At 33.1% G+C, this 57,051-nt stretch overlaps 1 protein-coding gene across 7 annotated transcripts; it reads right to left on the reverse strand.

The window, feature by feature from the left end:
• Positions 1–1,768: 1,768 nt before the first annotated feature.
• XG (Xg glycoprotein (Xg blood group)) lies at positions 1,769–55,282 on the reverse strand. 7 transcript variants are annotated; one of them, XM_074300223.1, is made up of 11 exons: positions 54,981–55,282; positions 38,407–38,448; positions 32,418–32,465; positions 19,890–19,952; positions 16,077–16,139; positions 15,330–15,371; positions 14,958–14,993; positions 11,347–11,391; positions 10,726–10,761; positions 9,271–9,387; positions 1,769–1,935 (listed from the first exon to the last, which is right to left on the reverse strand). In XM_074300223.1, the coding sequence occupies exons 1-11, from the start codon at positions 55,039–55,041 to the stop codon at positions 1,919–1,921; spliced, it is 570 nt and encodes a 189-aa protein (XP_074156324.1). In that variant the 5' UTR covers positions 55,042–55,282; the 3' UTR covers positions 1,769–1,918. The 7 variants fall into 7 exon arrangements, with proteins under 7 accessions (XP_074156324.1, XP_074156325.1, XP_074156328.1 ...); XM_074300224.1 differs by lacking the exon at positions 54,981–55,282 and adding an exon at positions 41,097–41,273; XM_074300227.1 differs by lacking the exon at positions 32,418–32,465.
• Between the last annotated feature and the right edge of the window lie 1,769 nt (positions 55,283–57,051).

The following is a 57,051-nucleotide window of genomic DNA, read 5'->3' on the forward strand; positions in this document are numbered from 1 at the left end:
TTTTATGTAGACATAGGTTGACTATATACAATGATAATTGGTTTTAGAACTTTGATACTAAATGATTTTCTCAATAAATCTCTTTTTAAAAACAATACAAAATATATAAGTAACAAGCAAAAGATTGTTTTTATTTTAATTTATCTTTAAAAATTACTGGGACAAATACATAATAGTCCTATAAGAGACTGAAGATTTCATTTTTTAAAAAATCTTCAATGTTCTATGATGTTTTAATATGTGTTGGGCACGATTTTCATCACATAGAGTGATTATTATTACATTATATTATGGCATTATGTGTAAGATACACATAAATGTCAGAAGAGCATTTTCATAAGAGGCAAAATAAGGATGAATTCAAGTTACATGATAATTTACATGTAATTCAGTGTTAAATGGTCATGATACTCTATTAATGTTTTAGTTGATTTTGGTGTTTCATTTTGTTTTCCAATCTTCCTCAAAGTATGAAATCTTTTAAAAAGTTTTTTGATCCTAACTTCTTAAGATGAAATCTTAAAAACCAATAACATATAGAACAAAGCAATGTGTGGGTTTTAGCTTTATAGAGCCAGTTGGTAGGATTTGGAAAATTCTGTATCCATTTATATTACATAAAGTTTCATTTATTAATAAGCACTTATACCAAAGCATTCTCCTTTTTCATTCCCCCAAAACCAATATGTAAGTAAAGGTAGCAGGCAGTAGGTTGACCAGATTTGGTCCATTTCTGAGTTTTAAATCTTAGGAAGAGTTTAGCTTTTCCACTGCACTAAACCAAGGAGGTGACTGCCATTTTTTTCCAACATTGCTGAGCATAATTGCCATGAACAACTAAGTACTTCTTTAGTTTTCCCTCAGAAACTAGTACCATATATGTTTTATTAATTAATTGATCAAAAAGGATTAATAAGTGCCACTGAAGTGCCACGCACCATGCTGCATCCTAGGGATATAAGAAGTGAAAAGAAACAATCCTCACCATAAAGGAGCTTGCATTCTATTTGGTAAAAATCACACATTCATATAAAAATATTTCAGTACAATTGTTGAAATCTGAATTTAAAATTTTATATGTGATGCTGCAAAAGTATTACATTGAAGGAAGTAGAATATTAATATAAATTACATCTGGGCACTTATGGTAATAAATTGAAAGGCTAGAAGTTATTGTGACTCAAAAGTAGCCTATATTTTTAGTTCTTATTTTTTTTAAATCCCAAGAAGAATGTATCAGGTTTCAGAATCATTGGTTTAGAAATTTTGTTGTTAGCACTTTGCGTTTATAATCTTAATTTAATAATGCCATTTAGTTTTCTCCTAATAATTATGCCCTAAGTGTCACAGAAATATTAGCCAACATTGTAATATCCAGGCTTTTCTATCAATGTTGGAAATAAGTAGCTCAATTTCACTCATAATTAAAGCTTATAGTTGAAATAAAAACTTATCATTTGTGTTGGTGACTTTCCCAATAAAAATACCATTGGAATGGACTATCTTTTCATGTTTTCTTTCTCACTAAATGTATATGAATTGGATATGCCAATCAGGCTTTATGCCACAAGTACTGGAGTTAAAACATTTATATATTATTATAAAAGGGCTTTTAAGAACTATGAACAAAGTGCAAATCATAATTTTCACATTAAATAATATGACCATTAGATCAGACTTCTTTTTTAAATCATTAAACTTCAGATAAATATCTTTGCATCCTCATTATACAAAGAAAATTAGAATTCTAATTTAGATGAATTAGAGATTTTAGGAGAAGAAACTTGTTTTAATAGGTTGGTGGATCTACATTATATACACACAACATTAAAAAATACTATATAGCATATATAAAATAAAGGTCCATTCCCATCTTATTCCAGTTCATGTGAAAATCATTGCAGATTGCTTGCCTCCTTCAAACATTCTCTGGCTCTAAAAAGGAAGATTGTAAAGAAAATGTCATTCTCTGGAATGCCAACACATATAATTTCGATTTTAATAAAGCATTTGATAATTTAAACTTGTAAATAAATGGAAATGATAATAGAGTTAAGTGGATTTTAAGTTTGTGGAATGAGTAAACTTAACTTAGAGGGAGGTCTCTGTCCTGTGATTGATAGGATCATAAATCTGCTGGAAAGAACTTCAGAAAGCATCTTTTCCAGTCTCTTCATTTTATACATGAGGAACTAAGGCCCATAAAGATTAAGCAACATTTCCAAAGTGAAATGCTTAATAAGTGGCAAGTTCAAATGAAACCTTAGGATCTCTGATTATAAATCCAGTCCATTTCCAGCTTTTAATAACTCATTCCAATAACTTTAGAGAAGGCATGAAAGGCACATTCATCACATTTTTAGGTGACACAAAGTTAGAAGAGATAACTTACATTAGATACATTATTAGAAAGATTAAGGATCCAAAAATACCTAAACATGCCATATGGCTGATTTATTTTTTTTAATAAAATGAGTATAAAATCAAAATACTACATAAATTCAAAAAGTCAACTTTACAAAATAAAATGAGGGAGTTTTGGATTAATATGAGTTAATCTGAAAAAAAAAAAAAAGAGCTAGAACTTTTATGTTCTATGAGTACAATGTGAGTCAAGAGACTCCATGTGATGGCCCCAAAAGCTAATGATGTCTGAGATCACATTAGAAAAAGAAGAATAGTAAGAGTACTCATCAGAGTACATCTGGATTAACACATTTAGTTCTAAATGCCATATTTTAGAAAGGACTGTTAAAAAGCTGGAGATTTTCCAAAGAAGGGTAACCAGCGAAGGGTAACTCATAGCTTACTATATAAGGAGCAATTGAAATTGGATATGTTTAGCCTAAAGAAGAGAAACAATAGGGGAAATATTATAACTGTCTTTAAGCCGTCACAGGAGGCAGTTTGGTATTCCAACACTGTACTTTAGTAACCTTGGATAAGTCATATACTTTAAACTCAGTTTCATCATCTGAAAAATGAAGACATTAGAATATGTGATCTCTAAGTTCCCCTTTGGCTTTCAGCTTTTGAGCCTAAGATTTAAGTATTTGAAGGGTCAACATGTGGAAGAAATAGTAAAAAAGAAATCATTTAAAAAAATAAATAGTAAAAAACAGTTTTGCTTGATCCTAGAGAGTGAAGCAATGCTCAGAAATTATAGAGGGGGAAGATTTAGGCTGAGGAAAGGGTTAGAGAAGGGGAAGTGAGTAGGGAGAAACAATCTACAAATAGAGTTGGACAAAAAGTGCATGCTTTGCGTTGCTTTGAGAAGTACTAGGTTCCCTCTTTTGATAGCCAATAATTATAGCTAATTTTTTCTTTAAGTTTTGTAAAATGCTTTAAATATCTATGATCCTTACAACAATTCTAGGATTTAGGTACTATTATTACCCTTATCATGAAGATGAGGAAACTGAGGTAGAGGGAGACTAAGTTACTTGCCTAGAGTTTATAACTGGTAAGTATCTGAGGCTATAATGGATTCCAGATCCAGTATTCTACCCACTTTGTCAGCTAGTTACCTTATCAAATCTTTTAGTAAAAACTGTATGATCACTCATTAGGGATGTATTAGAGAAGTTTCTTATGTAGGAAGATTTTGGATTGCATTTATAAATAGGGAGTTCCCTAAAATGGTTAAATCAAGGTCTGGATCACTTTTCCTCCAAAAGCACAAACCATATAAGAGTAATGGGAAGATGCTGGATCTTAGAAGCCCTGGTCAACTGAAGAGCAATAAAAAACAAAGATAAAACCTATTTGTAATGGCATAATCTATCTTTCATAAATTTATTTAGGAAAATTTTCAAGAAGAGGTCTGATTTTAATGATATGCCATTGCAGTCTTCTGCAACTGCCAGCAGAGGGAGACCATCTTGCAATTTACAGAAAATTGAGGCCAAAACTAAAATATTCCTTCCAACTTAAAAGGCTCAAAATGTGCTGTCTGATCTCTGTTTTTTCTCTGAAAACATTTCTAAAGTCCTCACACAGGAAAAAAAAAATATATATATATATGATATAAACCATCCTAGAGTAGAGTCTATATTTAAAGTAATTAATGTTGCTGGTATCAAACACCACTTCCTCCTTTCTGATCTACATTTTAGAGTTTCTTTATGGATTTTATATAAAATTAAACATGAATACTGTGACACAGTAAGTGCACCTGGTAAATCAAAGCCCTTCATTGCAGTTTTTTGGGTGAGCAATAACCTCCTCCTAGATGCTTTAAGTGATGATGAACTACTCAGCAGAAAACCTTGATTTTTTTTGGTGACTTTTTGAATAAAAAATTTCATGTTTACACACACCTTTTAAAGTGAATTATAAATGCGTGAAAAGTTTCAGGGAAAAAGTTAAGATATTTCTCTGGTAAAGCTGAATATGAAAAGTTTTGCTATCTGTATCTATAATTAGTGAAGTGACAAGATAGGGAACATTGAAAACAGAAGACCTCTCCATTTACTATCAGCTAGTTGGTCAATAAAATTTTACTAAGCCAAGTAAGTTAGCAAAAATTTATGAAACTTCTTTTATATGTTAGATATTGTACTAAATGCTGGAGATACAAAGAGAAGCAAAAGATACTCCCTGTTTTCAAGGAGTTTGCAAACTAATGAAAGAGACCACATGCAAACTGTGCATAAACAAACTTTATACAGAATAAGTTAAAAATAATTAACAGAGTGAAGGCACTATAAAAAAGGATCAGGAAAGGCTTCTTGTAAAAGATAGTATTTTATCTGGAACTTTAAAAAGTAGAAGAGTCTTGGGGAAATGATAAGAAGGGAGATAATTTCATGTTTGGAGGATAGTTTCAAAAAAACAAACAAATAAACCAAAAACAGAAATAAGAGATGAAGTATCTTCTGTAACAATAGCAAGGATTATAATCACAGAATACTGGAAGGAGGGATGTGTTGTAAATTGTAAAAACAAACAAAAAACTTGGAATGTGAATAGGGAACAAATTTATCAAGAGCTTTGAACATCAAACATAGGATCACATAATTGATTCTGGAAGAAATAGGGAGTCACTGGAATACACTGAGGTGGACAGAGCACTGGGCTTGGAATTAGGAAGACTCATCTTCCTTTCTTCAAATCCCACCTCAGACATTGACCAGCTGTATGATGCTGGGCAAATCGCTTAACACTGGAGAAGGAAAGAGCTGGAGGAGGAAATGGCAAACTCTCCAGTATCTTTGGTTCTAGGCTAGATCATTGTTTCAAAACAACTTGGTAATAAATAATAATAATAATAATTTTATGGATTAGAAAGCAGGATGGAGAAGAGACAGGGTAATATGCACAGAGGCAAAGTATGGAAATGTCCATAAAGTGGCATGGAGATCAGGTTTGGGGTAAGATAAAGAAAAAATGCAATCAGAGCTAGAAGACCCATTAGTAGAATCCAAAGTTGTGATAGTAGGAAATAGCAGAGAGTAAGGCAAGGGATGGAGATGAAGAATGCAGATGACATGATGAAGATATGTCTGGAAAGTTTAATTACTTTTTAACCTTCTGACTAAGATCAAATGGAAGAGTCTTTTCATAATCAGTTACTCATGTCTATGTCAAATCCTCCAAGATAAAATAAGTATTATTTATATATATATGTATATGTATGTACATATACATATATATATATATATATATATTTGTGCAATAAATTATACAAACAATACAATAAATAACCCCTAGATAAAAATAGCTATTACAATATTTTGCTTATCAAAGTTGGCGTTACAGAAACTAGCTACATAACCTTAGGCAAGATAACTGGACTCTCTGGGGTCAATTTCCTAAAATGTAAAATGGGGATAGTATTGCCTAGTGAACTTCCAGAGTTATTATGAGGATGAAATGAGAATGCAGGGCAGATACTTGGTAAATTTTAAAGTATTATATAAATTATTCAAACGGGAAAATAGAGTTCAGAATTAAAGTAACAAAATTTTGGCTAAGTATATTTAGAAAATAGACATAAAAATAATATTCTTTTTTGAAGACACAAGAAGACATTCACTTAGTGCCTATTATGCACCAAGCACCATGCTAAGTGTTGGGGATAATGAGGTACAAATAGGGAAGGTGAGGAATCATCCCAAAACAATCTATAGGTTCAGATGATCTCCAAGTAAAAGGGTAAAGCTTTATTGTGAAGGCTATATAAAGAAGACTAAGCTCCCTAGGAGAGCTAGTGATTTTCAAGGGGAGAGGTGGGACTGTTTATGGGAAAGAATCCAGAGCTGTGTTAATTGTGTGTCAGTAAGTCAACTAGTGGTCATGATCATCCTGTTTATATAAATTACTCCCCAGGAGTTGACTTCTATAATTTAATGTTCAGATTGTGGAAGGTAACAGTGGTTGTCAGTACAGGATAGCTCTGTCTGGAAAAGATAATTATTACAGGGTCAGTTTATTTCTGTGGCAGGAAGATAAGTTTTTTTTTTTTTCTCACTGGGATCCACTCAAATACTGAGTGGCTGTCAGGGTCGTGGTCTTTTGCTCGAATCCATTCACCCCATCAAGGATACAAAAAGAAAGAAAAATAGTCCCTATTTTCAAGAAGCTTATAATCTAATGGGGGAAACAAATTGGAATAAATATTAAGATAAATTAGGGAAGGTTTCTTATAAGTAGGATTTTAATTAGAACTTAAAGGAAGCCAGAAAGATCAATAATTGGAGTAGATGAAGGAGAACATTACAGGCTTGATGTTCAAACAGAGAAAATGCCTGGAGTGAAGAGATAGTGTTCATGGGACAGCCAAGAGTCTGGTGTCTTTGGATTAAAGACTACAGCATGGGAGTAAGGGATAAGAAAACTAGAAAGGTAGAAGGGGAGTTGGTCTGAAGGGCTCTTAATGCCAAACAAAGGGTTTTGTGTTTATTTTTGGAGGCAATAGGAAGCCAGGGAAGTTTATTGAATTGGGAGATGGGAGGAGGGGACAGGGAGTGACTTGATCAAATCTGCATTTTATAAAAATCACTTTAGCGGTTGAAGGAAAAATGGATTGGAGTGAGAAGGGACTTAAGGCAAACAGATCCCCTAACAGGTTATTGTAACAATCCAGGGATGAGGTGATGAGATTCTGAACTAGAGCGGTAGCAGGGAAAAGGGACAGAAGGGGCCATTTTTAAGTAATGCTGCAAAGATGAGATCAACAGGCCTTGGCAACACATTAGATATGGAATGGGAGATTGAGAAATCTAGTTCTCTTAGGTTGCAAACCTGAGAGTCTGAGAACATGTACGTTACAATAATAGCTGAAAGGTAGGAACTGGGATAGGGAATAGTTTAGGGGAAAAGATAGTGAGTTCTGTTTTAGTCATATTAGATTTAAGATATCTATTGAACACTACGTTAGAGATGTTTGAAAGGTAGTTGGAGGTCAGGAAATTGGGGCTGGAAAGGTAGATTTGTCATCTGCACGGAGATGGTTCTTATTGTTCTTTGTCCTTTGTTCTCAAAGAGGGCCATAACATCAGAAAGGTAATGTCATCATGACATGTAACTAAATTAGACTTAAGTGAGGGAGAGCTGTGAAAGGTCATCTGCCTCACTTTTCCCTCTAGAGTCATCTGGGTCCAATGGCCAGATACAGATACTATGGGAGATCTTAACTTTTTTTAAGCTAAAGTCTTCAACAAGTCTCAGTTTGACAGAGACTACTCCCACTCAGTGATTAAAACTAGGTAGCAATTGAGACAAAGAATCTCTTTTTTCACCTAGCCAAAAATCTGGGAGAGGAAGATTCTCAGGGTTTCTGGGCAAAGCAGAAATGACTGACATTTTCATTCAATCTGAATTAACCAGGATTTAAGCAATGACCAAATGAGGCTTGGTCTGGGACCTATTGGGAGCCAATCAATGAGAATCAGAATGGTTTTGGTATAAGGCAATGTCCTTAAGAAAGAAATGTAGTCAGTAAAACCCAAGACATCTTGGGAAGATTCAGAGATTCAAAAAAGGAGGAGGAGGAGGAGGAGGAGGAGGAGGAGGAGGAGGAGGAGGAGGAGGAGGAGGAAGAAGAGGAAGAGAAGGTAAAAGAAAAAAAGGAGAAGAAAGAAAGAAAGAAGGGATAAAAAAAGAAAAAAAGGTGAGGAAGAAAGAAAGGAAGGAAGGAAGGAAGGAAGGTAAAAGAAAAAAAGGAAAAGAAAGAAAGAAAGAAGGCAAAGAAAGAAAGAAAGAAAGAAAGAGAGAAAGAAAGAAAGAAAGAAAGAAAAAAAAAAAGAAAGAAAGAAAGAAAGAAAGAAGGAGAAAAGAAGCTTTAGGAACATTTGTAGGTAAGAGCATGATATAAAGGTATGTGGACAGAGGAAGAGATACAAGGGTGCTAATGAGATCATCAAGTGAAGCAATATAGAAGAAGAAGAGAAGATCTTTTAAGGACATTTATGGTTAGATAACATGATCTGGAAGCAGATCCAAAAAAGGAGACAGATAAAGAATGGCCAAACAGGTAGGAGGAAAACCAGAAGAGAGTGATGTCCCAAAATCCTAGAGAGAAGTTATAAAAGAGTGATCAACAAAAAGCATTAAAGACTGCAAAGATGTCAAGGGGAAATAGATTGAGAAAGGGGCATTGGATTTGGCAATTAGGAGAACATTAGTAAATTTAAAGAGAACAGTTTTGGTGTAATTATAAAGTTATAAGTCAAATTGTAGTAGGTTAAGAAGAGAGTGAGAGGAGAGAAAATAAAGGTACCTATTGTATACGGCCTTTATAAAGAGTTTAGCTACCAAAGGCAAAAGAGAAATAAAATAATATTGAGAAGTAATGGAAGGATCAAGTGAGGGCTTTTTTGGAATAGGAATTTTTAGGCAGTAAGTAGAAAGGGAGAGATTGAAAATAAGTAAGAGAATGAGAATGACAGAGTAGGCAATCAATTGGAGAAAATGGGATGAATATTCGAATTCTTTCCTTAAACAAATACAGGGGTTAGCCTGGGTAAGGAAGAGAGACTAGCAGAAGGCATATGTGTGTTAGGAGATGAGGAAGAGAAGAGTAAGGAGAGCTCATGGAAAATAGTTTCAAATTTTTTTCTATAAAATATAAGACTTGGTTCTCTGCTGAGGAAGTTGGGAGAGAGGGAACCATGGGAAATCTGAGGAGATATGAAAAGGTTTGGAAGAGCCATTGTGGAGAGTAGGGTAGTGATTAGATTAAAGAGATATGTCAGGATTGCTTAGCAGCAGTGAGGGCCCAGTTGAGGCTGTGTAACATAAATTTGTAAAATCTAGTTTGAAACTCACCATTTGTTCTGCAGCAGTTTCTCCTCCGGTTATAAGCAAAATAGCTAGTTGCTGCTCCAATAAGTGATACCACAACCACAGAAACAATAGGAGAAACAATTCTAGCTACTGAGTCACCTGTGATAAAGAAGAGAAATTGTATTATATTTTAAGTTTAATAAGATAGAAATTCTCATTATTCATAAATAATATTCTGCAAAACTAAAAAACAAAACATCTTTATCTTTATGTTAAAACATGACAAAAATCTATTTTAAAATATAGAAAAACTTATCTATAGAAAACTTCATGGAATTAATAGAAAAAATCTAGAATCCTATTATTTTGGCATGACTTTTTAAAAGCCCTTTTATGTAATATATTTTTCTATACTATCAGATTTCAGAGGAGGATTTTGTAGAGAATAGAGTAATCTCAAATAGGGTCTTATTTTCACCTTCCTAGCCCTCAGTTTACTTATTTACAAAATGAGGAAAATGTTCTCAAAGAATTCTTGAGTTCTATATACCCCAACTTTTTAAGCTGTGTTGTGACCCCATATGGGGTCTTGTAATTGAAAGTGGGGTTGTGAAATCATGATGTATTAATAGTAAATGTTCATTTGTATACCTATTTTATATACCTGTATACCTGAGATCACATAAAAACTTCTTGGGCAAATCCGAATGAAAAATAAGTTTAAGAAGCCCTGACAAATACTATGATATGATTTCCTGTGCATGTATTTAGGAAATGTGGGAAGGAATTCATCAATCCCTAAAGGTGCTGGGGATTTAAGAACAAAGAACAAAATAATCCCTATTTACAATGATTTTATATTCCAGTAAAGGAGATGATAACACTCTGTACAGCATAAACATAAAATCAATGAATACACACACACACACACACACACACACACACACACACACACACAGTAGCTAAATACAAGGTACTTCTGGAGGGAGAGAACTACAAATTGGCTATTAAAACTGGCTTCATGTATAAGATGTCTGAACTGTATTTTAAAAGAAGATTTGGCAGAGATAAGAAAGGAGTGCATTTCAAACATGAGAATGGGGAATACAAAAGAAAGAAGATAGAAAATGAAGTGTCACATGTAAGAAGCTTTTAAAAAGATTTGATTGGCTGAAATCATAGAATGATGAAAGAGAAGCATTGTCAACTGAGATTATAAAGGTAGGCTGGGCATAGATAATGTAAGGATTTAAAAGCTAAAAAGGTGAGTTTATATTTTATCCTTCAGACAATAGGAAGCTATCAGAATTAACTGAACAGAGGAATCACATGGTCATATCTGTACTTATGGAAAATTTCTTTGGCATCAGTGTTTATAATAGACTAGAATGATAGATATCATTCCCCTTTCATTATAATAACTTGTAGTGTCTATACCAATATGCTATAGCACTTTCTTTCCCCTGTGCAATAGAACTGAATCAGTTTTTCATTTACCATGTGTGTTTCCGTAATTTGAATATCCTCCTCCACCTAGAAGGGAGAAAGAATGTGATTACAAAATAACTTTAAACAAAAAAATTAATTACAGCTAAACCATATCCAAATGCTATTACATGTCTGACAACAACACAAAAATATGAAAATATAGAATTAATTACTCAATAGGTTAGACAAAACAATGAAAATTGAACACATTCTGCCAAAAAGCCTGCAAAAAAAGTGTTAATTTCAGAGATGTGCTGGGACAAGCTCAAACTGGCTTATGAAATCCAATTGTCAAATTATCAGGGTAAGCATTTATTTTCTCAGAAACTGGCAAAAGCTGCAAATCAGGGTTTGATTTGTTATTTAGTTGAATGTATTTTTAAAGTGATAGAGAAAATGTAAATAATGCAGATTAAACTTGTTCTGAGGAATATATATATATATATATATATATATATATGTATATATATATATATATATATATATATATATACATATATATATATATATATATATATATATATATATATATATATATATATATATTTGGAAAGCCAGTTGTTAAATATTTACCAGCATACCTCTTTTTAAAATTCCATCTTTAACACCATTTCAAAGTAATCGATTTACCATAATTATTTCCATAATGAGAACTGGGATTATATCCCCCTCCTCCTGTAGGAAAAAAAAAATTGCATTAAATTGAAAGAGCCATCAATAAAGTATGATTTCCCAATAAATCCTTCTCTTGCTCATGCAGCATGCACAGTCCCAAGCAACTTGATGTAAAAGGTGAAAATATTAGTCCATTTCCATCCCAAAAGTAAGTAATCAATTTCACATGATAAATGCCAAATATAAGTAGTCACAGCCTAAGATACATTAAGAACCACTAAAAAAGTTGTGTATTGTTTGTTTTGATGGTTGTTTGACGAAAGAAACAGAACTAAAATACAGTTGTCTAAATTGTGTTAAATGGGATAATTAAAAGGAAAATATAAGGCTGGGAATTTCAAAGAGTTATTTATTTATACTACACTTAAATCCATTTCTTTAAGAAAAATTCAAGATAAGGAACAAAGTTTATGATTAATATTTAAAAATCCTAATTACAATTATAAAAAATGACAATCATTGGAGGGATATGTGATATACTGTTGATGGAGTTGGTGAATTTGTCCAACTGTTCTAGAATGTAAGTAGGAATTATGCAAAAAAAAAAAAAAAAAAAAAGAAGAATTTTCTTTTGGGTATAAACCCAAGAAATTTAAATAAAGAAATCATATATATATACACATACATACATATATATATACATATATACACACATACATACATATATACAAATATATATACATACATATATGTATATATATACATATATATAAAAATATTTTTAGTAACATTTTCTGTGATAGCAAAAAATCTTGAAACAGTTAGTGAATAAATAAATTGTGATATGTGAATAAAATACAACTTTATTTTGCCATAAGAAAATTATAAATGTGAAGAATTCAAAGAACCATGGGAAAGCTTTGTATACACTGATGCAGAGCAAAGTAATTAGAGGAACAATATACACAATGACTATAGCAAGGTAAATGAAAACAACATTAAAAGACAATCAAATTTTGTTAAATTCTAATGACAGAACTCAGAAGATGAAGAAATAAATCTTGCTGTTCTCCAGAGATAGGAATGTGGAATAGGAATTTGTAATATGGTATTCTACATTCAGTGGTTATCTCTATTTGTTTTACTTAATTGGTTTTCTTTATTACAGGACAGGGTTTCATTATTAGTGTATGTGTTACTATTAGTAGGAAATAAGCCATAAAACTTTGTAACAAAACCTAAAAACTGATGTAGGCATTATTTGAAAATATCATATCTCATACAGAAAGGTAATTGTTTTTTGAGGTGAATTGTTTATTCATAAAAGTTTGTTTTTAGATACAAAAGGATCTTTTTATTATTATCATTATTACTTCATTCAGTCAAAATGTCTTTGGATTTAGAATTAGAAGACCTAGATATGAATCCTGGCTCTGATACTTACTAACTATGCGACCTTGGGCAATTTATTTACCACCAAGCCCTCCCCAGGACTTCATTTTTGTCGCTTGAAAAAAGAAGGTTTATATAACTTCTAAGGTCCCTTCCAGTTTTAAATACAGATCCTATAATAGTGTGCTAGGACCCTGGTCCTTAAAGGTCAGCTTCTAGAGCTAGGAAAAATGAATTAATATTCCTATTATTTTCCTTCATATCTCCTCAGCATTAGCATGCCCTCTTATGAAGAGAAAAGAGGACTTCCTTCCTCACATTCAGGGATGAGAAAAAGCAAGGGAAAAGAGTTCAGTCTAATTGCCCCAAGTCAAGCTTAGTAATGCTTAACAAGTTTGGTCATTTCCCAGGTTGAATAGTGTTTAGTTGACTCACCATAATTTATCCAACCCTTTGGGATTGATTTTAATTATTTAATCATAGTTTTAGGGCTGGTCTTGTTTACCTCACAAAGGCACAGTACTAAAGGGTGGGAATCCTTTATAAATGATCTTGGACTGGGAAAGGAGCATGCTCCAATTTTAGCAAGTGAGCTAGAAGTAAAAAGACATTTTCCCAGAAATGTTCCCAAAAGAAATTCTGTAAAGTTACTGTCACTGTTATTTGTTAATGACCAAAGCAGAATAAGAAATAATACAGCAATCCTATTCTGATTCTAAGGACAATAGCTTATAAGTCTGGGCCATGCTAAGCAGCCAAATTTTCTTAATAAAGAGTATTTTTTCTAAAAACATATTTTAAAAAACTTCCAACATTTTTTAAAAATTTTGAGTTCCAAATTTTTCTCTCTTCCTTTCTTCTCTCACTATAATGGCAAGCAAATATAGATTTCATATATGTATATATGCAGTCATGTAAAACATACTTGCATATTAGTCATGTTGTGAAAGAAGAAATTGACCAAAAGGAACCCTCCCACCCACCCACCCACCCACCCAAAAAAAAGGAAAGAAAAGAAATTTAAAATAAGATGTCTTGATCTGCATTCAAAATCTATCAGTTGTTCCTCTGGATATGGAAAGCATTTTCCATCATGAAGAACAATTCTTTTCTTAAGAACATTACTATATATTCTTGTATTGGCAAGCAATTGGAAACTGAATAGATATCTACCAGTTAGGGAGTGCCTGAATAAGTTATGCTATATGAATGTAATGAAATATTATTGTTCTAAAAGAAATTATGAGCAGGCTGATTTCAGAAAAGCCTGAAAAGACTTACATGAATTGATGCTGATTGAAGTGAGCAGAACTTAGAGAACATTATCTGCAAGACCTTGTAATGATCACCTGTGATGGAATTGGCTCTTCTAAGCAATGCAGTGACTCAAGACAATTCCAATGTACTTGGGAGAGAACATGCCATTCACATTCAGAGAGAAAACTGTAGAGATTGAATGTTAATCAAAGCATAGTATTTTCACCTTTTTTTTGTTTGTTTACTTTTTCTTTTTCATGATTTTTTCCCTTTGGTCTGATTTTTCTTGTACAACATAATTTGGAAATGTATTTAAAAGGACTGTACCACATGTTTAACATATTTCAAATTACTGTCTTGGGGAGGGGGATGTAAGGAAGGGAGGAAGAAAAATTTAGAACTCAAAATCTTACAAAACCAAATGTTGGAAACCATCTTTATACATGTTTGGAAAATAAAACATTGCTGAGAATTTTTTTTTATTTTTAAAAATCATCAATAATTATGAGAAATTTGGGGGAAAGCTTAGTAGAAAATAATCACTGATCCACTAAAAACTTACTGGGGAGTTAATGAATTTTAAAATGATAAACATAATAAACACCTTAAAGAAAGGGAGTAGTGGGGGAAGAGTAACACCTCCTAGCCAGATCTGAGTAGAAATCATAATCTAGAGGGAAATATTAAATGCTTTACCAAAATGAGAACCCAGCAAGTCAAGATTGCAAGTCAAAGAATGATCAACGAGTACAGTTGTGGATGATAGACAAATCAACAAAGAGCAGACACTAAACAATAGACCCTCAAAAACATTAAGTAAACCCATTCCCTGATGGGAAAGCTCATATATATATATATATATATATATATATATATATATATATATATATATATATATATATATATATATATATATATATATATATATATATTTGGCAACCTTTTTTTTTAAAGTTCCTCTCAAATCATGCATTTACCATGGTTATTGTAATTGGAGTTATAGCCCCCTCCTCCTGCAGGGAAAACAAACAAATAAAAAAAACAAAACTAATTAACAAAAGTTTATTGCATTGAAACCTAAAATTTCCAGCCAAAAATCATTCCTAAAGTAAGGGACAGGCCAATTAGTAGATTAAACTTGCTGATTTAACAAAGCCCATAAAAATCAACCAAAAGAGAAGCAAAAAAAATTAATTGCCAGAGATGGAAAAGCAATAGCTGAGAGAGTTTGAATTCAGTGAGTGGTCCTGCAGAAACAGTTAGTTCTTTGTAAGGGACAGCTCACTTCAACTGTTGGACCCTACAAAAATGCTGTTGTATCTCTCAGCCTCCCCAAGTCATACTTTTACCATGTGTGTTGCCAAAATTATTGGAATGATATCCACCTCCTCCTGCAGAAAAGAAAACTGGGACTAACACTTCAAACAGAAATACATGATGACATTCTTAAGTCCTTTATGAGACACACTAAATAAATAGGACTCCTAATTCATAGTTGCATATAATTTCAAATTTATAAATTAAGAGACTTTGCTGTTACATTTGACTTATGTTTTAAATGCTTAAAAATAATCTTTAAAACAAATAACCATCACTTAAGTGCATTTGATTTTTGAATCAAATAGTTTTATAGAGAGGAAACTGCCTCATATATAAAAAAGGAAATATCTTTTCTAAGGCAACTTCTAAGATATGATTTTCTACCCAGAAAAAAAAAAGTAATTTGTAATTTATTTTCAAAGTGACAAAGTCTCAGGATTAATTAAATGAGAAAAAAAACTACATATTTGGAAATAAGATTCTAAATGTCAAATATTTGATTAGAGCATTATGTCTAATACCAAAAGTACTATTCACATCATTCTTGCCTTTTATTTTATTATGCATAAAATATTCTTTACTATGAGCTTTAATTTTTCCAGGTGGTAGAGAAAAATGTGTAAGAGGGAACCACAAGTTTAAAAATTATTTCCAAAGTTCTTGTTGTGTCACTGACTTTTCCCAGTTTAAGAATTCCTCCATAAGCACATTGATACTAACCTTCTGTACCATTGTCATCACCCTTTTTAAACAAATTGATAATGCATCAATCATACCTGCTGGAGGTCTAGGTTTGGGTGGGTAGCGTCCATCGTCCAAATCTAAATCATTAACATTACCTGTTGATGTAAAGCAAAATATGTAAAACTATCTTTTTTCACAAAAGAATAAAAAATTGAAATGGTTTTTTTTTGCTATTTCTAAAGTAATAACAGGGCACAGGATTATACAGAAAAATTCATTTATATAATAGATCTTCAAATATTTGAAGACAACTGTTGGGTCCCTCTCTGAGTCTTTTCTAGGATATGCATCCTCTATATGGTCTTCCTATGATAGTTTTCAGATTTTTCTCTAGATTGCCTTCTGCCTTTATTACTTCAATTCCCATCATAAAAGGTAGCATCTAAAAATAAATATGATATATCATGGATAGTTTTATGAGTTTATATTAGGATTATTATCACCTTTAATCTGAATATTTTAGTTCTATGTATGCAGGTAGATTGTATTAACTTTTTTTTTTGGCTTTTGCTAACTTGTAACCAAATAGGATATCTTTCATATTTTTATGAAATTTATGGAACTTTTATGTGGGATCAGATAGAGCAGCTAGGTAGCACAGTAGATATAGCATTAGGCTGGAGTAAGAAAGATTGAGATCAAATCTAATCTCAGACACTTAGTAATTATGTCACTCTGGACAAATCACTCAATCCCTACATAAAACTAGAGAAGGAAATGCAAACCACTCCAGTATCTTTGCCAAGAAAACTCCATGCATAGTCCATGGATGTAACAGGGTCCCTGTTAACAGAGTCAGATAAGACTGAATAACTGAACAACTAAGGAATCAGAACCCTATCCATTATGCTACAACCATTGTACCTGAGTGAGATGTATTACTATGGCAGATGTTCCTAACATCGTCCCAACTTGGCTTATGTACTAGTGTCTAAAGGCAGGTTTCCATACTACAAGGCTCTTCTGAATACTACTGTGAGATAATGTTTAGCCTTCATGTCACTATATGCTGTGCACCATAACCATGTTTGAAATCAGTTTCTTTTGGGGGCTCTAAATCATCCCTTTTCTTTTCCCAACACCTACATCACCAGCTCTCCTGAATAGATATGTCACTGGCTTCTCAAATTTTTCATGTCCAAAGTGGAATTTATAATTTGTACTTAATTTATTTCCTCAAAACCTTTCTATTTTTACCCAAAACACATTATTCCAGATTCTCATTTCTTTGCCCTGATTCACTAGTTTACTTGCAAGTTTAAAATGCCTGAATCAGATAAATTTCTTTTTAGAAATCTGATTAATACCCTTCATTTGTGTTTTCTCTGTTGTGGTGTTTATGCTGTGTTAGAAGGCATTAAGACCCAGATCTTGATCCAGATAAATTGTCTCTCCCAAATGAAAGCTTAATAGAGCTCTCCAACTCTCTACTTCCCTAATATAAACATTTCACTTAATCTTTTAAATCTCCCATAAGCAGAGTCCCCTACAGCATTCTGTCACTTTTATAAACTGAAGTAACAACTCTCTTGAGGCCTTCAATAAGCCCCCATAGGCTTATTGCATTGTTATTCCTCCTTTTTTCCCCAAAGATTCCACAAATATACTGGCTTTCTGTTGTGTATGACAGAGAAGGCAGGGAGAAGGTTAGTAGTGAAGAGTAGTAGCAGGACTCCCACTCCAAGATCACGCTTCTTTTTACTCCTCTCTTTTCTTCCTATTAGGACACACTTTTTCCCAGGGTTAAGGCTACACCCTAAACTTGTCGCTCACCCTCTGAAGGAATTCTTCTGCAGCAAAATCACAAAAGTGATTAAAATCAGCCCCAGATGGTGCTCTGAGCTTCTACAAGTACCTGCAGAAATGATGTTCTAGTCATGAAGCCCTGCTATGAATAAACTTTTTGTCATTAGGCAAACATGTCTAATTAATGTTACTCCTTACTGCTATGGTTATAATTTACTGCTTGTTTTTGTCTAGCCACAAATATAGATCAATGCTTAGCCTTACTGCCTTGAGTCTCCTCAGTCTTAAAGGAGACCCTCCATGCATGTCAAATTTTCCTCCTCCAATGGAATAAACAAGATTTTTTTCCTATAACCTCCATGAACTTTTTAGTTTTCTGTTCTTTTGCTTTTGTTTGTTTGCTTTCAGTTAGCAGTTGGCACATAACCCCTATTGCTTTTGGTCATTTATTTTTAGGGTTTGACAAGGAAGATCCTAAAACTATAGAAACAGAAGATGGAACAAGGTAGCATAAACTATAAAGACAACCCTTGGATATAAAATTAAAGTTGTTACAATATTCAAAAAATAAAATTGAGATCTCCAATCTTCAGGTTAAATTGTTTTTGCTTTTTTACCAAAATATGAATTATCCTTTGACTATATTTTATTGTTCAGTCAAGTCAGAACTATTAGAAGATAACACATTTGATATATACTAATGTATACTGATGTTTTATGTAACAATTTTTTATACTATTTCCTCAACTATGATACTCAGATTTCTTTTTAAATTTGCAATATTCTTTAGGGAGGCCTACAACACAAGTTAATTATTTATATATCTTCTACTCAAATTCTTACTTTAACTGATATATAATTCTTGTATTATTTTAATGTTGCTTCCTTTTGCTTTTTTCCCCCCTCCATTCACATATGTTTTCTAAATTTGTTAGAATTTCTGTTTTTGGAAAAAGTTATCTCCAACATTTATTCAACTCTATGTACTCTATCTTATTTGTATTTTGGAAGTCTGCATTTAAAGCTCTGCTCTGATTTCTTATTTAAATATGTTCATACTTTAAAAAAAACTAGTTATCTTTATTTTTAAACCATTATAGAATTTCCATAATTTCTAAAGGGTCCATGGGATTTTTCTTTTATGTTTCTTTGGTTTCTGTTAAGATTTTATTCATTTTCCCTTCTTTTTTATGATTCTCTCTTTTGGTTTATTTGCTTGTACACTAGAATTTTTATTTAAATGTTCTCTCTTGGTCATTTGGTGTTTCAGATTATTTTTATTTCCTGTCACTTGCCTTTGAAAATTTTTCCCACTCTTCCTTTCCTACTCTTCCATTATAGCACATATCCCCAAGGCTGAGCTATTCAGTGGCCTCTTTGACTATCAGTTTGGAATCTAGAACTGTCTGGGACCCTATCTTGAGTAACTTGTATAGAAAACTACAGCTGCCTTTAGCTAGGTTTCTTTATCTTTTCCCTCATATCCAAATCTCTTTCTTCTCTAGGCAGTGTTCTTCAAAAAAAAAAAATTTGATTATGAACTCCTATATATTTTGGTCTTTTTTGATAAGTAAAGCTGAAAGCTACAGTAATATTTTTTCCAATGACATCTAAAAAGCTGCTGTCTTAGGTGCCTAGATTGAAGTTAGGTTATTAATTCCCTAAGATACACATACCCAACTGAGATGAGGGAAAGATGGGAACTCTCAGAGAGGAAAAGTGAGAGCTAGTTCTACAAATATGCATTATTCATTCATTGGAGACAAGATTCATGATTAGCTACTACAGGGATAGTGGGATATGATTCATCCCTGTTCTTAGACTTTTTAATAGACTTATTGTATTACCTTGTTTTTTTCAACCATAATATATATATATACACATATGATGAATATTTCCTTTATTTTTAGGGTTGAGTATTTGAGAATGTTGCAAAAGAAAATAAAAGCTATTTTGGCATTTTCCTTGTCATATAATTGCTCTAAACATTTTGTTTCTTAAATTATTACAATTCAAATAGCTAAGTAGAAAAAACATTAAATCATTTCTGAAATGAAATAAATACAATATCTATTACAGGTAATGCCTATAATTCTTACCTCCAGGATTGTCATAGATTCCAGGTTGAGGACGATTAGGTGGGTTGGGTTTGGGGTAAATATCTGTTGGAAAATCAATACCAAAGTTTTAGAAAGAAAAAGATTTCTTCGAATATTATAGATTATAGATTCAGAATATATAAATATTAAATTTTTGCATTTTGGTTCAAAGTTGTTACTTTAAAGATTGTCTAATTTAAAAATCATTTAATCAAGCTTAATCAGAATCTAAACTTTTGGGATGTTTTCATTTTTTTTTTTCACTTTTATTCCTGAAAGGTCTATCTAAGTCTAATTTTCATGGTAAGGAAAAAGTGTAATTGCCTACAATTAATGTGGCAGATGCTGCCAGCATGGAAGATTTAAACAATTGCTTTAGGGTTATTATGTGACAGAATAATTTACAAAACCTAATTTGGGTTTTGTTCTCCTCCCCATCTCTACCTCTCATATGGTTAACTGAAGAGAGTAAAAATTCAAAATTCCCAAAGTATACAACTGTTCATCAGGAAAAACCTGTTTCTATTTCTTGGGTAAACTTCATTTCTGGCCACCTTTTACTCAGGCTTATTTCCGTACTCCTGCAGAATGATTTCTTCCCATTATTTTTTGTTTTGTTTTATTGGCAGTTAGAAAACATAAACTAACCTGGAACTAGGAGAAAGTCACTGAAACCATTTTTCTGACAATATGATTTAAAAAATAATATATCATTTCAACAGTTAGTGATTCATGACTTCATTCACCCTCCTTTACCCCTGAAAATATTGCAGATTTGGTAACTAGTTTTGGGGAATTCTTTTGACTCAAAAATCTCATCAATCAATCTGTGGACAACCTGATAATAAATTATAGGAAACTTCCTGTTTCTGCCACTGGTAACCTGTGCAGGACACTTAATTTCTTTGCCTGTTTCTTCACTCATAAAATGAAGTTTGTTTTTTTAAGTAGATGATTTCTAGTGGTTCTTCTACCTCTAAATCTAAGATTCTATTGTGTGATGTTTATCATGAGGGATTCTCTCTTGAAAAAAGGAGCTAACAAAATCAGGATTGAAAAATTTCCCTGACTTAACCTGTATATTTTGGAGGGCTACTTGCTACTTGGGAAGATGGCAAAGTAAGTCAGCAAATTTCAGGCTCTCTAGATTTTCCCACAAATGGAACAAATTTTTGCCTCAAGGCCCAGCAAAGACTGGTAAAAAAAAAAATCAAGAAGACTTGGGATAGAAAAGAGGTCCTTCTGATACAACCCCAACAAGATCTGAAGATTGCACGGCCAGGATTAACCAGTACTAAGTGCAAATACTTTTCGGTCTGACGTCCACAGAAACCACCAGTTGGGGGACCCCTGGGGCAAGGAAAAGGTGGGTGTAGCTGGAGCTCAGCAAGAACCACAGACACTTACACTTTCCTGTATGGAATTGGGGGTGATCTGAGTCCTGAAGGACTGAAAGAATTTCTGCTGATTAGTAACACCAGGCCTAGCTATGCTGCAGAGACTCAGCCCTGGGGGAGAAAGAATCTGCACAACTGTGAGTACAGAGACAATGGAACAGACATGCACTGGCTCTGAGCATTTGCAGGAGAGTGGAGCTCTTGGTTTGGGGTTCCAGGTCAGAGGGGAGAGCTAAAGTTAAGCTAGAGGCACCATCCCCACATTTCATGATTAGAGGTGCTTACATTAATACTTCTCAATAAAAAGAAAGAAAGGAAGGAAGAAAGACAGGAAGAAAGAAAGAAAGAAAGAAAGAAAGAAAGAAAGAAAGAAAGAAAGAAAGAAAGAAAGAAAGAAAGAAAGAAAGAAAGAAAGAAAGAAAGAAAGAAAGAAAGAAAGAAAGAAAGAAAGAAAGAAAGAAAGAAAGAAAGAAAGAAAGAGAGGGAGAAAGAAAGAGAGGGAGGGAGGGAGGGAGGGAGGGAGGGAGGGAGGGGAGGGAGGAAGGAAGGAAGGAAGGAAGGAAGAAAGGAAGGAAGAAAGAAAGAAAAGAAACAGTAAAGAAAAAAAACAACAACAACTATAGAAACTTACTATGGGAACATGGAAGACTGGGATTCATCTTTAGAGCAGAACACTGAGGTTGAAAAAAAAAAGAGTGGCTACCCTAAATTAAATAGCTCCCTCCCCAGAGAAAATTTATAAAAGAATTCAAAAAATAATTTAAAAATCAAAGGACAGACAATGAGGAAAAAATAAAACTAAAACTAAAATAAGAACTATCCAAGAAAAAGATTATGAGAAAAAGTTAAACCAACTAGAAAAGGAAATACAGAGTCTTAAAGACAAAAATAACTCTTTGAAAATTAAACTTAGGCAAGGGGAAGTCAGTGAAGCTATGAGAGACTAAGAAATAACAAAACACAATATAAAGAATAAAAAAATAATAGAATGTGAAAATTTTATAAGAAAAAAAAGGACAGATCAAGGAGAAAAAAATTAAGAATAATTGGATTACCTGAAAGCTGTGACCAAAAAAAAAAAAAAACAAAAAAAAACCAAAAACCTTGACACGATAATGCAAGAAATAATCCAAGAAAATTATCTTGGAATGATCGAACTGGAGGGGAGAGCAGAAATAAATAAAAAATTAAAAAACAAACAAACAAACAAACACTGATCACAATCTCAAAAAGATCCTTTGTAGAAAACAATAGGGAAATTATTATAAGACTTTGAATCCCCCAGATCAAAAAGAAAAAATTTCCAGAAACAAGAAAAAAATTCAAATATGGAGCTATAATTAGAATTGTACATGATTTATCAGCAGCCACAATAAAAGGTTGAAGGTCCTAGAATCATATATACTGGCAACAAAAGAACAAGACCTATGGTCAAAAATATCAGGTTAATCTATAGTTTCTAATCACAAATACATAATAATCCCAAAGTTTTCAGGGTATATTCTAGTGATTGATATTGCATATTTATAATAATGCAACATATTATTATAATTATGTACCTATAATTATATGTATATATATATATATATATGTATATATATATAAAATTAAATTAATTCATCAGCAGAGAGGAAGGAGTACAAAGGAGAGAAAATAAATGCCTGTTAAACAGAAAAAAAAATCAAAACTTAATTTGAAGAAAAAAATAGAGAAAGACCTAAGAATTAAAAAATAAGAATAATTTCAGTTCATAGAATATATTTTCTGTTCACCTTAGTGGGTCCCACAATCATTACTACATTGAAGTTCTATATATTATTTGATGCTTATCATGAATTAAAATATGAAGTTCTTACTATATGCACAGTACCATATTAAGAATTAGGTTACATACGGAAAGAAAAGTAAGACAGAATCTCCCCTCAGAAAGGTCCCTTGATAATAATGGCTCTTTTTAAATAGCTTGTATCCTCTATGAGTGGCAATGGGTTGGCAGTTGATGAAGGAGGCTGATCTGTTATCCATAGGAATTGACTCCTAACAATTGCTGTGAGGACAGGGACAGAAGTAGGATTAAGGATGCCTATGCCATTTGTAACAACTGGTTAGTAGCTGTTGTTAATGATAATGAGAAGGATGAGTTCCTTTTCCAAAATAATTACTTTCCTCATTGACATGAGCAATTCCAAAGGCTCTGTTCAGAGTCCTGAACTTTTTCTGTGAGGGTTTTAGGGGATATGGTGGTCAAGATTGTGATGGTGGTTTGATTAACAACATATACTGCTTCTTGTCTCTCTTCCATGGTGATTTGATCCTGAGTCATCATCAATAAGTGTAACACAAATAGGCATATACCTTAATAACTATAACACAAAATGAAATAAATAAAAGGTTACAAACTTAGTGTCATACAAGGAGAATAGGGAAGTATTGGTGATTGGAGATGGGTGACTAGTAAGGAAGGGATGAGTAATCTTGTTGGAAAAGGTAGCATTTAAATTGAGTTTAAAGAATAAATAAAACAGGCAAAGAGAGTATAGGGTAAAGGATTCTCTACAGAATACAGAGACATGGGATGTATATAAGAGTTCATTATGGCCAGCATGAAAGCAGTTAGAGTTTACAGAATAGACTTTACCAAGAAATGCTGGGATATCAACACGATATAAGATTGTGGGTGGTGTTAAATAACATGCTAAAGAGTTGGAATATTATTGATAATTTTATTTAATATTTTTCACTTTGCATTTTCTACTATCTTGGATAATGTCTGGCAAATAGATGGTACTTATAAATGCTTGTTGATTGATAGGCATTAAGTGTTTTGAGCAGAAAAAAAATAATAAACTCACATTTCTGATTATGAAAAATTGATCTGGCCATAGTATAAAAGATAAATCAGGGAAATAGTCAAATTAGAAAGACCTACTCGAAATAAATAAATAATGTATTTATTTATAAATAAATTTGATCTGACAAATGGGGATGAGGGTCTGACCCAGGAGGATGACTAGGGCAACAAAAAGGAAGGGACAGCCATGAAGATATAATAGCATTTGAAATGTGACTAAGTACATAGTGGTATCATTGGCATGGAACAGGATGTCAAAAGTGGAAACCTTTTTGGGAGAAAATATGTTTCATTTTGAGATAATACAATCTTTAATTTTTTTCAATTCTAAAATTAAACACCAAAAAAGAGTACTTCAATATATACTGCAGAACAAAAAGCAAATATTTCATATGAAACAATGCTTCTCTTCATACTTTTTTTAAAGTATGTAACAAATTACACATTATTTTCAAAAACTGTCCTGCTTGTCTGTGCGTCCCTTTCATCTTTTTTATGTTCTCTCCTGTGCATTTTTTAAAAAAATGTTCTAATGACCCTCTTGTCGCTATTGGTAAATCTCCAGCTACCTCCTCCCACCCCTAAATAATTATCAACAAAGAGAAAAGGAGAGAAATATGACAAAAAAGCAAACTAAGAAATCTAAACAGTGGCTATGTTGACAAATCATGTCTTTTTTTGTGTCCATCATCTCTCTGTTAGTTTTTGTATAACATGTATCATCATAAATTTTTTGGTAACATGATGAATCATTGCTTTGATCCTAGTTCTTAAGCTTGCAAAGTTATTTTTATTTAGTGTTTCCATCCTTGTAAAAACTGTCATCCAAGTTCTATTCATTCCACTTTGCTTTAATTCACATTACCCAGATCTCCTTAAGATAGTCTACTACAAAGCTTCTTAAACTATGGATTGTAACTTTATATGGGGTAGTGTAACTAAATGTGCAAGTCATAAAACATTTGCAATAAAGAGTAAAAGATTTACAAGTGCTCTATGTACTGCTTTATCAACTATTCCTCTAAGATTTAGTTCTCCATGTAAAAATAAAAATGCACATTCATCTAATTACTATGCAAATTTGTTTTCATCTTTAATAAAAGGTAAAATCAGCATATGAAAGAATTGTTGTGAAATACATTTTTTATTACTTGTTATTAGTGAACATAAAATCTCAGATTTAGATCTGAAAGAGACTTCTGAGGCTATTTACTCTAACCCTTTCAACCTACACCTAAGGAAATTGAGTTCCATAAAGGAAAAGTGTCTTGCTCCAGTTTACTTGGATAGTAAGGATATAACCAATATTTGACCTTAGATCCCCTAATCTTTAAACCAGCATTCTTTCCATTGGATCTTGCTGATGATGTCTCATCACCCAGTCATACAATTTAGTATGGCTACTTTTAGAAGTAACAAAATAATAATTCATTTCTGTCTGAATGTTATATTTCTATAATGCCATAATTGTAATATTGTCTACACAATTTTCAAATCAAATCATCAGACATTTAGAAAGTATTTACTGTGTACTAGGAATTAGCTAACTGGTGAGAGCCAAAAAAAAAAAAAAAAAAGCCCAAACTGTTCCTGATTTCAAGGAGCTTACATTCTAATGAGGAAGACAATTTGCAAATATCTATGAACATTCATTCATTTACTGGGGAATAAACTGGATTTTAGGTTTATATCAATTATCTGGACACATATAAATGTTTATCTATAAAAATTGTATTCTACCATATGAAATTTTAAGTTTTGGTTCCTAGTTTGTAGATTTAGTTAATTATCATTAGGAGCAGTCCCTGGAAAAATACTCTGATTAAGAATTTGTTATATATAGATTGCACTGAGAAATTTCTCCTTAGTATTTATTACTCTCTCTTTCATCTAAATTAAAATTTTCTCCTTAAGGAAAGTGTAATATAATTTACTTTTAAAAATTCCTTCCTCATGTTATCCCAAATTTTTTTTTAAAAAATGATATATTGTATTTCTTAATGATTCAAAAAAAGAGGAAGAGAAGCACTTAATGTTCATTTATATGCAATTCTAACGTAATTGTAATTGTTTTATACAATTATAACTGTATGAACAATTCTTATAGGAAAGTCTAATTTAAATTTCCTTAATAATTCAATACAATGCCATTTCTTATATTCTCCACTGGGCTTTATATTAATCATTTTCCTCTACTAGTTTACTGGGGATCCTTCTGTGAAATTCTAACTCAAAATGTTTGATGATAGAAAGGAAATATTACATATTTCTGTGGTACTTCCATTCTTAAATTATTTAAAAGGATCTTCAATTTCATTAGCCTGGGGAAGTCCATTACAGGAAGTTCCTTCCTAACTACAAATCTAATGCTGTATCCTCTAGGTAGTGCTATTTCTTCATCTTTTAAATATTTTTATTAATTTAATTTTAAAAATTGACTAGGTCACTGTATCTTTGTGACCACATGAAAGTACCTTACTTAGAAAAAGTACTGGAAGGATGAATGAAAGAACTGATGATATGAAATTATTAGTGTAAAGAGAAAATGACTCATAGAATGTGTGAATTGCACAATTTGTGGATTCCCATTTCCAAATTTTAATTAGGACTTCATAAACCCTTTCTCCTTAGTAAAAAATAAAGATCTTATTCCTCATAAGAGCAGATGAAAAAAATGACTAGGAAAGTATGTAAAAATCTTGCTGTTTGCTAACATTAAGAGGACTGTGTAATTTGCAAAGGTAGGAAAATTGGTATGGAATTTACATTTTAAAGAGAGATTCATTAACTCAGAATTTTAAACAATATGAAAGCCATTAGAGCTATCCAAATACAGAAGCTACCCAAATACGGTAGGAAGTACCAAATCACTATCAGGCAGCATCTTTCCAGACTCTTAAATGAATTTTTCTCTGGGATTGTAGAGAAGATGCCTGTTCAATTATGAATTAGACCAGAGGACCTTTGAGATGCTATTTCATGCTGACACTCGATGACTATTATTCTAGTGAGAAATTACTTCTATCCATTTCATTTCTTTTTCCATTTGTGTGTTATATTATTGTTGTTGAGTCAGCTCAGTTTTGTATGACTTTGTGCCCTCATTTGAAGTTTTCTTGGCAAAGATACTGGAGTAGTTTGCCATTTCTTTCTACAACTCATTTTTATAGATTAGGACCTGACTCTGAAGCCAGATCTGAATTCATGAAGATGAGTCTTCCAGATTCCAAGTCCAGTGCTCTCTCTACTGTTCCAGTTTCTTCATATAAGCGTGTAATTGATAATATATGATGATTTCTTTTCTTATACAGTGGGTTATTGTTTTTCTGAGTTAGGTTGTTTTGGAGAGTGCCTGCAGGTCTTATTAACTAAAAGTAAAGTAAGCTAGCCATTTCATTACCAAAAAGCCATCAAAATGATCTTCCTAAAGCACAGGTCTGATCACATCCTTCCTCCCATCCCCACACCTCACTCAGTAAACTCCAGTGACTCCTTATTACTTCCAGAAATAAACATAAAATCCTTGGTTTGGTATTGAGAGTCCTTCATAACCTATTTTGGCCTTCCACCCCTTTCATTTTTCTTACATCTTACACCTCCTCCCTCTCTCACTTATTTTATGATCCTTCTTGTTGGTCTTCACAAAAGAAACATTATCTCTCAACTTTGGGGAACTTTCAGTGGCTGACTTCCATACCTGAAATGCTCTTCTTCCTCATCTCTGCCCCTTGGATTCCTGGGCTTCCTTCAAGTCTCAACTAAAATCCAAACTTCTACCAGAAACATTTCCCAATTCCCTTTAATGCTAATTTTTTTCTGTGTTGATTATTTCCAGTTTACTCTAACAAATATTTTGTTTGAACATAGGTGTTTTCATGATGTTTTTCCTCACTGGATTGTAAGTTCCTAGAAAAATTTCCCTTTTTGGGTATGCCCAGTACAGTGGGCAATGAATTAATTTTATTTACTGACTGATTTTCATAAGTTAAGTTAAAAGAAAAATTTATTAGGGTATTAGGAGATCATTATAACCTCTATCTGAAGGGAAGTTCACACAAGAATAATTTAAAATGAAAGAAGGTAATGCAAAAATACTCTTGGAAAGTTGCTTCCATCTTAAATTGCATTCATTTAAATCTAGAACTAGTGGTAAGACAATTCTTTATACTTTATACTAGTTGAATCACATCTGAAAAATTTTATTCAGTTCTTTCTTTGTATTCTAGAGAACTTGAAAGGAGAACTGAACAAGAAAGTGAATGGGATAGAAAATTATCCCATATGTTCATATATGTTTATATGAAAAATGATGAAAGGAACTAGGGGTGTCTAATTTGAAAAAAAAAAAACCAGGACCATAATAGTTACATTGAAGCTATAATATGTAAGAGAGCACATTTATTTCTGTGTTTTTTTTGGTTGGTTGTTGTCCTTCATTCTTGAAGAGGATCAAAATGACATTACTATGTTAGAATTGAGTTTTATTGTTTCCTACTATGACTGATCAGTCCAATACAAGCCTGGAATGCTCTGCCACAGGTAAGACAAATAATCCCTATGAACATTTGGGATGGCTTCTCTAACTTTGTGTATCTCATGCTTCTTTTGAGCTAATTCAATTCTGCTTTGCTCATAGAACACCGAACTTTTTCTGATGAGGACACACCCACTAGGCAGACCTGTGTCAATGTTTCTCATGCCATTCAAGCAATTCTAAAGTTCTTAAGAGAGACCTTGAGAATGTCCTTTATATTGCTTTTCCTAACCACCTTATGAGTGCTTGCCTTGTTTGTTTTCCATAAAATAATCTTTTTTTTAGCAAGTTTACATTTAGCATTAAAACAATATGGCCAGCCCAACAGAGTTGTGCTCTCTACAGTACAGTTGGAAAGTGTGGGAGAGAGGTATTAGACTGACTACCAAACTGAAGGTATATAGTCATTGTGCTGACTTTATTGTTGGATGCAGTCAAACCTGGGCAGTATACCAGCGCCATGCCAAGAAACTGAATCTCTTCCATTTTAATTATCTTAGGAAGATTCTGAATTTCATCTGGCAGGAAAGATATCAGATACAGGTCCTTTTTCAAGCTAAACTTTAGAGAGTATAAGGTTTGGAAGCAGGAAGATACGGATTTGAATTCAACCTCTGACATTTAACTAGCTCTGTGGGCATGGACAACTCATTAACCTCTCTGAGTCTCAATTTTCCTTATGTATAAAATAGAAATAACGATATACGATATCTCACAGGGTGGTTATGAGTCTCAGACAAATAATTACAATCTTACAAAAATTAGCTCATTTTAAGTCTAGGGGATGATATAATGGTTCCTAATATCCATGTGGTTTCTTCTTCTTTAGTTTTAGAGTATCTGTTTTCAATAAAACATTATGAATTCACTCACAAATGCTCTGAGTCCTTTATTAGGAAAATTCCTGACATAGAGATAAAGGTCATATGCCTTAATTATCTGAAAGTTAACCCCTGGAAGTATATTCTTTTCACTGATCTATTTTGTTTTGGACCTTTCCTGAAAAATCACACATGCTGGCTCAGTGCTGAAAGATTTTATGCCCTAAAATGAAGAAGCATCCCCTACCCAAAAGGGCAACAGTAGTTGAGAAAGGAAGAGAATAAGAAATCAATACTTTGATCTCAGTAATTCAGTTTCAGTAAACCCAGAATCAGCTCCATAACTCTGCATATGGCCCAATTTCATAGTCCCATCCTTTTAAGTCCACTGTGACTGATTTTTTCTTTTTATAGTTTCTTACTGTGGCTTCTACCTCTCAACTTCCTCAGGATAGGAAGGCTAGATTATCAATAACTATTTGGCCTCAGGACAAATCCAACTATCCTGCTAGGGGCAGGATAATTTCTCAGGAATCTAAGTGAGGGAATACTGGTTGAATCACATCTGAAAAATTTTATTCAGTTCTTTCTTTGCATTCTAGAGAACTTGAAAGGAGACTGAACAAGAAAGTGAATGGGATAGAAAATTATCATATATGTTTCATATATGTTTATATGAAAAATGATGAAAGGAACTAGGGGTATCTAACTTGAAAAAAAAAACAGGACCATAATAGTTACATTGAAGCTATAATATGTAAGAGAACACATTTATTTCTGTGTAGCTTTTGGCTACTAGCTGTGTGACTACTTCAATCTATCTCAGCTTCCTCATATATAAAATGGGAATAATAATAGGATCTCTGTCCCAGGATTGTTATGAGGATAAAATATTAAGTATTTGTAAAGTGCTTTTGCAAAGCTTAAATACCAAATAAATTCTGGCAATAATAATTAGTGCCATCTCAAAGTACACAGGACTGCATTTATCCATTCAGATGATTTTAAGTTTGTCTTCAGTGGAATTCTTTAAGGAAGGGCCAGATAAAGCATATGCTGAAAATTTATTTGAAAGAGAAAAAGAAAAGATGGATAAGAGAGAGACAGAGAAAGACAGAGCGACAAAGAAACACAGAGTGAATGACAGAGACAGAAAGAGAGAGACAAAGAGAGATACACACCCAGAGAAAGAGAGAGAAAAAAAGGAGAAAGAGAAGAAAGACATAGAGAGATAAAGGCAGTGAGATAGAAAGACAAAGAGATACAGAGAAAGAAAGACAAAGACACAAAGAAATGAGAGAAACAATATATTCTATATTCAAAGGGTTTTTACCCTCATGTATTTTTATGTCTTCATTTACAACTATAGAAAGTTTGAGTTTGACTGAGTTTGATTCTATGATATTCTGGAGGTAGGAATGGATCTAGGATAGAAATCTGAGTTCTTGATTAATCTAATATGCTTTTTAAGTCTTATTTTATCCCAAGTCATTGTTCAATCCTTCATTCCTCTTTGGGCTCTGTTCTTGACTGACTTTTTCTGCCATGACCCAGACAATCTTTTCATTCTGGAAGACTGCTTTCTCCCTATGGCCTCTTCTTGTGATTGGCCAGTTCTTCCCAAAATCTCCATTTTAAGGAAAATTCCTAGTCCAGCCAGGTTCCCTTCTTATTCCTTTCTTAGCTCTGCTTCTGGCTCTCTAGACAGCTTTTTCCACCACACTTCCATGTTGGTACCTTTTCTCCTAAAACTACTTTCCTTTTATATGTTATTTTTCCCCATTAGAATGTAAGTTTTTTGAGGGCAAGAGGATTCTATTTTTTTGCTTGTATTTGATTATCTTCATATCTGCCACATAATAATACCTTGATAAGTGTTTGTAGACTTGTTTAGACCACAAGGCATTATCATCACTGTTTACTATTTTTATTTATTAAGAATTCATTTGTTGGCTAGAAGCTGGAAGATGAATGGATGTCCATCAATTGGAGAATGCTTGGATAAATTATGGTATATGAATGTTATGGAATGTTATTGTTCTGTAAGAAATGACCAACAGGAGGAATACAGAGAGGCTTGGAGAGACTTACATCAATTGATGCTGAGTGAAACGAGCAGAACTAGGGGATCATTATACACTTCAACAATGATACTGTATGAGGATGTAAAATGATGGAAGTGGATATCTTCAACATAGAGAAGAGCTAATCCAATTCCAATTGATCAATGATGGACAGAATCAGCTACATCCAGAAAAGGAACACTGGGAAATGAGTGTAAACTGTTATTTTTACCTTCTGAATCCAATTCTTCCTGTGCAACAAGAAATTCGGTTCTACACACATATATTGTATCTAGAATATATTATAATATATTTAACATGTATAAGACTGCCTGCCATCTAGGGGAGGGGGTTGGGGGAGGAAGGGAAAAAATCTGAACAGAAGTGAGTGCAAGGGATAATGTTGTAAAAAATTACCCATGCATATGTACTGTCAAATAAAAGTTATAATTATAAAATAAAATTAAAAAAAAAAAGAATTCATTTGTTTAGTTGTTTGCAGTCTTGTCCAACTTTCTAGGGACACTTTTGAAGTATTCTAGACAAAGATACTAGAACAGTGTGCTATTTTCTTTTCCAGTTCATTTTACAGATGAGAAAACAGGCAAACAGCATTAAATAACTTGCTGTAGTAAATTTCTAAAGTTAAATTTGAAATCAGGTTTTCCTAACTTTAGGCCCAGAATTCAATCCACTGAACCACTTACCTGCTTTATTAAGTATATAGTATCCCTTAAGTTAATTTTAATCTACATTTTGGTTGAAAATTGATTGGAAATGTGACTAAAGGATTGTACCTTTGTTTAGCACAAAGCTTAATTTTACAATTTAAGGTTTTCAATGAGCTAAAGCGATTACCCACCTGATCCTGGTTTTCTAGTAATTGGATTAGGTTTCCTTGTGATTTCCTCTGTGACAAAAAAGAGAGAGAGAGAGAGAGAAAGAGAGAGACATGAAAATAATTAAAAATTGAGAGTTTGATAGTATTTCAAATAAGAAGTCTTCAAGTAGATGATCCATTTTCTGATGCTGACTAGACTTTAGGGTATTCTTGAACAGGACAGAGTTGAAACCAATGACTTCGAAGATTCTTTCTAAATCTGAGAGTTTATGGTTTGGTATATTAGTGCAGTTAAGTTGCAGCAGAGGATTAAGTTAGAGAAGTTTGCCAAAAGGAGGTCATATTCTAAAGTTTCTTCCTCATATTATAGGCTACATGGAGTTACTAGAATTTTGCAATCCCAACTGTATGGACATGTATACACATATTGTATTTGATTTTTATACTTTAACATATTTAACATGTATTGGTCGACCTGCCATGTGGGGGAGGGGGGAAAGGATGGGAAAAGTTGGAACAAAAGTTTGGTCAATGCTGTAAAATTACCCATGCATATATCTTGTAAATTAAAAGTTATATAATACACCTATGTATGTTTGTATATATATATATATGTGTGTGTATGTGTGTGTAGATACCATACATAATGCATAATGTACATGTATACACATATCTAAGTAGAGATAACAGGATACTGGAGGCAATATTATTAACTTGCTCTAGCATCACCTCCTTATTTATGTCTGAGAAATAGTCTTAGCCCTATGATATATATATACTAAGGCTAAATGGTTATTGACAGTCAAGCCTTCCTATCTTGAGGGAAAGGAAATGAAAAATAATAAAAGCAGACTCAGTGTGATAAGAAAGGACTCAAGATGTGCTCTCAAGAAGGAAAGTGTTGTTGATTTTTTGATGCAGAATGGTTATCAATCAGTCTAATTCTTTTTTTTTTTTTTTCCATGTGGAAATGCTACCAATCTTTTCAAATTTTCTGCATTGCATAGTTGAACGATCACTTGTTCTGGGGTTAGGAACCTGGGTTCAAATCTCTTTACTGCCTTTATACATTCTCAGATTTTGATAAAGGTTGTTATCTTTGTTAGGTTTATTGATCTGTCTTAAGGCCAATATCTGAGATTGTATTAACAGTGAAGTAAAAAAGGACATTAGACTAAGAGTGAAAAGACCTGGATCAAACTCCTGTCTCTAACTAGGTGTGTGATTTTTAGAATTTACTTATAATTATCTGGAATTTGCTTTCCATATCTAATCAGAATAGCTGTAATACTTCAAGATTAATAAAGCACATTAAGTGTTATCTCATGTGATCCTCACAACTCTGTCAGGTAGATGCTATTATATGTGATATTATCCCCATTTTCAGGATGAGGAAATTGAAACTGGGAGAGATTAACTGACTTGCTCAGGGTCACATAACCAGTAAATGTTTAAGGCCGTATTTGAACTCAGGTCTTTCTGATTCCAAATCCAAGTTCTAGCTATGGTAATACCTATTACTGTAATCTAATATAATTCATTTTATAAATGATCACTAAGGTTCCTTCCAGTAGTAGAATTCTCTATAAGGCAGCAGTCAGATATGTGTATGGATACAAATACATACATATAAATACATATACACCATATATATAGATATAGATATACACACATACACATATATATAGTGTGTGTATTATGTATGTATATATATGTACTATATACATGTATATGTGTATTGTGTGAGTATAAAAATGTGAATAAACTTATTGTATCATTTCTTTCTCTCAAGATAGGAAGGCTAGATTGTCAATAACCATTTGGCCTCAGTCCACCACAAAGATAGGACAATTTTTCAGGGATGTAAGTAACGAGGTGATGCCAGGGCAAGTAAAAAACATTGTCTCTGGTATCTTTATCTTTATCTTTACGTGCACATTATGTATGGGTGTTTTTACACACACACATGTACACATATACACACACACGTATATACTTATACCACACACATACACCTACACCCACACAATAGGAAGGAGATTATATATATATATATATATATATATTTATAAATGTGTATGTGGTGTATTATAAGGGTATATATATGTGCATGTATAAATGTGTGTGGTATATTATGAAAGTATATATGTATTTGTATGTGTGTGTGTATATGTGTAAATGTGTATATATGTATGCATTTATGTGCATGACTGCCAGATGCACAGAGAACAGTGACAGCGTCTCCCCACCATGGGAGGAGCTGGATAGCCTAATTCTGGAAGAATTACACACTAGGTGTAATGTAGCTGCCTTGGAGAGACTTAAGAGCTAAACATTCTGTTCCAGAAATGTTTCCAGTAAGAGGATAGGAGGTACATTGATCAACTGCAGAGGCATTCTAAAAGAACTCGTGACTAGAGCATTGGACATGTTCTCTTTGGCTTATTCTATTTGGCTACAAACTTATAGTTTAACAACTTAGCTGGCAGAGTCTGGTAAGAAACTGTGCCATAAGGAGAGAGACATTGGATCTTATCCTTTTAAAAGCCACATGGCTCTATGGAAATGGACCTTGTTCTTTGTCTGCCTTGGTATTTATTTCAACTTAAGTGAAGCATATTAAATGAGGTACTGTGACATTAAGAGTATTCAGGATTTCTAGAATTTGGATATCCCAGCATCTCTATATCAAGATCTGCTCCCCCCTGGATGCCCCAAGGACCAAGAATTGACTTTTTGGAATCCAACCCAATAGTTGCTGAGACAGGTTCATTTGGTAGTTCTGCCTCATCTAGATAGGAACTTGATAGGACAATTGTTGTGCAGAAACAATACTGAGTGATCCTGTTCTCACTATTGACCTTATGGAATAGAAGTATTCCCAGAGGTAGTAGGAGAAAATGTTATTTTTCTTCCTGCTTATAGCTTTGAATTAAACATCCCTTTTTACAAATTAATTATATCACTTGGTAAAACAGAACTGGGAGTTACTCACTGGCATCTAACAGTAGGAAGAATGTAGCCAATAGAGATTAAAGCATGTAACAGTAAAGAAAAGACATCCCCCAAAGTCTTCAGAAAACTCCTAGAACCTGAAAGGGTAAATGATAAATGTAACTGAGATAGTGAACCAAATAAAACTGAATTTATATATGCATATTTGCATATATATGTCTATATGTATGTACATATGTGTATGTATGTCTATATATATATACATAAACAATACAGATATATATATATATATATATACATAAATAATACAACAATTCATTGTTGTAGTTCTGTTTTTTCACATCTTTAGTCTAAATTTACTACAATAAACATAGACTGGCAACCAAAGGCAAAACAGATTTGTGAGGAAGTCCCTTGGAAAAAGTATTTTACTCTGTCCTTAAAGGTGAGGCATAGAGGCAAAATAGATATTTTTACTTAATTGAGGTGTGAAGGTAGGTAAGCAGGCAGAGAGGCATAAAGACCTCATCTGAGCATTTGATTGGTTCAAGGGGAATAACTGGGAGAAGATGAAAAAACAAAGTAAAGAAGAAATAAACAACACTGGTTTTCCTCCCCAAGAAGATCATTGCTCATACTTAGCTAATCATAATCCCAGCAATGATGAGTTTCCTAGTAAGCATAAAAAAACAATGCAAGAGACTCAGCTATGTGGACATGAAATTATTCTGTAAGAATTGGCAGTCTATGAAAGAATTACATCAAACATTTAGAAACAAACAAACAATCTTGGGGCAGTTAGATAGCACAAGATAGAGCACTGGTCTTAAAGACAAGAGGACCTTCGTTCAAAATTCAGTCTCAAATACTTTATATGTGTGACCCTAGGCAAGACATTTAACCCCAATTGCTTTACCAAAACCCCAAAACAAACAAACAAACAAACAAAAACCTTGAAAAAAATGAAGGCCTATAAATATACTCAAGACTAGTCAGTATTTTACAATTCATGATCTGGGAGAACACAATCTATAAAGTGACTTCAGGGAAAGTATTTCTCTACCTTCCCCAGTAAACAGCAAGCTGTGGTACTTGAATAAGCTAAGAATCTATCTACTTGCTTTTATAGAAAAGATACCAATAATAACAAATTCAAGTGAATGGGAAGGAACAAAGTAAAAAGAAAACATGGTAAAGACAATGGAAAAGAAGAGGTGACAATATCTATATAAAATATATCCTGGAAAGGATATAAAATTAGAGAATAAAGGCAGTTCAGGTCGCTCATCTTGCTTCTAGAGCAGATGGGATATGAGGCTTGGATTTTCTATGAACTCTAGTTGTTGTTGTTGTTGTTTTTTTTAACAAGCTCAGAAATGAGGACACCTTCATCTACTTTGGCTTCCTTCTTCTCTGGAGAATAACTAATCCAACTGATTGAGATAAAGAGTATGATAAATAAATGGGAGAGGTATTCTGGGAAAATATGTTGAGACAAGGCCATGGAGGATTTAAGGAAAAGAAGTTTAGTCTTCTAATAAAGCCATTGACAGATTTTGAACATTTAAAACCATTGTTAAGAGAGGAGCCCATAGATTTTACTAGGTTGACAAAGTCATAATCAATGTGATAATTTAGGAAATTGAAGTACAAATGCATAATGGTTAGAGAACCAGGCCCAGAGTAAGGAAGATCCAAATTCAATTCCCATTGGAATGGGCTCCAGAAGGGTCTCTGTTTGTAGTTAGGGGAAGGGGAAAAAAAACCAAGTTGCTATTTCCCAACAGGGCAGGTGCAGAAGGTGTGGATGTCAGTAAACAAGATATGGTTCACCACATACCCAATTGCAAAAAGCTTAGGTTCTAGAAGATAGGATGCCAGGAAGTATGGGTCCTACTACATGTTTCCATTCCTTGTTTTTCTCAAAACTTGGCCAATGGTTAAGAAGTAAAGATGTCCCTTGAGAGATCTAACCAATGAGCAAAGAATAAACATCTTTCCTACTACCTCTATCTTTTCCTATAAAATACCCATCATGGAGTTTCCCCTATAGACCAACCAACTCCCTGATGCTGCTTGGGTCCTATCCTAATTTATACAACAATAAAGACTTTTCCTTTGTGAAACCAGTCAGGTGTCTAGGTAATTCCTACCTACCAAACCCACTCTCTGATTGCATCATTATTAGTCTAAGATGACCCTGAAAAATCATTTAATTTTTCTGTTTCATCATGGAATTTTCTAATACTACAAGTTGTAGGATTGCTGTCATCTGCAATTTCCCCCCACCATTGAAGTCACAGGTCCAGACACCTCCCCATCCCATTCCTACTCCCCAAGAATAGAGGTTGTATACTAGTTAGAAGGCTGCTGTGACGCTATGGATTTGGAAATAAACAGACTAACTAAATAACTAGGCTATCAAACAAAAACTATTCCTTGAAACAATGAAAAATTCTCAAGCAAGATGAAAAACTTGATTTTATTCATCTACCTTCTGAGAATTCTGGGAATAGGAGTGGAGAGGGGCAAAAACTGTCAGTACTTTTCCACCTGGCCCCTGAGAGATTAAAACAACAACAGCAACAACAACAACAAACAGATACAGTCTTTAAGATATTTGAGCAAAGGATCCATTTACTCAAACCAATTGAATGCTGCCTTGAATTTCTGGACAGATGGAGTCTGATATAAACCCCATTTTGGGGAAACTAGTACCCAGGGTGTACAACTTATGGCAGCTTACAATAAACTTGCAGCAACTTCATTCATTCTAAGAGGTGTTTAATTTCCACTCATTCCTGGGCATTCATTTATTAACCTTTGCTTCACTGTATACAATGAGGTAGTTTTGGGCTTTCATGTCCTACATTCTAAAAGTCAAACCAAACAGATGAGCCTGTCCATTAGATAATCACAATGAGATGATGACTTTTGACAAACTGATGAGAAATGTGATCTGTGGATGATGTATTTAATGGCCCATGAAGTAGCTTCATACTTTTAGCCTAGGATTCCTAAATTCTATATTCTTTAATTTAAGACAGTTACTTACCAGTATCATCAAGTGCATCTGCTAAATCGAAGTCATCTTGACCTATTGGAAAAATTAACATGGTTAAGTCACTCCTTGATGGAAAAAAAAACTAAACTTAAAAAAAAAATCTGCTGTGCCTATACTATATTCATTAATCAATATTTTTGGATTTTTTTCCCCCTGAGACAACTGGGGTTAAGTGACTTGTCCAGAGTCATACAGCTAGAAAGTGCATTAATCAATGTTTGATTGATTTATTCATTTCTTTAGGACTTAACACTTATGAAAGCACTACAAAAGTTGCTATGGGAGTATTTACAGTTAAAGCTTTTGATGTTCCATCAGTAAAAATAATAATATGAATAAGAAAACTATGCTTCCCTCCCAGGAAATTAGTTTTGTTTTGTTTTGTTTTTTTTCCTATAGTGGAAAGAGTGTTGGAGGAGGTAGATTCAAATTCTGATCCATCCATATGACCTCAAGAAAATAATTTTCTATGTGACTCTATCCCCATCTGCAAAATAAGATGACCTCTAAGATATCTTTCAGATCTAAATCTATGATTTCAGTAGTTTCATTTTGATCCTATTGCATGTCACTTTGATATAATGTGCAGACCAATATTCAATTCAGTTCAATTAATATGAATAAGACAGGTGCTATGTGTGAGGTACTATATTAGACGTTGGGTATTCAATGACAAAAATAGAAAAGTTACTGTCTTCAGGAAGCATACATTCATTGGTCTTCTGCTATTCATAACAATATTTTTTTCTTTAATATCTCTTTAACTTATACATTTCCTTTTAGCATTCCACACAGGAATCCAGTCTTTAATTAACACCTCCCTTCCACATTCATTCAAACTATAATTGTATTTATAGAATATTAAGAATATTAAGCATCTCAATTAAATGGATTTCTTCATTTCTAACAAGTGTAAAGCAAGTGGAAATATTATTTCTGTTTTACAGTTTGGATAGGGAATTATAAAAGAATTATGCACAGACTCACTGCAGTGCATCAGAGTCTGACTAGGTTATAAGCTCTAAAGACAGAGACAGTCTTATCAAAGCTTGAATTAAAATGTACTGCTTAATAAGTGGTTCTTGTTATTTTTCAATGAACAAAGGTACCCTGTGCATTTGACCTAGCATCTTCCTATGTGATAAGATGTTGACTTTGTACATTTTATATGCCATGTGTGTGTGTTAGTCACTAAAAAGAGAAAAGAGATCTTTTAAGCATTCCCTGTAAATGAGAAATCAGTATTCCTCCATGGTCTAAGTTACTCTCAAGTGATAGGTTAGGCATTTGGGGAAGGTATGCTTGATCTTGGAACAGTAGTTTTTAACCTGGAGTTTATAAGGTTTAAAAAAAAATTCAATAGTTGTATTTCAACTACTGTTGGTTTTCTTAGTAATTAAATATATTTGATTTAGTGCATATAAAAACATTTGTAAGAGAAGGGAATCATAGATTTTACTAGATTGCCAAAAAGAGGACACACATATATACACAAAGGTTAAGAACCAATAGCTTAGAAAATAGTTTCATTTACTGGAGAGAAGAGCTACATCAACATTTACAGAGTATCTACAATATGTTAGTCATTAGACTAAGCACTTTCATAAATACTGTTTCATTTGATCTTCACAATAATTTTGGGAGATAGGTGCCATTATTATTCCCAACTTTACCTAACTCATTCATTAGGTTATCAAATTGACATATAGCATCCAAAAAAAAAAATTGGGAAGGAAGGAATTAGGGGAAATTGACTCCTGAGAAATGAAAATTTAAACAAATGAAAATTTAAACAATTAAGTGACAATTTTAGATATAGTTATTTTGGCTCTAGAGACAGAAGCCCAGTATGAATATTTTTAAATAATCATTTTCTCCTTTCATTTAAATAAGTATACATCCTAAAAGCAACAGAGAGTAAGAAATGACCAGCAGGATGAATACAGAGAGGCTTGGAGAGACATACATGAACTGATGCTGAGTGAAATGAGCAGAACTAAGAGATCACTATACACTTCAACAACGATACTATATGAGGATGTATTCTGATGGAAGTGGATATCTTCAACAAAAAGATCTAATTCAGTTCCAATTGATCAATGATGGACAGAACCAGCTACACCCAGAGAAGGAACACTGGGAAATGAGTGTCAACTGTTTGCATTTTTGTTTTTCTTCCCAGATTATTTTTACCTTCTGAATCCAATTCTTTCTGTGCAACAAGAAATTCGGTTCTGCATACATATATTGTATCTAGGACACATTTAACATGTATGGGACTGCCTGCCATCTAGGGGAGGGAGTGGAGGGAAGGAGGGGAAAATTCGTAACAGAAGTGACTACAAGGGATAATGTTGCACCCATGACTATATACTGTAAAAAAATTATAATTATAAAATTAATTAAAAAGTTATAAAAAATAAAAATAAAATAAAAGCAACAGAAAAATATATTTTCATATAAAATCAATAACTACTTAATTATGAACCTAGATAGCACTGATTGATAAATTCTTGCCTGTTGAGTGTGCTAAAGTGGCAGTAGCAACCACCCTTCATAATTCTGTAATTTTCCATAAGAGCCTTTTAAAATGTAAGACAAATAAATGAAGTATTGAGAAACTCAAAAAAGACAAATATTTAAAGAATTTGTTTATGCTTATAGTATTCCAAAAAACTTACTTGAAAAATGAAGATTAGAAGCAGAATACATAAAAATGATTCTACCCATAGCATTGCTTTTCTTCTGATTAAACTTGAAGTAAATTCATTCCTCTTATTTAGAAAATAAATTCTATATCCATGATCTCCTTCCAATCAAAAATATGTAAATCACAAAAATGATATTGTAACAGTCTGCTGGTGAGTCCACCAGTCTCAGATCTTTCTCTAATCCATTCAAAGCATAGGTCTGATCACATGACAGTGCCCTCCCCTAAAAATAGTAAACACAAGTGACTTCCCTATTGCCTTTAGGAACAAATACAAAATGTTCTGTTTGACATTCAAAGTTGTTCATAAGGTATCCCATTTTGTAATGGCTGACTACCCCCCCACCCCTCCCCACCCCTTTCCACCCAATGTTCAAGAAAAATAAAGACTAATTGGGAAATATGACAGCTAGGTATCATGTTCTTATAGCTTACTTCCCAACAAGTCTCCTTATAGCTTACTTCTCAACTACTTTTGACCAAGTGGCAATGTTCCTCCTGCTGATCCATGAAAAAGACATACATTTCAGTTCTGGTCATTTTCTACTGTTATACCCCATTCCTAGAACACTTTTCCTTCCTCTGTTCTAGCTAGTGATGTCCCTACCTTCCTTTAAGTCCCAATTAAAATCTCAACTTTAGGATGCCTTCTTCGACCCCTCTTATCTTCCCCTTCTCAATTATCTTTTTTCCCCCTGAAATATGCCTTACTTTGTATATTTGTTTAATCCCATTATATTATAAACTCCTTGAGGGCAAGAACTGTCTTTTGCCTTTTTTTTTTTTTTTTTTTTTTTTTTTTTTTTTGGTATCCCAGAACATAGTAGGTGCTTAATAAATGTTGATGTATTAATTGATTGATTGATTTACTACTTGTTTGACTAAGCTTGTAAAATGATTTGGAAGTCCTTTTCTGCTGGTAAAAGTAGGATATAATCCTATGATTTAGGACCACCTCAGTAACTAAATAATGAAACTAAAGTTGTAACCAAGAGAGACTATGCCACAAGTAAGGCTTGGTATGGGGTGTGGAGAAAATGATTAGAAGAATTTTAAGCAAAGGAACTGGAATGTGATTATGAGTCACATTGGGTGGAGTAGATGGCTGTGTTATTCATACATGATACAAGAAATGTAGGAACACTACTATTCTTTCTGATCAGAATTGAGGCTCTGTATGTTTTGCACAGGCCAGCAGATAATACCAAAGGCACAGATAGTCTTGCTGCTTTGGATGGAATACATTTATTATGGGCCAACACTTTTTAAGGGACTAAGTTTCTAGTCCCTTTGTAGCACATTGAATGTTAGATTTTAAATATTTTACCATATTCAGACATATCTGGATAGTTTTTCTTATGGCTTAGGAAGAGATTTGGAAAGTCAGAATATCATTAACTTTCGCTAATTCTTTAATTCATTCAACATTTACTGAGTACTTGTGAGGGAAGGATTTCTGGACCTCTAATATTCTTTCTAGCCCTAAATCTGTACCCTAATAATTTTCTGCAGTAGAACACAAAGTAGTAAGTTTCATAGACTCTTTAGGAGATTCAAAGTTGAGAGATAAGATACAGGATCCATTCTCAAGAAAAATAAAGACTAATTGGGAAATATGACAGCTAGGTATCATGTATAATAGCACCACTGGATTTGGTATCATAAGGACCTGGACTGAATTCTTGCCTATACACTTAGTAAATTGAGTGACCAAATCTCTTAGTCTTTCTGAACCTTAAACTTTTCATCTAAAAATTACCACTCAATAGATGGATATTATCTTGGAGCTAATGTAAAGCTCAAAGGAGACTAAAGTGATTTGCAAAATATTAAAATCAACAAGCATGTATTAAGGACTTTCTATATACCAGTTACTGAGTTTGGTTATGGAAATTCAAAAGAATGTAGAGGATAAGTTCTTTTAGGGTTTCACATTCCAATAAAAGAAACAAAATCCAAATAACTTTATACATATAGGTATTCAGAGTGTAACTAGAAATTATTTCTAGAGAACTAGGGAGATTTAAGGAAGGCTTCTTATTCTAATGAAATTTAGAGAAGCTAAGAATTTCAGGCATTGGGTGGAGGTGTGGGGTGTATTATATATATATGCATATACAACATATATGCATACCAGCAATGTATATTACACACAATGTTATATTGTTGTAATGCAGGGGAACTGTTGGATATACAGGAACCACCTGGAAGTGGCTGCTGGAGATCCAACCCAGAATGTATCTCCTCTTGTGAGAGAATGATACAAGGAGACAGAGGCAATTGCTGTTCTCTGACCTCTCTCCTCTTCCCTCTGCCTCCAATTTATCTCATTCTCAGTCCACAACACCTGTGTCAGCAAAGGCTGCCCTGCAACTCCTTCAGATGTTATGATCCACAGCTGTGGAGGCTCTCAGAGAATTGACCTGCCCCTTAACAGTATATATAGAAGAGAACAGCACTACATACATCTAAGTTATTGTCATTATTATACACAAACAAATAACTATCTTATGCATTCCCCCTTTCATACTTCTATTTGGGCATTATTAAGTACCTATTAGAAGTTGGAGGTACTGTTGGAGACAGAAAAGCAAAACAAAATAGTATCTATTCACAAAGAACTATATTGCCCTCCTCTGGTCTTCAGATGCCAGCTTCTTTGTGTACAATTTCTTTCCTGAAGCTTCTATGAGCAACCCCAACCTATAGTCACCTATTATTACCTATAATAATAAAGACTTATAAATAATAAAAGTAATTACCTATTACTACTATAGAGAGCGACATGTGCAGGATGGTATGCCTTATTTGAACTACATCTCTGAGATACATACTGGTTCTTTTAACAAGTATAGTAATAATGATGATGATAATAATAATTAGCACTTGTATATTGCTTTAATAAAGGTTTGAAAAGTGCTTTACAAATATCACCCCACTTTTACCCTCACAATAACTTTGCAGGATAAGGGCTATGAGCATTCCCATTTTTCAGATAAGAAAATTGGAGCCTTTAGAGATTAAGGGTCATACAAATAGAAGTGATATGAACTCAGGTCATAGTGACTATAAGACCAGCCTTTTATCCACTATCTTTTTGTACTAGATGTCTGGTAAATGTGGCATTTTTTATCTTAAATATAAAGTTATATTAGGTAAAGGATAAGGAGACTTCCACCTCTGGAATTCTATTTCTATGATTCTCCAGCTCTGTTGCTACTTGTATTATTTGACTAGCAAGGAAAGAAGGAGCTCACTTCATATTTTCTCTACTCTCTGTCAGAGGAATTTAGAGTCCAGTAAATATAACTCAGATACAAATTCGGCCTCAAAGACTTCCTAACTACATGACTCTGGGTACAGATTAATGAATTAATGGTAATACAAAACATAATGAATAAACTTCAGAGTAACAAAACCTCATTCTGAACCTCAATTTGCCTCATATTTCTCATCTATAAAATGAGAATAATAATGGTACCTACCTCCCAGGATTCAATGAGATAATATTATTTCAATGAGGATCAAATGAGATAATATTTGTGAAAACCACTTAACAGTGTCTAGCAAATAGTAGATACTATGTAAATGCTTATTTTCTTCCCTCACAAGACTCAAAAACACTTAACTAAAATAGGTACATCCAAGAAGACTGTTATTGTCAAGGAGGATCAAGAAAGATCATCAAGAAAGATTGCATTTTAATTGCTTTTTAAAAGGTGAATAGCAATTCAACAGGAAAACAGTTGGGGAGAGAATATTATCTAAATAGGCAAGCATAAACAAAGCATAAAAATGCCACAGAGCATTATTTATTTTGGAGGCAAAATTAGAGAGAAAGCCCATATGAGTATAGTTTTATAGTATAGAGAGTAATACTGTGAGACAAGTACAGGAATTTCATGTGGAGGGCCTTGAATACCAAGCAAAGAAATTTGATCTTACTCAATAAATAGACAGCAGGAAGACTGCTGAAGTACTGAAATAAATGCCCATCATTACAATTTGATTTCAAGTGTCATAGTTGTCACTTAGCTCAATAGACAGGCAAGTGGAAACCAAATCCCATCTTTGTGCCTTCTATCAATAAGCTTAATGATCTTTGATTAATTAGACAAATAATTCAATTCAGTAAAAATTTATCTAATGCACTGTACAAAGCCCTGAGTTAGATACAAAGGCAAAAAAAAAAAGAGAGACAAAAATGAAATAGTAACTGCCCACAAAGGGCTCATATTTTTTGAAATAAAGTTTTTTTCTATTATTCTAATTCCTCAATTCCTAAGGGAAATAAAAATATCTTTTCACCCAATGTTGTTGCATTAGTGGTCATTATTGATTTTTGACATTCACTTTCATCAGTAAGTTAATTTTTAGAATTGTCAGAATTGACAAAAACTTGGAGATCATTTATTTCAACCTCTAAATGTTATAGATTGGAAAAAACTGAGACTTAGAAAGCATATTAGTAATAGTAATAAAAAAATTAATAATTAACATTCATTGGGGTTTATTATGAATGAGAGAAATAATTGATAATAAGTAATTATTTGGGGAGATCCATAGCTCCCCTCGTTTTTCTAAAGTCCTAATTTCTAAAGTTCAAAAGACTTCTTGAAGGACATTACTGATAATGAGATTGGATTAATTTTCTTAACAATCTTATTCAGACCCCACATAAATGAGGAAGCCATTGTGTTCTAGTCAGGTTTGGATGGGGATAAACCCTTTGAATAGATTGTCCAAGGTTGGGGGAACAAAAATAAATGGCATATTCAAAGTTGGTTTAAATAGGTTTGGTCCTTCATTGTAATGTTCATGATCATTAATTGTTAACCAATCAGAGTTGATTGCCACCCCTCAAGAACTCTTTCAAAGTATATAAGCCTGTGTCCACCATGATTGTCTTTAATCTAAGAGAAAGATGGCCATAATAAGCCTCTTTTTATTAATAAAATTTGGGACCAATGTTGAGCCCCAAAAGCAGATGACCCACCAAGATTCCCAAGGAGGAAAGAACTGACCTAGACTCAGTATTGGAACCACCTTTTGAGCAATTAGTCATTGGACTTCCAGTCTGGGAGAGATAGGGAGTAAAAGTCTTTTTTTTTTTTTTAATTATTTTTTAAGTTTTAGAAGAAATAGGACACCATTGATTTTTGTGCTCAGTTTTAAATTTTCATTGAAGGTTTTTACACATATTATGCTAGTTACCTAGTACAGTGTCTTAAAAATATTTTTCATTGACTGATATAAGACTGAGCTCAGAGACCCTTCCAGGAAACAATGTGAATAGTTTCTCTATATCATAAATTCAGAACTTCTGTGTTTAGATATTGAGATGGTATTAAATCACAGGGGATCTGAGAAACCATCCAATCCAACCTTATTATAGGTCCTTTGATAATGTTTCTTGAAATGAATTAAAGTTCAACATTCTCCTTTTCCAAACTCATTGAAGTTAAAGGTGAAATTAACAACTTTATTAATTTGCCACTCAAGTTTAAAATTTGTCCTTTTATTTAAAATTCATCATTCTTGATACTGTAGTGCTTTTTCACTATGATTAATAAAACAGAGTTCTGCTAAAACTGGGTTTTACTTTCATGAAACCAGTCTTTCTGGACCCTCCAGCAATGATGTTTCTCTGGATGGAGGCCAAGCTATACACACCTTAAATAAAAGTATGTTAAAAGTCAGATTCCAAAATCAGTTTTCCCAATAGAATATTTCATTATTGCAATGGATACTTATATCCCTACTAATCTAATGAGATCATAAACTTTACAAAGTTAAGTAAGGAATAATTACTGTCCTGTAATGAAGTCTCAAAAACTCCCATTGACAAATAAAAAACAATAACTATAGAAGATAGGTTGGTGATTACATAGTGAATAAATAAAACCAAGCAAGGGAAAACTAAACCATTGACTTTCATTGAATTATTTAGTTTTGGACTGGAAGAGCAGTCTATTTAAAACTCAAAGGAGAAAAAATAAGAGGTAAAATAGCTACTGACTAATTTTTTTTTTCCCTGTCAGCTGAATTTGTTAGCAACCCAATGTTAATTTTGTTTTTCAGTTTTATCCAATTTTTCATGATTCCATTTGGCAAAAGTAATGGCTTGCCATTTTCTCCTTCAGCTGATTTTACCTATGAGGAAACTGAGGCTAGCAGGTTTAAGTGACTTGTTCAGGGTCACACAGATAATAAGTGTTTGAGGATAGTTTTGAATTGAGATCTTTCTGACTCTAAGCCCAGCCCTCTATCCACTAAGCCACCTAGTTGTCCTAAGGTTAATTTACATCTGATTTATTAAATGGCAATTGAAATTTGAGGACAAACATAAAAATTATCTTTCTCTTCCATGTCCAAAATATTTTCTTAATAAGTATTTACATTTTTAACAATTGTCATGTTTACTCTTGGGATTTGAATTACTTCAGTATTAAAATAATCCATCAATTTAGATCATTTCCATTATGGTTCTCTGTATGGGACATGGCTATAATAAAGTTATTTTGCTCATCTTACACTTATATTGGCAATAAATTTTAAGGATTATATAAAAATCTTCAAAATTTTACACATCTGTAGCTGGAATCTCAATTGGATTAGATGTGAAATAATCACTTCATTAAGAATACTATTTAAATTTCTTGGCTCTCTAAATCTTCTCCAGATATTCTATAATCCAGCAACATTGACCTATTTACTCTTTTTCCAACATGAAGATCTATTTTTAGACTCAGTACCCCTTCTCTTTGGTTGTCCTTTTGTTTAGGATTCTTTCTCCACTCCCTGGATTTCCTGGTCTCATTCAAGACTTCAATCATATCTTCTAACAAGAGACTTTTCTCATCCACCCCCATCTCAGTTTCTTCCCTCTGACATTGTCTTCCATGTCTTTTTTGAATATCATCTCCACCACTAGAATGTGAATTGTTTTTGAGTTTCTTCGTATCTTCAGTACTTAGTACAGTATCTGATGCTAAGTGCTTAATAAATGATTATTGTTTGACTGATTCAATTGTTTTAAAAATATATATAAATTCTATTATAGTTCAAACTGGTTCACTTGCTATTTGTATAAAAGATTTTGATTGGGCTTTTTCAATTAAAAATAAACACTGGCATTAATTTCATTTACTATTCAGTTTATTTTTAATTCTTTGCAGGACAGTTGGATTCTGGCATTCATATCTAGATTCAAATTTCCCAACTAGCCTCAGTTTCCTGATGTGTAAAATGGAATAATAATACTTTGGTTGATGTGAGGCTCAAATGAGATGTTACTTATAATTTAAGATGTTGTATAACTATCAGTTATTATTGTTTTGAAAAATCTATTATTTCATCATCATAATCATATTATACTTCAATTGTAACAGATTCTAGAGGATCCTTTAGAGAATGGATAGGGAAAGCCTTTTCATTCAAGGGAGTAATGGTTATGGTTAGGACTTCAAATAACTTCTAGCCATTGTGATAAAGGGTGGGGGAAATAAAAGAGAAGTAAAAAGCCTTTTAAAGATAGCCTAAAACACAGAAGAAGACTTTTTAAAGATACCTGAAAAGATATACTTTCAATAAGCCAGAGGCTTCCACACCCAGAGTTAAGGTTGGGAAGCAGGTTCTAGAAGGATTGAGACATCTAGCAATCTTGCCAAACTACCCTAACTTGAAACCATAAGGTTGAATCCAGCCTCTAGCCCAGATAGGACTTGGCTGACACTGCAAACAAGAGCTTAAAAAAGAGATTCATTCTGGCAAGATGTGGTATACCAAGAAATATTAAGGCTGAGTAATTTCCCTGTCCATATGCAAGGAAGATCAGAATTTATGGTTAAGATTTATGGAACATCATGGTATAGGTTTCCTTATCAGGAATAAATAAAGCTCTTTTAAACAAAAAAACAAACAACAACAAGAAAACAGAGCAAAGGAAAGTGGCAAAGGGTGAATCCTTTGCTAAAGATAAAGTAGTAGGTCAGGATCTCAGCTTGGCAGGAGATGATTGTGATAAAATGCTAGCTTGCCAATGAGAGGATGAGAGAAAAATAGGGTTTGGTGGCTACCATGTGACAAAGTAGGTATCAACATAGAGAATTCTAGTATGTGACGGTTCCAAAAAATCAAAGAACCAAATTATTTACCACCTATTCACCTTGTGGAAAAGTTGATACTGGAAAAGCAATATGATGTATCAATCTACTCTGATCAATCCATAAGCAATTATTAAGTGTCTTCTGTGTAAAAAATGAAAATGAAAAAATCCCTTTGCTCAAGGAGCCTACATTCTATCAGAGAATCAACAAATAATTAAATATATATTTTATAATATAAACAGGACAGATACAAGATAAATCAAAGTTACATGGGAGAAGAAAAAACATTAGCAGAATAACAGGATAATAAAAGATTTGAAATAGAATGTGTCACTTGAAGACAGTCCTAAAAGGACTCTGAAAGGCAGGGGTGATAAGGGAGTCACAAGGAATCACATTCCATGGATAGAACACAACCAGTATAAAAATAAGATGAAAAGTGCTCTAGTTTTGGGATCAGGGGACCAGGATCCTGATAATTACCCAGGATTATCAGGTAATTATAATTACCCAATAATTATTTCAGGGTAATTGAAATACCCCTGAGTATTTCTCTTAGCCTCTCTCTTAGCCTTGGTTTATTCATCTTTTTTATTATAACTTTTTATTGACAGAACATATGCCTGGGTAATTTTTTACAACATTATCGCTTGCACTCACTTCTGTTCTGACTTTTCCCTTCTTTCCCTCCACCCCCTCCCCTAGATGGCAAGCAGTCTTATACATGTTAATTATGTTATAGTATATCCTAGATACAGTATATGTGTGCAGAACTGAACAGTTCTCTTGTTGCACAGGGAGAATTGGGTTTAGAAAGTAAAAATAACCTAGGAAGAAAAACAAAAGTGCAAACAGTTTACACTCATTTCCCAGTGTTCCTTTTCTGGGTATAGCTGATTCTGTCCATCATTGATCAATTGGAACTGAATTAGATCTTCTTTTTGTCGAAGATATCCACTTCCATCAGAATACATCCTTCAGTCAGCATCAGTTCATGTAAGTCTCTCCAAGCCTCTCTGTATTCCTCCTGCTGGTCATTTCTTAACAGAACAATAATATTCCATAACATCCATATACCATAATTTACCCAACCATTCTCCAATTGATGAGCATCCATTCATTTTCCAGTTTCTAGCCACTACAAAAAGGGCTGCCATAAACATTTTGGCACATACAGGTCCCTTTCCCTTCTTTAGTATCTCTTTGGGATATAAGCCCAGTAGTAGCACTGCTGGTTCAAAGGGTATGCACAGTTTGATAACTTTTTGGGCATAATTCCAGATTGCTCTCCAGAATGGTTGGATTCATTCACAACTCCACCAGCAATGCATCAATGTCCCAGTTTTTCCGCATCCCCTCCAACATTCATCATTATTTTTTCTGTCATCTTAGTCAGTCTGACAGGTGTGTAGTGGTATCTTAATTTGCATTTCTCTGATCAATAGTGATTTGGAACATTCATATGAGTGGAAATAGTTTCAATTTCTTCATCTGAAAATTGTCTGTTCATATCCTTTGATCATTTATCAATTGGAGAATGGCTTGACTTCTTATAAATTAGAGTCAATTCTCTGTATATTTTGGAAATGAGCCCTTTATCAGATACCTTTTTTGGTTTATTCATTTGTAAAATGAGATGGTCAGCCTAGATGACCTCTGAGGTCTTTTTGAGGTTTAAATCCCATGATCCTAAAGCCATGTCAGAGAACAGAAACCTTGGAGATATATGGGTGTCATCATATCTCAGAGATTCAATTGACCTCCAGCCTGAAGACCACCAGTAAAGATTCTATTTATAAACCTGTTCACCACTTTGTATCACACTGGGGAGACCCATAGCCTACTGAAAAGGGACAGCAGATTGCAAGTAAGTAGACTTTTTTCCCAGTCTTAACAAAATAAAACAAATAATAGAAAATGTAAAAACTTCTGATTACACTTGAGAGCAAGAGAACCTCTGCTGACACCAACAAGATTAATGACAATTTTGTGTTGGTTTTGTTTTGGTTTTAAAAGAGAATTGTGAATGTTTTTTGAAGAATTAAGGCTCTCGCTCTCCTCTAAATGGAACTGCTTCATTATAAATCACTTTTTGAAAAGGATAAGTAACTTAAAATAACCTAGCAAAGACCATCAGGCGCTCAAACACTTCCTAAAACAGTTATATCCAATAGATATACAGTTTATGGCAATAGAAAAATTAGAAAAGAAAAATACTTTAAAAGCTCCTTCTCCATGTTGAATAACTCAGGAGCAACCAACATTGCTGAAAGTATTTTTGACCACAATGCGTAGGTCTGAGTAATGTTGTTCAGCTGTTTCCAAGAAAAATTTTTATCACGACTTGAAGTGTTTTAAAAATACTGTAGGAGTATTTTCATTTTAGTCGAGTAGATGTAGAATGAATCCTTAATGACAATAACCTTGAAGATTCCTAGTCATTATAATTTATTTTTTTCAATGAAAGAGTATGAGAAATAATCATTTTCCTGCTCTAGATTCTTAGAAGGAGAGACATGCTCAAAAAGAAAAGTGTTATGACCTTGCATTGTAGAGGAAAACTTGATTTTAATCCTGTAATTTTTTTCTCCATTTTGAGAACATTCTATAAAATCTTTCTATAGTATTTAACAATCAAAACCACAAGGAATTTGTGGCTTAATATGAAATTATAAAAAAAGCAAAAACCAATACACAGTAATTTCAATATAGCATCAGGTCAATGACACTTGATGAGACAACTTATGCCTTTCAAAGTTATGTAGCAAGTTCTGTTAGATAGACCGCATTGCTGTATGGCTACGAGAGACTTGACAAATGAAGGAACCCTGATCAAGTAGTTTGATTTCCACAACAGCAAACATCATAAGGACTAATAAGAGGAAAAGATATTGCTATTGTTATTATTATATTCATGGAACAATTATATTAGTAGTTACTAGGAACTATAGGGGAAAAAAACTATAAAATCCTGAATGGAAAAGTAAGGAAACATAAAAATTGGAGATATGCTATGGAAAATCATGACTATTGAGTATTGTTTCCTGTATTGAAACATTGTTAGATGCTGTGTTTAGGATTGGATTTATTGTTGGATTAATTTCCTTTCAAATTAATCTGAAGTCCATCTCTTCTTTAATATCATTTCAGACCCATTTAGGTTTGAGAAACAAGATGAATTAAAATCAGATAAAATGGACATAACCCATTTTTTAAATGAATAATAATCAATGACAATAGTATGGTTTTTCTGACCTTTACAACATATTCCTATTCAACTTTGAAAAAATGTTATTTTGGTCAATCAATCAACAAATATTGATTAAGGGATTACCAAGAGCCCAGGACTATACAAAGGCAGAACAGAAATTATCTCTGCCTTAAGGAGTTTACATTCTACTCTAGGGAATCAACTTAGTCTGCAAATATATTTGTATATTTATTTTAAAATATAGGCAACATGAACAAAAAGAAACTTGGAAGAAGAAAGCCCTCGCAGTTGTGGGGATCAAGGAAGAATTCATGGAGAAGGTAACAGTTGAATTGATGGCACTTAAAGGAACTTAGTTGTTCTAAGAGATGGGGATGAGAAGTCATATCATTCCACATTTGGAAGTCACGTAGTACAAAGGAACAGAGATGACAAATCACCATCTTCCACAAGTGAGGAACAATAAGAAGGTCAGTTTGATCAGACTGTAGAGTGTGAGAAAAGCAACATTGTAAAAAGGTTTTAGGTTTGAACTAATTTCTCCAGGCTGTGTATTCTACTAATTTGTTATTGGTTGAGAAATTAGGACAGCCAGGTAGTGCAATAGATAGTGCACACCCCACCTAGAGTCAGGAAGACCTGAGTTCAAATTCAACCTCAGGCATTTATTAGCTATGTGACCCTGGGAAAGTCATTGAATCCTATTTGTTTCAGTTTCCTCATGTGCAAAATGAACTGGAAAAGGAAAAGATCCTCCAGGATCTTTGCCAAGAAAATCCCAAATGAGGTCAAGAAAAGTCAAAGCTAAATGACAATATATAACCAACACTCTCTTTTATTTAAAAGTAATTTGCAAACCTCAAAGTGCTACATAAATGTGAGTGATTGTCACTATTATTACACATATTAGAATTTGAAAAATATTATTTTAAACATAAAATAAGGAGTTATTGAATGTTCTCTCTGAAATTTTCAAGGTAAAGAGGTTTCTTTGGGATGCGTTTGAAAAGGAAAACTTTTAGGAAACCATTGGCTTTTTGCTCACTGGACTAATTAGTCAGAAATTCATCCCAGAATGAAAGTAATTCATAAACAACTAACTCCCATTTATATAGCCTTTTTAACAAAGCAAAACAAAACAAATAAAATCTTTGCCACATCTACAACTCCTAACCAATAGCACTTCTCACTTTCTAGCAATGATTTCCTTTTATTCCACAGAGTTAGAAACCACTGTGCTCTTCCAGATTTGTTTAATATTATTCTCTTTTATTCTCCCAATAAACTGGACCAGTCTTGCTCCTGATAGAGCTCCCCTTTTGCGTCTGTTCCCACTATTTTCTAAGCAAGCCTGGGATTCCCACTCTTCCTTCTTTTTTACTTGTTTAATTCCTATTTTATTTTATTTTAAAGTCCATATCCCATGTCATCTCCCTTTTGGTACCTTTATTAATCTTCTTAATATTCCCCACTTTCTGCCTCAGACTTCACATATCGTTTGGACTTATAACTTCAATGAACTAAAGCCAGGAATGTTCCTTGCTATCTATTTATGAAAAGTCTGAGAGCTAAGAATGATTTTGACATTTTAAAATAAAGTTTAAAATGTCAAAGCATTTCTCAGCTTAAGGGAATTGGTCCTCAAAGTAGTTTTCAGTCCCCTGCACTAAGGTTTTATATCTATGTTGTATCTTATCCTCATAGTACACTATCAGATCCTAGAGAAAAGAGGGTCATATCCCACCATCTAAACTTTCAATCAGCTTCAGCGCTTAATATTCTGTTCTATATATGGTAAATGCTTAACAAAGCTTTGTTGTTAAAATTGACTAATATCATCATCATTTATACTTAATGTATTTCTAATCATCACAATTTTCTAAAGTAAGCTAAATTACTTTCTGAAAACAAACAATAAAAAAAGAAGGGGAAAATGTATGTCTAGGTAAGAGAACTTTCATCTTAAAATCCTTGGGAGGATTTTAAAGTGTGAAAATAAAAGCTGCTGTTGCCTGATCTCTTGGGAACAGGCTTTCATAAATACAACTTTTGTTAAATCCCATCATCTCCCAAATAAATCATACTAAAAATACACAAGGTTAGAGATCATCTATGATCTTACAGATTTTCAATTAGAAGATCATCAAAAATTACAAAAATAGAGTCATCTGTTTAGATAACTGGGAAAAATATACCTATTTATAACTCAAATAGAAAAAAACCCAGAAATTTATTTATTTCAAAGACAAAGAACAGATTTTATTTTCATGTCTATCATTTAGTTTCTTGCTGATTAATACCTACATTTGCATCTCTATTTCCAAGTTCTCTAATTGTTTTAGACTTTTTTGGTCCCCACCCACCACCAAAAAAAAAAAAAAATAGTAAACACTCCATTTTTTTTTTTTTTTTTTTTTTTTGTCTCCTACAAATTGATATAATATATTAGCTAGAGGCTGGTTTGGAAAAAGGAGAAAAAAGTTACAGAGGGAAAGTCCACTAAACTAACATCTTCCAATTATATGACATCTATTACCTTGAATGTGAATCAGAAAGCACAGGAGCATGAGGAAGGAAACTTTCTGCCATCTTGCCATGGTCTTCAGTGGAGGAAACTTCAACAGCTGTTCATTCCAAATAAACAACAATATTTAAAAAAACCCTCCCACCTTTGTGGATGTCTAGTCTTCAAGTATAGATGTGAGAGAAGGGGCAAGCTATGTGGCAAATAGTTCTTTAAGTAGGGAGCATTAACCAGAGCAACATTCCGCCTTCACCGAAACCTCATAGACTTGTCAAGAAGATTCTAAGTCCAAGCAGCCAGAGAACAAAGGGAGGTACAGGTATATGCAAGTTTGAAGTATGCATAAGTAATTAGCTTCTCAATACAAGGTGTTGATCAAGCTGCAACATAGGGCTAATAGGATGGCGTGATTTGCCAATAAGAAAATGGAGCTTCTGGAAGCTGGCACAGCCTACTCCTATGCTTTGCCTCCTTTTTGGAAAGGGGAGGTACTCCAAGTTCAAAGGCACTTACCCTAGAGCTGTGGCAAGAAGCTGGTTTTCCTGGACTAAGAACACACACAACACCTTCACAAGTACCTTGTAAAACATTAGGTGATTCAATGTTCCTTTGTGGAAAGAACTGGGACAGCAGAAACCTGGTCCATCATCTAACTTTAGATAGTACTAGAATCGTAGATTGAGAACTGGAAGAGACTTTAGGAATGTTAAACCCCAATTCCAGTTTCCTTTTTCTGTGTTTTCTTGAGTTCATTCAACAAATCATATTGGGTTCTTTTTTTAATACATTGCACTCTCCTAGTTATCATGGAGGATACAAAAAAATTTTTTTTAAATTATATCTACTTTAAAGGAGATTATTATCTAATTAGGATCATACACACGAATGGAAAAGTTTCTCAATAATAGCTAGCATTTACATATCACTTTTAGATTTGAAAAGTGCTTTACAAATACTTTGACCTTTGATTCCCACCACAACTCTGGGAGACAGATACTATTGACTTGTCTCATGTTATACAATTAGTAATAATATTAATTAATAATAACAAACATTTACATAGCACTTACTATATGCCAGCCACTATGCTTAGTGCTTTACATTTTTCTTCCTCAATAGTATTTTACTTTTCCAAGTACATGTAAAGATAGCTTTCATTAATCATTTTTGTAAGATTTTGAGTTCCAAAATTTTTTCTCTCTCCCTCTCTTACTTCCTTCCTGCTCATGTTATAAACATATAATAATTTTAAACATATTTCTATATCAGTCATATAGTGAAAGAAAGATCAGAACAAAAGGGAAAAAGCCTTGCAATAATAATGAAATTACTCCTTTACAACCACATCTAGGCTTCATTCTTTAATGAACATTTATTGCATGCTCTCAATTGACTTTCTCGGTATTTTTTTTTTTTATCTATAAAACATAGTTTTATTTCCATAGCATAGTATAATTTTTTAAAATGATTGCATTTGAAAGTACAAATTTATTGTGTACAATTTGCTATTCTTTTAAAATATGTAATAAATTTATACTATAACCACCCTAAAGGTGACTATTATTGGACATAAATGTAAATATAATATAAATAATAAATATAATAATATAATATATATATAATAATTTATATACAGAAATTTGGAATGGGACAAGAACAATAACTAAGCACATTGCCTGTCACATGGTAGGCACTTAATAAATGTTTAGTGACTGACTGAATGACAACCAAGGGAGTACCAGAACCATCTCAACTCAATCTAGATTGTTAAAATTTTTAATGTAAGCATTTATACCTTGGAGGCAAACATTATAAATCTGAACTAGATTTATTGTTCTGTTGACAATCTAGACTTAAGCAAGTTATGTAATGGCAAAGAACTAGAAATTGCAGAGATTCCCATCAACTGGGGAATGACTGAACAATTTGTAGTATATGATTTTGATGGAACAGAACATTGTCATGTGCCCATCAGAACATCATGGAGGATTCAAAATATATAACAATAAATTTTCATTTCAAGAAAGCACATATAATAATAGTAGAAATTTTATTCATGAAAGTTCATCTTTTCTTTGTTTCC

The sequence above is a fragment of the Sminthopsis crassicaudata genome, chromosome 3 (genome assembly GCF_048593235.1).
Source record: "Sminthopsis crassicaudata isolate SCR6 chromosome 3, ASM4859323v1, whole genome shotgun sequence".
Taxonomy (NCBI): Eukaryota; Metazoa; Chordata; class Mammalia; order Dasyuromorphia; family Dasyuridae; genus Sminthopsis; species Sminthopsis crassicaudata.

Coding starts and splice junctions, on each gene's coding strand:
- XG (XM_074300223.1), bottom strand. CDS start 55,041: ATGGCAAGATGGCAGAAAGTTTCCTTCCTCATGCTCCTGTGCTTTCTG. Junction 19,953..32,417: donor TACTAGAAAACCAGGATCAG/GTGGGTAATCGC, acceptor ATTTTCCAACAG/ATATTTACCCCAAACCCAAC. Junction 15,372..16,076: donor CAAACCTAGACCTCCAGCAG/GTATGATTGATG, acceptor TCTTTTCTGCAG/GAGGAGGTGGATATCATTCC.